The following is a 72,089-nucleotide window of genomic DNA, read 5'->3' as shown; positions in this document are numbered from 1 at the left end:
TCCTCCCTTCCCGTTTCAAATACAAAAAAGAAAGAAAAAAAATAGCAAAAGGACGTCGTTTTGCGATTCGGACCAATCGATCCATAGACTTTTCGAGCTACAAGCTATTTTTCACAACAAAAAGAGGTTATAGCAACATTTTGTTTTGGTGGCTTTTTCTAGAACTGTCATAAATACGTGACAATCTACTCGTACCCGCGTTATGAAAGGACAACATTTTTTAAACGTGGTGTTAACGGTGGTGTTAACGGTGTTGTTTTGTTTAATGTAAAGATTTATTTATTTTTTGAATTTCCTTTTTGTTTTTAAAACTGGGGAATCCAAATTGATGAGAGAGAGATAGAAAGAGAAAGAGTCGCGACTTCCCGACTTCGATGCCTTGATGCTTCGATCTCAATCGATTCTCCATCCTTTTGATCTTGTAAAGCTTTTTCCTCACTTGATTTAAGCATTTATCATCGAGATTGTTTGACTCCTTGTTAATATAAATCAATCTAGGGCTTGTTTTTCTTCAGAAAGAGAGAGAGAGTGAGAGAGAGAGAGAGAGAGAGAGAGAGAGAGGGATCTATGCCTTGATACTATAGCGACCCCGGTCTTTTCCTATTAGATTATTGTATCCGGACTGTTCCGTAGATTCTGTCATTGTATAATTGTTGTTGTTGTTGTTCTTTATTTTCTTATTTGGAATTATAGGATGTGTTGGGCAGGTTTGTTCAGGTTGGTTGGGTTTAGAAACCAAGTGTTGCTGTCCAGAATTTTGGTTATTCGCTCGAGCGAGGAGTTTGTCGCTCGAGCGAGATGTCGTTTTTGTTCTTCGCTCGAGCTGGGGTTTGGTCGCTCGAGCGAGAGTTGGCGTCCTGTATGGACCTGTAGCTTTGCATTCTTGGCTCGAGCGAGCTTTTCTTCGCTCGAGCGAGTTAGTTTGTTCTTCGCTCGAGCAATAGTTCCTTCGCTCGAGCGTGAGTCTGGTTTCAGGCCTGAGGGTTTGAGTTCTTCGCTCGATCGAGCTTTCTTTCGCTCGAGCGAGCTTTTGGGTTGTTGGCTCGAGCAAGGCTTCCTTGGCTCGAGCGTAGTTTCTCTGTGTCTGGTCGCTCGAGCGACCAAGTCTTCGCTCGAGCGAGCCTGTCCAGTTTATATACACAGCAGCGGGATTTGATCAGTCTTTTTCATCTTCTTTGGATTCCAAACCCTAGGTCCGACTTCTCCTTCTCCCTACTCACCTTCTCTCTTAGATTTGATCCACTTAGGGAGTGTTTCTACCCTAGATCCTTCATTAAAAAGATAGAGTGGGTCGAGGGCTTCCATTTAATCTGAACATTTGGCAATTTGGAGCACTTTGGTATTTGGGTACTCATCTCTGTCTTCACCATTTGGGTTGTTTTCTGTAAGGTAGGGATTTCCTACTCCATTTTATAGGTTATGTTCTAAGTTTTGGTATTTTAATATGTTGGGAATACTTTGGTAAATTTTGGGAAAAACCCTAATTGAATTATTGAATTGATTTGTATAAGTAATTCATGGAATTGGGAAAAGATGGTTAAATTCATGGAATTGGGGAATTCATTGATTAAATGGCATAATTGGATTATTTGAATCATTTGTCTATTGAATTGTGGACATAGTTATTTTCAGTTTAGAAATAACTGTTTTGGGCTATCGGTGGAGGATAGTCGTGATTGTTGTAGACATTGCATGTGGATTAGGAATAATTGGAACTAATCACATTGGTTAAGTCATTAATTTTGACTATGGCATTGATACAGAAAATACATGTATTGGTTGAGCATTGCATTTGCATACATTGTTTTGTGTGTGGGAGGAGATAGGGGATGGACCTCTAAACCGGATTTTGTTTGGGAGGAGATAGGGGATGGACTCCATTAGCATCACTTTTATGTGTGCTTATTTATATAGAAGTGTTTTATTGATACAGCACTAAAATGTGTATCAATCTGGAAGTATGAAGTGTTTGATTTGAGCTTGAGTCTCATTTGTTTGTTGATATTGGAAGAATGTGAATATGATATATGTGATTCACTGTTGTAAGTTTGGCCAGGTTCTGAGCCATGTTGATAAAATTGGAAAGTAAAACGTATCTTAGACAATATGGTCATGAGACTGTAAATTGAAGCAATTGATTATCTTGGTTAACCATCTGTTGAATGCTATTGCTTTATTCATTGCTTATACGTGGTTTAGTATATTTCTACTGGGCTGTGGCTCACCCTTTATGGGAACATCATTTTCAGGTTCAGGTGATAAACTACCTCCAAGGAATTAGCTTGGGAGGGTTTGGCTTCTGGATTGAAGAAGACTACTTTTAGTTAACTGTCTTAAATTATTAGTACATGTAAACATTCAAGCCTAGGGCTTTCCTTGTATTGAGTTAGAATTCATATTTTTGTATCCAAGTGTTGGCTTGGAAAGATGTAAGCCTGTAGGGCATTTTATTCGATGATACATGTAATGCTTTATTTTGTAATACTCTGATGAATGAATTAACAGATTGTCTTCTTTAAATAATAAATGTCAATGATATATAATGGGTTAATTTTGAGGGCGTGACAGATACTTTGATCTGAATCGATTCTTCGTCTTTTGATCTTTTTAAGCTTGTTCTTCAATTTATTTGAGCATTTATTGCAACGCCCCACTTTTTATTTCTTGAAGTCATTACCAAATTCATTTACTTAATTCAAGTTCAAAGAAAGCATGCGGAAATAAACTCTTTAGTCCCATGAGTAGAAATAAATAACAATTCTCTCATCCGAATGCAAATTAAATACAACATGAGCATACTGAATAAAATGCCCGAAACCTTACATCTTTAAAGAATCAAGAAGAAGGGTGTAACCCTTTTACATATATGGCATTCCGCCAACACGAAAGAGGCCCCATGGCCAACAAATAAGAAGATCCAAATCTTGTAGCACATCCTGCTTAACATCTGAAAAAGATTCAACAACGTGGGATGAATATATAGTCCAGTAGGGATCTCAACATGGCCCTCAACAATAACAATTTACAGATAGCTATGATCTTGGATGCTCAATCTCGTACTAGAATAGTAATGTGGCAGTTTATACAAAATATACATAAGTATGAACTTTTCTCGAAAACAGCCATTTCATTCAACGCTATAAGCGATTCATCTTTCTTTTCTTTTCATTACCCCATGTTCCCAAACTTTCATAACAATAACAACTTCTTAGAAAGACAATTTCTCTAAGCCCAAGCTTGTTTGGTTTCGTTTTTCTGAAAACAGTTTTCAGAAAATTCTACCTTCTCATTTTCCGTGTTTTTTTGTTTTTAATGAATTTTTTTAATATTTTAAGCAATTTTTTTAATTTTCAGATATACCTAACATAAATATACCTAAAAAGTAAGAAATTTGTGAAAAAAACCTTTTAAAAATTCACTAAATACCAAAAATACAAAAAAAAAAATACGAGAATTCAGTACATTTTTTGTATTTTTATCTATTTATTAATTTTTTAAAATATTTTTTCACAAATTTTTTACTTTTTGGATACATCTAAGTAAGATGCATCTAAAAAACTAAAAAAATGTTTAAAATTTTAAAAATATTCACTAAAAACAAAAAAATACGAAAAACAAAAAACTTAGTTTTCAAAAAACTTAATTCAGAAAACTCAAACCAAACACACTGATTACTTTTCTCCCATTTTCCATACTTACAACATATTCTTCCCTTTTTCAAAACATACTTTCAAATACCCAATTTTCCTTCACACTTTCCCAAAATCTCATAATGGCATTTTGGTTTATTCCCAATACATTCATATCAATACATACATGCCTTTAGTAAAATGGAAAATAACAAATCATCAACATGTGTATAATCAACAAATAAGGCAACTTGGCCTTTCAAAACCATAACCAACGTAACTCATGACATACTCAGATACACTAGGACAGTGATGATAAAAGCTCTACTCTACCTGCCATAAGCACGGTAAGTTAAGATACACCTTACGATCAAATGACTAGCCATATTCTCCAGACACAAGCTGGAAGGTAATGGTACCTAGTCCAAGTTCTCCAGGCGCTAGCTGGAAGGTACTGGTACCCCTCATTTTAAGCGCGGTATATAACACCAACCATCTCAATATAACAAAGCACAACCAATAAGTGTAATACATACACATGAACTATCAAGATACATAAGCAATGTGTTAAAGTATATGAATACATAGGTGTGTGGAGTACATCCCCTATCTCCTCCCATACACTGGAGTGCATCACCTATCTCCTCCCTAACAATTATACATTTACAATGTATCATAACACTTCATCACAAACAGTGTTCAATCAACGTCGGTGTAATGCAAACACAACAATCCAATACAACAATGTCATCCTCCACCGATGACCAAGGACAAAACCTCTTGATGCATGATTTTAATACACCTATTATAAAGACTCAACTCTCATGGGATCTTAAACACAACAACGACACTAGTACGATAGGTAAGGGTAAAACCCCCAAATGTGTGTAATCAATACTCATGACACAATAATTCAATTCTCATATTTATTTTCTGAAACTCACATAGAGTTAACATTTCATTTCCCATTTCCAAGATCAACTTCCAGGATTTTCAAATTCCAAAACCCCTTTTTCATTTCACAAAACCAATTCCATTCATTATAAAGCCATAACCTGACTCGATTCAATACATTCATTTCAAAACAACCCCAAAGTCATAGTTAATCCCTTAGGTATTAACACCTTCACCCAACTCATATTAACAATAGAGGCTTATAAACATTAATCAACTACCCTTCATTTTAATTTACCAAATCAAAACATAATTTAGGGCTTTTTCTTCTTTCCTCAATAACATGCTAATTTACACTCCAATTAGCCCAAAGAACTATCAATGATAAAAATAATCATTCTCAAACAACCAACCCTAGGTTCCCTTACATGGTTTTCAAAGGAATTCAACATGATATGATTTTCATGCAATACAAAACTACCACATGTCTATCTATAGACGGAGTATTGAAAAAGAATAAGGAGAATCCCTACCTCAAATGGAGAACCCAAGGGGAGGAAGAGCCAAACTCGGAAGTGCTCCAATCCCAAAGTTTTTTGGATCAAGACGAAGCCCTCAACAAGCTCCACACTTTTTACAAAGGCCCAAGGATAGAAGATCACTCCTACTAGATCAAACCCTAGAGAGAAGTTGGAGTTTTAGAGAGAGAGGCTCTCAAAATAGGGTTTGAAAAGTAAGAGAGAGAAAGAAAGTGTGAAAAGTGATTTAAAATCACCCAGCTGCCAACTGATATACGACTAGTCCACTCGAGCGGAGAATAGGACGCTTGAGCATCAAGTACAAAAAATTGGACCCGCTCGAGCGCAAGAATACTCGTTCGAGCTCCAAGACACAACTGTAAAACACACCGGCTGGAGCGCAAAGAGAAACCTGCTCGAGCGTAGATTACACTAATCCAGTATTTTTACAGAGTTCGAACACCCGCTCAAGCGCCAAGATACCCGCTCGAGCGCGACCCGCTCGAGCGTATGGAAATCCACTCGAGCGTGAAAAACACATCTGCAATAGTTCTGCAGACGCACAAGATACTGAAAGTATGCAGACTCTGCTCGAGCTCAAAGGGACCCGCTCGAGCGGATTACCTAAAACCTGGGCAACAACACTAGAGACCAGAACTCAACCAACCTGTTCGAAACACGCCCAAAACATTTTTAAACTCAATTACCAAGAGTTAAAGGATGGAAATGCAACACAGACAACAACCATCAACCACAGAACCGAGTCCGGGATACTATTAAACAGTAAAAGGGAAAATCGGGATCGCTATAACCTCCCCCCCTTAAAGAATTTCGTCCCCGAAATTAAGAACACGCCATAAGAACAAGGCCAACTGATCACACAGCACCCAACACCCGAGCACTTAAGAAAGAAACTATTCTCACAACAAACCTTCAGTTCACTCTCACAAAAGAAAAAAGCTTGCCAAGGAAACATGTTCCAAAAGACAACACTTAGGCACGAAAGCCTTAACAAAACCAAACCTTTCCCGAAACAAATCACCAACAACCGACTAGCACTTCAAGCTAAGTCACTATTCATCATCATAATATAAAACAACCAAGGCAAATCTTTTGTTTAAATGTAAAGGCAATCATTCTCTTGTTTAAGAAACATTTCTCAAAGATAATCAAATTTTCAACGTTAACATTCCGAATCAAATTTTGCATTTTCCAAGCGAAACTCAAAAGTTTTGTAAACATTTTTCATAAACATAGCGTTACCCATAATACGTAAACATCTCCCGTTTATTTGACAAAAACTACTCGTTGGAAATTCTCATTACATTCAAATTAAATCAAATCCTCAATATTTTCCTTTTGACAATGCCCTTAAAAGGCCATAACAACTAGGAAGAATTTATTTTTCAATCCCTTTTCCAATAATACCCATCACTCACACGATGATGACACAACCAACACAAAGCCTAACATTTCTATAATGATAGTTAATAGAAATAACAATTATGCTAACAACGCAATAAGGTATAAGAAATTCATGATTTTGCAATTTCATTCCACCTTCCTTTTCTTAATCAAATTTAAAGTCATAAACATGGTGCATTATCTAGCCAACCAATTTCCATGAGACTACAACTCATATAAAAACACTTCCATACTTCAATTGATACACAAATTTGTTGTATCAGTGGAGTCCATCCCATATCTTCTCCAAAACAATATATATACAATGTATAAAAATGCTTATCATACACAATGATCAACCAATACGCATATTTGATGTATTATTCCAACTGTCATATTCAGTGACACATTCCGGGTGATTAGTTTCAGTTTTCCCTAATCAACATACGATGTCTACAGCAATCAAGACCATCCTCAAGGTGACCAATGCCAACCCAAAACCCAATGCTAACAAGCTGACTAATCGACTCATTAAACCTCCACACTCATCAAACTAAACATTGATGTGCCACTCAAACCACTAACCCCAAACACGGAGTTCCCTACACACACTCTAAATGAAATCTCACCGGACTTCTCAAAATTGAATCACACTGTCACTGTTTCTAAGGGAATCACCACCCCCCATGGCTACATAGCAAGCCTGCCCATCTCCTCAACTCAAGACCGACATGGTCAACCCCAATCACACAAACCCGAACATGAAAGACAATTTTGATCAATGATACTCTCATTACCTGAGAACACAATCTATTCTTCCTTTCAAAGAATGCTACCAACATCCACTCATGAAATTCTCCTCCAACTCACAAACCATACCCAAAACCAACAACAAGTCACAATACGATCACTGCCCATATACATAACTGATGGGATCACAACGAACTCATTAACTAGAAACACCCAAAACACTAAACAATATGCCGATACCATTCCTGCTAACCCAAGACACAAATCTCACATTCCCTCAAGCATCCTCACATAACTTTGCCAATACCGCACAACTCTCAAAACCATCAAACCAATCACATTCACCTACGGATTCTCCGTTCTCAACGTATAACTTTTAAACTGAACAAGGCTCACAGGCCATCACATAACTATCTCACAATTCAGTACCAAGTATACAACAATACTAGGATCATCGATCCCATTGACAGCTTCTCAATATAAATAAAAGAAGGTGCGAGATTCTATGCATGCCCCAATATATGAGGATTAAACAAACAACAACATGCATACAAAAGCACTACATAATCATGATGCCTTAGCATCCAACAATACACCGGTCAACAATAAAATGATTCACATATTACATCACCGATCAACAATACAAAAGTCCCCCTCCAGGGTAGTACTATAGGGTTAGCTAATAAGTCGCCCCTCGCGAGGCTCTCGAAGCCTGGCCTGCCCGTTTCTGGTACCGATAACGTCCCCGACTGGATGGGTATGACTGAGTCTGACTAGGTTTTGAAACACTTACAGAATTCACACGTAAAGGGTATAAACGCCTAACATGGCCCAATTGACCACAACCAAAACAATGAACAAACTCTCTACTCTGAGACTGGTCTGAAAAACCTGAACCTCTCTGGACCTCCCAACAGAAGAGTCCGAAACCCCTGGCAAAGAGAAGGATTTAGCCTGGGACTGAGCATGTTTTCGCCTCCACTTCTTACTGGGCCTAGAGTGCTTATCAACCGTAGAAGTTACCGGGATGGCCTCCTCCCTAACCTGACCAGCACTCACAACCATGGCCTCCACATGGGCCGCTGCTTCGACTAGACTATAATAATCCTTCCAGAATGATCCAGCTACCTTCTCCTGAATATCGAAACACAACCGACTTTCAAACTCATAACAACGATGCTCCTCTGTTGCCACCAACTCCGGAGCGAACCTCGACAAACTAGTAAACCGCATCTCAAACTGTGCCACATGATCTGCATCCTGATGCAACTCAATAAACTATTCCCTCAACCTTTCCCGAGCAGAAGGAGGGAAATACTTGGCCCAAAAGGCCTCGGTAAAAGCAACTCACGTGCTACCTACAGTATTCTTAGCATACTTCTACCAATAACTCGCATCTCCCTTCAATTGAAAAGTAGCCAAAGAAACCCTCAACTCTTCATCTTCGACTCTGAGCATATCAAGAGTCTTGGTAATCTGCTCTAACCAACTCTCTGCCTCCAACGGTTTAGCCTCCTCCACAAACTCTAGTGGGTTGGAGCGAAAAAACTCCGTAGTAAGCTTGAGGGCACGCCCGCTGCCACCCTCAGTGCGAGCTAAGACGTCCTGCAATGCTCTCACAATCTCGCATGCAACGTCCTCACCGATAGCCGATGCTGCAATGACGGTTGTTAAAGGAACTGTTGTGCCTCTCCTGGCGCTCCTACTACTCACCCGACCTCTACTCCCTCGTGTAGACATCCTATAAAATCCAAAAAACAAAACCATGCTTAGTGCACAACACAATAGCCTTCTCCGAGGCACACACTTGCTACTATTAAGTCACAAGACACACTTAGTCTCAAGTCATATATTACAATTACATATAAACATCTAAACATTTAAACACATAACTGAATCAAGTCCGCAAAGATAGCCACTCATCCCGGAACTCTCAAGGAACTCCTACCAGAAACCACGTTAATCAGGCGTGTTTCCAAGAGGACCTCAAAGCAAGTTCATCGGCTATGAATACCATCCAGGAAACTTAATCCCATGCTCACATAAATGCAACACAAAAGTCCTAACATTCATGTTAACTATATGCAACGTCCTCACCATACGTAGTACACTCACTATGGTAAAAACCACTTCCCACGAGCCCAAAGTATTCAAACCCGACTCGCTTGACACCAAGTTGTAACGCCCCACTTTTTATTTCTCGAAGTCATTACCAAATTCATTTACTTAATTCAAGTTCAGAGATAACATGCAGAAATAAACTCTTTAGTCCCATGAGTAGAAATAAATAACAATTCTCTCATCTGAATGCAAATTAAATACAACATGAGTATACTAAATAAAATGCCCGAAGCCTTACATCTTTAAAGAATCAAGAAGAAGGGTGTAACCCTTTTACATATATGGCATTCCGCCAACACGAAAGAGGCCCCATGGCCAACAAATAAGAAGATCCAAATCTTGTAGCACATCCTGCTTAACATCTGAAAAAGATTCAACTACGTGGGATGAACATATAGTCCAGTAGGGATCTCAACATGGCCCTCAACAATAACAACTCACAGATAGCTATGATCATGGATGCTCAATCTCGTACTAGAATAGTAATGTGGCAGTTTATACAAAATATACATAAGTATGAACTTTTCTCAAAAACAGCCATTTCATTCAACGCTATAAGCGATTCATCTTTCTTTTCTTTTCATTACCACTTGTTCCCAAACTTTCATAACAATAACAACTTCTTAGAAAGACAATTTCTCTAAGCCCATTACTTTTCTCCCATTTTCCATACTTACAACAGATTCTTTCCTTTTTCAAAACATACTTTCAAATACCCAATTTTCCTTCACACTTTCCCAAAATCTCATAATGGCATTTTGGTTTATTCCCAATACATTCATATCTATACATACATGCCTTTAGTAAAAAGGGAAATAACAAATCATCAACATGTGTACAATCAACAAATAAGGCAACTTGGCCTTTCAAAACCATAACCATTGTAACTCATGACATACTCAGATACACTGGGACAGTGATGATAAAAGCTCTACTCTACCTGCCATAAGCACGGTAAATTAAGGATACACCTTAAGATCAAATGACTAGCCATATTCTCCAGACACAAGCTGGAAAGTAATGGTACCTAGTCCAAGTTCTCCAGGCGCTAGCTGGAAGGTACTGGTACCCCTAATTCTAAGCGCGGTATATAACACCAACCATCTCAATATAACAAAGCACAACCAATAAGTGTAATACATACACATGAGCTATCAAGAAACATAAGCAATGTGTTAAAGTATATGAAAACATAGGTGTGTGGAGTACATCCCCTATCTCCTCCCACACACTGGAGTGCATCACCTATCTCCTCCCTAACAATTATACATATACAATGTATCATAACACTTCATCACATACAGTGTTCAATCAACGCCGGTGTAATGCAAACACAACAATCCAATACAACAATGTCATCCTCCACCGATGACCAAGGACAAAACCTCTTGATGCATGATTTTAATACACCTATTATAAAGACTCAACTCTCATTTGATCTTAAACCCAATAACGACACTAGTACGATAGGTAAGGGTAAAACCCCCAAATGTGTGTATTCAATACTCATGACACAATAATTCAATTCTCATATTTATTTTCTGAAACTCACATAGAGTTAACATTTCATTTCCTATTTCCAAGATCAACTTCCAAGATTTCAAATTCCAAAACCCCTTTTTCATTTCACAAAACCAGTTCCATTCATTATAAAACCATAACCTGACTCGATTCAATACATTCATTTCAAAACAACCCCAAAGTCATAGTTAATCCCTTAGGCATTAACACCTTCACCCAACTCATATCAACAATAGAGGCTTATAAACATTAATCAACTACCCTCCATTTTAATTTACCAAATCAAAACATAATTTAGGGCTTTTTTTTCTTTCCACAATAACATGCTAATTTACACTCCAATTAGCTCAAAGAACTATCAATGATAAAAATAATCATTCTTAAACAACCAACCCTAGGTTCCTTCACATGGTTTTTAAAGAAATTCAACATGACATGATTTTCATGCAATACAAAACTACCACATGTCTATCTATAGACGGAGTTTTGAAAAAGAACAAGGAGAATCCCTACCTCAAATGGAGAACCCAAGGGGAAGAAGAGCCAAACTCGGAAGTGCTCCAATCCCAAAGTTTTTCGGATTAAGACGAAGCCCTCAACAAGCTCCACACTTTTTACAAAGGCCCAAGGATAGAAGATCACTCCTACTAGATCAAACCCTAGAGAGAAGTTTGAGTTTTAGAGAGAGAGAGAGGCTCTCAAAATAGGGTTTTGAAAAGTAAAAGAGAGAAAGAAAGTGTGAAAAGTGATTTAAAATCACCCAGCTGCCAACTGATATATGACTAGTCCGCTCGAGCGGAGAATAGGACGCTCGAGCGTCAAGCACAAAAAATTGGACCCACTCGAGCTCCAAGACACAACTGTAAAACACACCGGCTCGAGCGCAAAGGGAAAGCCGCTCGAGCATAGATTACACTCATCCAGTATTAATACAGAGTTTGAACACCCGCTCGAGCGCCAAGATACTCGCTCGAGCGCGACCCACTCGAGCGTAAGGAAATCCGCTAGAGCGTGAAAAACACATTTGCAGTAGTTCTGCAAATGCACAAGATACTAAAAGTATGCAGAATCTGCTCGAGCTCAAAGGGACCCGCTCGAGCGGATCACCTAAAACCTGGGCAACATTACTAGAGACCAGAACTCAGCCAACCTGTTCGAAACACACCCAAAACATTTCTAAACTCAATTACCAAGAGTTAAAGGATGGAAATGCAACACAGACAATAACCATCAACCACGGAACCGAGTCCGGGATACTATTAAACAGTAAGAGGGAAAATCGGGATCGCTATATTTATCATTGAGATTGTTCGATTCTCTGTTAATCTAAATCGATCTAGTGCTTGTTTTTCTTCGTGTTTGGGTGCGACATCGCTTAAGGTTACGGATTTACTGAATTCAAAAAAAGATCTTATATTTTCATAATGATATGGGTTGTATTTACATTAACTTTTGTGGATTCATTTTTTTTTTTCACCCGATTGAGCTGATTTCTAACATTTTTTTTGCTTTTTTTCCCCCTTTTTGTTTTTGGTATCTCTTATCCACACATTGGGATGGGTTATTTCCATTTACGTTTCCCTGGCAACACTAACCCTGAGCCTAGGGGGTGTTGCCAATGGATGAAAAGAAATGGTGTACCGATTACGAGATATTGTTGCTGATCGAAAGGTGTATCCAGTAGCCTCAAAATCACACAACATCAGTTCAAGGGCTTGAAGTGTGGTTCTAAGAACCTCTATGATGTTTCTCAATAGGTACTATTTTTTTTTCTTCTGATAAATGTTGCTTAATAGGTACTATGGTTCTGATCTTTCTGATTTGTTTACTCATTATACATTTTGATTCTTGGAAACAATAGTCTATTACTCTATTTTCGATCTTCCCAGAGTAAACTTTTTGAGGTTATAAAATTCCTAGAGTAAACTTCTTGTAATTTTTGTTTGTTATAATTTCTAATGTCCATCATGGTTTGCAAATTTTCTTATTGCTAGCTATTTGATTTCTTTATGAAATTACTAAAAATGTTGGTTTACTTGAAATATGCAGGAAAAACCATGTTGTCTTGTAGCTTTATAGGTTTTCTAATGTGTCTATGTTATGTCAGGAATCAGGATTGTGGATCTGTGCTGACTTTAGGTAATGAGGATTGAAAAATGGCTTCCAATCTGCCAATCTAAGGAATGGAAACTGAAATAACACTTGTAAGAGCGTCTAATTGAAGCAGATAAACTGCTTTAATGCTCCTCGCATAATTGGTTGGTCATTTAGAATTAGCTAAGCCCAGGGAAGTGAAAGTTAAACCTTACCAACTTGTACAAGGGACTAATGTCCATGTTTAGAATGATGACTTTGGACTGTGACATGATAGCCGTGGGATGTTATCCTTTCATTTGACTATATCTCATTTTTCCATTTATCCTCATGTTTGTTATTTGTGTCTCATGTTTTTTTTTTTGTTTTTTGGGCCTCTTTTTCCCTGGTGCAAACCATTGTGAAACCAGGGTGTTCACAGGATGTTCTTAAGGCAGCTTTGAGTGCCATGGCTTTCGTGACTGAAATTCTCTCAATAATGTCCTCGTCTTCGAATAGTGGGGTGATGCCATTTTAAAACCACAAATTAACCACTTAGGTACTGGAATTCCAAATTCCTTTTGATTCTTGTTTTACTTCAGTAGTTTCATAAATTTTTTTAGGTAAGGTTTAGGATTTTTTTTTTCCCCCCAAAATTTTGCAAACTATGTGATGCAAAATAAATGGAAGTTGTGTTGAGGCTTAGTGAAAGTTTGAGATTTTTTTCTTTGTTGTTAGAAAAATGGCGAACCATGTTCTGTTCCTTACTGAATGAAATTTGTATGCATTAAGCCATAAATAGCGATTTGATTTTTTTGCAGTAATTTTTAAAAGTTGGACTCTTAATAAGAATAAATTTGCTTTTATCTTACGAGCTTACATGATATGTAATCCTAGTAGACATATTTAAAGTCTTACCTCCATCATATGAATAAATATCATTTCCTCCATTATCTTATTAAATTGTTCATGTAGTTAACTGGGTGATATTATTGTTGAAATTTTTTGTTTAGGAAGGCAGAAAGAGAAAACTAGAAATGGAAGGAGTTCAGCAAAAAGGAAGTCTTGTTCAATATGGATTTTTGACATGCTAGTTCAGGTAATGAATTTTTTTAGAACTTGACAAGTTTTACACTTGGATTACCATTTCTATACTACATTAATTTCACTGAAAAAAACATTTTAGATTTTCTTTTACTAGGTCTCATATGTGTCATTAAATAAATATTACTCAAGAACTATAAAGCGCAAATGTATATATACTTACACATATATACTTGTGTACATCAAAAATAGGAGAAAAATAAAATAAAAGCATTTTAAACCCAAAAAAAAAAAGAATAAGAAATTTATCATGTTTCTGGAATTTTGTAATTTATGGGATCAATGAGCCTGCTTGTGTGGTTTGGGGGATGAATTTTATAACCTTTGTTAGGCAAATGCAATGATTGTGTAGTTGTTCTTGATTTGCATTTGAGGTTTAGTGGTTATTTCTTGAACTTTGATCTCAGGTCATGGAGAATTTGTCATCCAATGGCAATTGTTTGCAGAGAATACTCTATTAATCCTTTGCATCTAATCTGAACTTAGACCCGTTGGTGAGTTTGTCATATCAGTATTATTACATACATTTACGTCATTTGTTTTTTGTTTTGTTTTAACCATGATTGCCCAAGCTCATTGATCTACTTCAAATTTTTAATATAGATGGTTGAGAGCATCTCCAACGGTAGTAGGCATTTTACCTATCTGAATATTACTATAAAGTATATATTTTATTTTGCCTATCAACTGTTTTATGTTTTTACTCCAACCATGCTCTTTATTTTAGCTATTTATCCAAATACTATTAATTTTATAGAATGCCATGTAAACAACAAAGATGGAGGGAAATGATCCTAATGAATGAATACATTTTGCCTAGCGTTGAAGGCTAGCTACATGTAGCTAGTGAATATGAGTTGAGGCAAAATGCCTAATCATATGCCTAGTGCATTGGAATTGAAAAAAGTGAATTACACTAGGCATTTTAACTAACAAGTATTATATGCCTAGTGCATAGTAAGGATGGATATTATGTAGACCATATCTCATTCTTAATTTAATTTTTATTGTTATTTGGATCCAGATGCCCTTCACCGGAAATTAGTGAAATTTTAAAAGTTTGGTAAGAAAGGAAATTTAATGTTGGAAGTGATGCAACAACCATGATGTGGTACTTTCTTCTTACCAGCTAGAAGCAAAGGGTTTTATTGTGCGTCTAAGGCAAGAAAACTTGTATGTTAAAGAGGATAAGTGCTTTCACTTGGCCAATCATTGTGATTTTTTTTTTTTGGGTTGAGGATGTATTGTTTGCTAGGTATAGAATGGATTGCCTCTCTTCATTTCCTATACTATACCTCATGAAGTCTTTTCTCCATATTTAGTTATTTATTAGTTGATTTATTCATTCACAATAATTTATTTATTTTGTAATAAAATTTTCTTAATATTTTTTTAAAAATTTACTGCCATATTAAGTCAGCTTGATGAAAATTTGGAGCAGTGACCACATCTGAACGAACTTGTTCAATGCTACAGAACTGACTGGGTAAAGGATGAAAACAATTATGGATGCTATGATAGCATTGGGCCCATTTCATTTCAGAATCAGATATTTGAGGGGCCTGATACTGATATTGAAATAGGAAGGGAAGGCGCAAATGCTGGTAGGCCTATTTAAGAAAAATAATCTACCACTAGATATATGCAAAGGAATATCTTAAGTATGGTATCCACCAAATCAAGTTGCAATTGGCTTGGTTTGTTTGGGGGTGCTATATTGTTGTTATATTGTGATAAGACACAGGATATCCTTGATATCATTCATATTCCCTAGTTTTCTGATCTGCCTGCAGAAATGCATCTTGCCAATGCTAGGTAGCCTAAGATTGTTAATGCTATGACTGTAAGATTTCTGAATAGCTTTTTGTGTCTCATATATTCAATGTGTATAAATTACAATCAGACCTTAGAGAATATATAGCCCTAACTTTTAAACCAAAAAGGAAATACAAATAAAATACGACCATGACTCTAATAGGACTCTAATACAATCATGCCTCTAATAAGACTCTAAGTTAATTTGTAAGACTCACAATATATTCTTACACTCCCGCTCAAACTCAAGGTGTTTTAGCAGAAAACACAGAGAGTTTGCTAAGAAGAAACTGAAACCGAGCAGTAGTGTGAGTCTTCGCAAGTTACAAAGCTGAAGGGATGAAATGAAATGAGATAGAGGCAGACTGCAGATGTTGGCGAACAAAGTGACAATCAATCTCAATGTGTTTTGTCCGCTCATGGAAGACAGTATTGTGGGCAATCTAAACAACACTGTGGTTGTCACAATAGAGAGAGGTCGAAGAAGACTAAGAGACACCCAAATCAGACAAAAGACAACGAAGCCAAACAATCTCAGCAGTGGCATAAGCCATAGCACGATACTCAGCTTCGACAATAGAGTGGGCAACGACTGATTATTTCTTACTTTTCCAAGAGATCAAGGAATCACCAAGAAACATACAGAAACCAGACATAAACTTGCGATCAGTAACATCACCAGCCCAATCAGAGTCAGCATAGGCCACCAAGTCCAAAGAGGAAGTAGAGGACAATAGTAAGTCTTGAAATATGGTACCCTTGAGATAGCGAAGAATGCGAACTAAAGTAGCCCAATGGGTAGAGCGAGGAGCAGAAATTGTAGAGACCCTAATTTTTGTAATTACCGTTAAATCCCTAACCTTGAGTTTATTTCAATAAAGCCCTTGAATTTTCCCTTAATTGTGTTTTAAACCCTCGAAAGCATCACGGATTAATTCGAGTAAACTCTAATCGATCCCAGTGAATTAATAATCACCTTTAAAACCATATTATTAATTATTAGACCCTATAATTATAAATTCATCACTTTAAAATCTTAATTCTCGGTAACGCCGTTTTTGCTCGGTTTCTCGCCTTTGTTTGCGCTTTAATTTAACAGGATCCAAATTTATTATTTTTACTATTTTCTAAGGCTAGTATATCGTATGCTAAATATCAATGTTTCATAAATTTAGACTTGGTCCCTATATACTTTTATTTTATTTCATTCCAACCCTTAATTGTAATATTTTATTAATTAATGTACTTGTGCCTATTATATTATGTTTATAAATACAAATATGTTATATATATGTATGTATATATATATATATATATATGTCTTGGAGCCCAAGTTGTTGACCATGTGATGATGAAAATGGTCATGATGGCAACTTTAACAATTTGCACTTATAAAACTTGGCCCCTAAGAAACCTTTCAATCCTTCTCTATATATATGCACACTTCTCCCCCCCTCATTTTACACATTTTTCAGCCATGCACTAGAGGAGTGAGAGAGAGTGATCTTGGAGAAAAGAGAGGGAGAGAGAGAAAGAGAGAGAAAGAGGAAAAGAGGAAAAATAAGAATTTTGTTAAGTCTTGTACAACAAAGGTAAACATACATCACATCTTCTCTCAAGTTCTCTTACCACTTGTTTTTCCCCTCCTAATACATGCTATTTGTATATATTTGTTGTAGTCTAGGCCTACACTCTTGTATAAATGTGTATTAATCAAGAAATGGTGTGCTTCTCTTTCTTTCTTAAATTTCCAGCAGCAAATCTTTTCTCTCTCTTGAATTTATTCTTCTATCAAAAAAATCTGTTTTTATGGTCTAATATTTGGTATGTCTAGAGTATGTGGTAATTTTGGTAGGTCCTAAGGATGTATTTTTATAACCTAAACAATTTTTCTAAGTTTGTTACTCACAGAACTAGAAAAATAGTCAACTTTCTCTATTTTTATAAAATTCCAAAAAAATAATCTTGAGTCCAATTTTATGTCAAAATCTTAATCTTGGTGTTATATTTTAACTAAAATTTGTTTGAACTCAAGAGAGTGAGGGGTTTGAGAGAAAAATCGATTTGCGTAACTATCAACGAATTTGGACAGATCTTGGTAATTCTGAATTATCTTAAAATCTAAAACACCTATGCTAAATTGAGTTTGAAACTAGACTTATTTATCTACAAACTCACATGAGGCCAGGTACTTAGGGCCAATAAAAGTATTTTTTTATAATTATTTTCACACTGGTCCAAATCTGGAAATCTAGAAATTTGTATTAATATGCTCTTATTTGGTTTGCAAATCTTAGATTCTATGTTTCTTGAATGTTTTAGTCTTGATATGTAATTTATGATAATTTGTGAATTTTCCTTTACCATGAATAAATTACTTGTTGTTTAGTTTGGATTCGTAATTATATTGACCATACTTTGCTATAACTGAGAACATAATGCACTTAATTAAGGGGAAATCAAATGGGATGGTAATGGGTTGCGATCATTTTATGAGATAATGAACGATGGATTTAAGAGTACGATATAGTGGAATGTGTTCTATTTTTGTGAAGTCTTGCACAAGTGTGTTTTCGAACCCTAACATGGCACGAGAGGTATTCTGGCTGCTTAACGGAAATTGGAGGCACAAGGGTGGCAGTGAGGGTCTCACACAGGGAGAGTATCCCTGGAAGCCCGTTCCCATGGGGCAGACCGTGATGTCACCACTCGGGTATGTAACCTAGGTGCATGGGCATCATTGGTGGTTATGCAGTAAGCGACGCATTGGTATGGTATTAACCAAGGGGGAGTCAGAATTGCCCGTGGCCAGTGTTAGTGGTTGGGCAGGAACGACATTCCGCGGGGAGTTGCCTAGAACTAACTAAAATTGACTATTATTCATGAGAACTGAAATTTAATTATAAACTCTGCTTAATTATTGCTTTCATTGTATGTTATGATCATGCCGTTATGTTCTTGTGTATTTGGGATGGGAAAAGGGTCGGGGTGTGTGTGTTTACTGGGCATTCCAAGCTCATGGCATTTTATGCCAGGTGAATGTGAGTTTTACACCGAGAATGGAATCCCTAAAAGCTTCGCGGAACCACGCTGCCTTAGAGATTAGATTTCATATTTCCTGTATTTTAGATAATCTTTTTGTATCAATGAACTGATTTGTACTCAAAGACTTGAAGAATTTTTATTACTATTTTATTTTAGTGTAATTATTTGTATTTTGTTCTTAAAAATGAGGTGTATCTACTAGTTAAACCCCGATGTATCATTGTATTATATTATCAAAATTTGGGGCATCATAGAAACGAACTGACTAACCACATGAACAGCATAAGCAAGATCAGGGCGAGTGACAGCCAGATAAACTAAACAACCCACAAGCTTGCGATATAAAGTAGGATCATCCCGAGGGACACCATCAATAGAATTAAGCTTCACATTAAGCTCAATAGGTGTATCAGAAACCTTAGTATCGGTAAGACCAGCACGGTGAATGACTTCATTACCATGCTTAGCCTGAGACAAAAAATAGCCCTTTGGAGAAAAACCGTAATGGACCCAGATCTTTCATTTCGAAGGTGCGGAAGAGATGCTGCTTGACCTCATAGGTAGTAGGAGAGTCAGAGCCAGTGATGATCATATCATCCACATAGAGTAAGAGAGCAACAAAATCAGCCGATGTATGCCTAAGAAATAAAGCAAAGTCGAAAACAGAAGAATAAAATCCAAGCTCGGTAACAGCAGTCTGAAAGCGATCATACCAAGCACGAGGAGACTGCTTCAGACCATATAGAGCACGTCGAAGACGACAAACTTGGCCAGAGGAATGGGGAAGACCAGGAGGAGGACGTATGTAAACCTCCTCAATGAGATGGCCATTAAGAAAAGCATTCTTAACATCTATCTGATAAAAAGCCCAAGAACGAATAGCAGCGACAGAGATCAAAGTACGGACAATAGTCATCTTGGCAACATGAGCAAACGTTTCCTCATAATCAATACCATACTCCTGAGAGAAACCTTTGGCAACCAGACGAGCCTTGTAACGCTCAAAAGACCCATCAGAATGAGTCTTGACTTTGTAGACCATTTACAACCAACCAAGTTTTTACCAGCAAGCAAAGGAACCAGCTCCCAAGTACTAGTTTTCTGTAGAGCAAACGACTCATCTTCCATAGCGTGAACCCAGTGAGGGTCCTAACATGCCTCTTTGTAAGACTGAGGTTCTGAAAAAGAGTGAATAGCAGACAAAAAAGTACGATAGGAAGCAGAAAAACATGTATTAGACCAATCTAACCTGTTTGGAGGATGACACGCTCGAGTAGGATATTGGTGTGCAGCAAGATCAGAGTCGGCAGCAATAGGAGGATCAGCAGTAGGGGTAGAGACAACTAGTAGAGGAGTGGCCTTGCGACGAGAATAAACTAACAACGAAGGAGGAGAACAAACTGAAGGAGGAGAAGCAGCCAGAGGTGAAGCAGGAGGAGAAGATAAAACAAGCTTAGGAGGAACTGTGGAGATGTACTCATCAGACGGTACCTTAGAAGGAAATAGGTCAATGTGAACCAAATCCTCTTTGAAAACTGGAGCAGTGACAAGAGGAAGCTGAAAGTAAGGCAGACGTTCGAGAAAAGAAACATGACGGGAGACATAAAGACGACGGAAAACAGGGTCGCAACACCGATAGCCTTTTTGAGTAGGACTATAACCCAAAAAGGCACAGAGGACAGACCGGGCACTAAGTTTGGTCCTATCTTTGCAGGGAAGAAGGACAAAACAGGAAGACCCAAACACACGAAGAAGGGAGTAGTTAGGAAGTTTGGAGAACAAAGCCTCATAAGGAGACCGACCAGAAAGAATGGGAGTAGGCATGTGATTGAGAAGAAAAGCAACAGTAAGAAGTGCCTCCCCCTAGAATGGAGCCGGAACTGAGGCAGAGAGAAGAAAAGACCTACTTGTCTTAAGGAGATAACGGTGTTTACGCTCAGCGCGACCATTTTGGATAGGTGTATCTGTACATGAAGTTTGGTGAATGGTACCCAAATTGGCCAAATAATCACAAAACTCAGTTTTAAAATATTCTCCACCCAAGTCAAACCGTAACACTTTAATGGTAGACCCAAACTGTGTAGTAATCATAGATTGAAAAGTACGGTATATCTGATAGAAATTGGACTTATGAGTCATAAGATAAACTCAAGTGTAACGGGTGCAGCCATCAACAAATAATACATAGTATGCAGAACCCCCTTTGGTGAGAACAAGAGAAGGGCCCCAAACATCAGTATAAACTAAAGAAAATGGTGTATCAACTATAGAAGTGCTTTTACAAAAAGGTAAGGCTGTCATCTTGGCGAGTTTACACCCTTGACATTCAGTAAGTTCACTAGGGGAAACTTTTCCCAAGATACATGATTGAGCCAAAGACCGTAAGCGGTCAGCAGACAAATGCCCTAATCTAGAATGCCACAAGTAGAAATAACTGGATAGAGAATCTAACTGAAAAGAGAAAAAGGCAGTCGGAGAGGTTGTCAAAGGCAGATGTAAGCTCTCTACCACATAGAGGTCCCAAACTCTACGACCAATCCCAATCTGTTGTTTAGACATCCGATCCTGTACAAAACAGATAGAAGAGGAAAAGATAACATCAAAACCAGAGGCGTCAAGCTGATTGATAGATAATAAACTGACAGATAATTGAGGAACATAAAGAACAGATGGAATAGAGACAACAAACAGCAGACGGTAGGGCAGACCCAATAGATATAACAGACAAACCAGACCCATTAGCAGCATTGACCGTAATAGAAAAATGAGGAGGAGTGCAATTTTGAAGTAAGGAGAGATGGAGAGTCATATGATGAGAGGCACCAGAGTCAAAAAGCCAGACAAACGAAGAAATACCTGAAGAAGACCCAAGCAAACTTGAATGAACAGGGGAAACAATGGAGGCAGACAGATGGCTGGGAGGTACACAATGTATGTTGAAACTGACTAATCTGAGCAGTCAAGGAAGCTAAGTCAAGATCAGGAGCCAAAGCAGATATAGTAGAATCGGTAGGAGGCCGAACGGTACTCAGAGGAGGAGCGCAGAACTTAATCGGCAATTGCTAAGAAGACGAGGCAAACACAGACAAAGTAGACAAACATCCCTTCTTGGGACAATGATACTTCCAATGACCCCTCTGATGGTAGAAGGCGCACTCATCTGGAGCTAATGGTCCTTTATTGGGATTTGTTAAAGATTGAAGCTTATGGGTATTCGACATCAAAGTGAACCAAAGTTATAGAATTGTGGGGTCAAATTATAACCACTATCTTAGTACTTAGAACACACAGATGAGTGAGCCAGTCCAAGTGCGATAGTCAATGAAATTTTGGGGTTAAAGTGTAAATACCAACAAATCAGTTATATGTATCACAAGGACTGATTGTGAACTAGAGAAGATTCAAAAGACAAGACGGAGTCGCGATGGCTGTGGACGATGGCAGAAGACGATCGCGGCCTGAATCAGAAGCACGGTGATGGCGTTCGTGAACCAGAGGGACTGAGTTCGCGAACCAAAAGGACCAGAACTGAGTCGCGACGAAGCACGGGCTGAAGCTGATCTCGAGTTGCTGATGATGACTGAAGACACGACCCACGAACCAGAGAGACCCACGAACCCTAAGTCGCGACTGTGAAGAAGACCAAAGAACAGAGACGACTTCGAACAATCGGCGAAAACTTCGAATAACAGGCATGGACTTAAGGTTTCGAACAAAGCTCTGATACCATGTAAGATTTCTGAATAGCTTTCTGTGTCTCATATATTCAATGTGTATAAATTACAATCAGACCTTAGAGAATATATAGCCCTAACTCCTAAACCAAAAAGGAAATACAAATACAATACGACAATGACTCTAATAAGACTCTAATATAATCATGCCTCTAATAGGACTCTAAAGTTAATTTGTAAGACTCACAATATATTCTCACAATGACATCCCTAGTACCTCGGGGAGGCAATTTACAAATGCTACCTTCTCTGATTCATTGCATTCAAAAGTTTTAAAGGTTAGCAATTCGAGATGATGTTTCTAGGATATGTATGAAGCATAATTTGTTCTTTTTTCTTTTCATAATTTCTCTTGTTTCATTAATTTGGTTAAATTCAAAAGCATATGGTACCACTTTACTCTTTTTTTTTTTGTTGTTGTCTGTGATTCATCTAGTTTTGATGTGGCTCTCTTAAAGTAAAAGAAAATCTAACATATTATTTATTTATGTGTAGTTCAAAATGATAATTTTGCTAAGGGAAAGATCTTATTCTGGATGTAAGAGGAATTTGCAACTTGATTTTTGTAACAAGCCCAAAATTGAAATCTTGCTAGAAATTTTTTTATTTTTTTATTTTTGGTAAAGAGCATTTAAATATCTAAGTGTGTTGATTCGTGAATTTCAATTTTTTTTTTTTTAAAAGATCGGGGTGAATCTTATAACTTAAATATACTTTTATGAACATGCATAGTTTAATTGTTTTCTGTAAAATATCAAATTTGATGATTTTATTAATTTTTATTTTTATTTTCTATTATGATTTGTTTTGTGGTTTTGTACAAATTGGAATGTGAATGGAATGTAAATAACCAGCTCAGAGCATATTTTATATTAATTAAATTATAAAATAAAGTAAAAAGATGGCATTTTTGTTCAAAACATCACTATATCTGTGACGTCATTGGTTATCTTTGACAAAATTATTTTAACAGATTTAACAGTATATCGGCGTTTATGAAAACGTCACTATAAGTATCAGCAACGTTTATAAAATGCCTTGGACCTATGTGATGGCCGCGTCAGCGACATAAGGTAAAAATGCTAGTATAGTGTTTTTGGCAGCGCTTTTCCACTTATAAAGATAATTTTTCCTGTATTAAAGTATGTAACATATTAAAGGAATCAAAGCATGAAAAGACATAAATCACATCTTTCATTGTGCTTTTTTATTCGATTTTTTTTTTTTTTTAATAATATCAATGTGTTATGTAAGTAAAAAATTAACCAATTATGATTATTTATGCTATTTAGTTCAAGATTTAATCTTCCTTTTTTTTTTAGTAATAAAGACACGCGTTAAAAAGTCACTGGAAACGTCACCAAAAAGTCACCAATGACGACAATGTGGGCAAATAGATGACATTGAACAAATAGGCTGCACATGTACAAATAAATGACATTTGAACAAATAGTTAGACAGATAGGTAACACATGTATATATATGTCACATTTTAAACAAATAAGTGGCAATTTAACAGATAGACAAATAAATTTTGAACAGATAGATGTCCTGTTGAATCAATGATATTCTTTTAACTTAAGCGTATTGATCTAAAAGTTTCATAAATGAACCTGAAGGCCCTTATTATTAGGGGATTTTTGGTGAAAAGCCCCTTCCATTGGGCCTATTTTGTGTGAAGCCCACAGAATTAAACAATAACTCCAAAAGCCCCTCAATTAAAAAAATGTCATGACTTCGCTAAAATGTCCTTCCATATAAGTAGGGAAATATGAAACAATTAACAGTAAAAATTTACTATCAATCAAAGTAAAATTTTACTGTCAATATCAAAGTAATATCACTATCAAAGTAAAATTTTACTATCACCACAAGTCCAAAAGTCAATATGTGTGGATAAAATTTTACTGTGGTTTAGTGTAACATTGTACTATATTTTAGAGTTAATTTTTACTATTAGGTTTGCCAAAGATTGCCAACTCATACAGTGTGTCACCAACACAACTTGAGACATAAATGTAAAAGTAAAATTTTACTCTACATAAAAGTAAAATTTTACTCTGAAATAAGAATAAAATATTACACTCTGAATCTAAGAGTAAAATGTTACCCCTTGAATTTAAAAGTAAAATTTTACTCTGAATAAGAGTAAAATGTTGCACTTTGAAACTAAAAGTAAAATTTTACTCTATATAAAAGTAAAATTTTACTCTGAAAAACTAATAAAATGTTAGACTGTGCACAAAAGTAAAATTTTACTCTGTATAAAAGTAAAATTTTACTCTAAAAACGAGTAAAATGTTAGACTCTGAATCTAAAAGTAAAATGTTATTCTGCATAAAAGTAAAAAAGCCAAGGCAGTGTTTGTGGTGGCTGAAGTGTTTGGCAATGACCACATCTTAACAGTAAAATTTTACTGTCATTCTAACACCAGAGTAAAATTTTACTCTCATTATCTGAAACAAAAAACAGAACAATAGAGCCAAAGTATTACTCTGGTTCTGTCAAATGAAATCAGATCAAAAACAACAAAAATAAATCCAAAAAAAAAAAAATTAATCAACAAATCAACATATTTAATTGAGAAGAAAAACTTCTAAAACTCGATCAACAATCACAAATCTCAATGAAACTCTCGTTTAATTGAGAGTGTTGATCGTCGACGGCGAGATCGTCTATTGTTGATCAAGTAAGAGATCTTTGGTTGCGAGATCTTTAGATTTAGAGATTGTCTTCATCAATTTCGTTCCTAATTTCGTTCCTGCGAGATCTTTAGCTTAGATTTCAAATATTTCAAATGTATGATACGTATATATAGAAGGGCAATATTGTGATAAAAAAAATAGAAATTATAAAATGTCCTTATTAAGGTAGGCATTTCCTACTCAGGAGCTTTTTGAAAGAAAATTGATTGAGTTATCCTTTACCCTAATAAAAAGGCTCAAAAGGGAGGTTTCACCAAAAATCTCTATTATTAGTTAACAAGGAGCCCAATAGTGAGGGAGAATGTGTTATCTGTGGCGGCAAGAACAAATCTTCACTTCTGGATATGCTGTTCAACTATGATTCCTCAATTTGAATTTTTTTTTAAAATATTTGTAAATAACCTCTTATTGACTGACCAAAAAATATATATATTAAAAAATAAAATAAATGTTGGACAATCTTCACCGTATTTAAAAGGATTTAATTCTGTTGTGTACAAAACAACAACAAGAATAAAAGAAATAGAGAAAAGGAGAGAATATGTTTGATTACAAAAATCAAACTCGAAATAAAAATAAATAAATAAATAACAGATTTTATTTTGTTACAAAAACAAAATTAAAATCTGAATAAATAAACAAATAAAAACAACACTGAAAGTAATTAAATAACTTACTTGATTTAATTTCTTCGAATTATTTTTCCTGATCAAGTCCAGTGTTTAACACTGTGTCCTTAAGACAGATTCGTCCTCTCCACGGTGCTTTCAGAATTCGGACGTCTATCTCCCAGGATGAAATGATCTTCCACAAACAATAGCAGCACTACTAATTGTTTGCCTTACGAACACACTAAGTGTTTACACTCTTTCTTTTGAAAATAAAATGCAGCAAGATGAAGAATAGAAAACAGAAGTGAAATACGAAATTTCTGAATGCAAAATATCAAATGAGGGTGGTCCTATTTATAGATGTGAAGGTGGCTCTTGGATTTGAAATAAACAGGTATGTAACTCTTGGTTTTGAATTGAACAGGTATCATACCTGTTGGGTTTTGAATTCAAACAGATTTGAATTAATTCAAACAGATAGTAAAACGGGAAGGGCCCTGTTTGGGTGTGCATTAATTCCAAAACAGTTTATTTCTGTTTGAAACCGGGAAGGGCCCTGTTTGGATGAACAAAAAATCCAAACTAATTTAATTCTGAATTCTGGATTTTATTTTAAAATAAAATTAAATTCAAATGTTTTTGGCCCAAAAAGATTAGAAGCCCAACCCAACCACACACCACGCACCCGCGCCCAAGCCCAGGCCCAGCCCAGCCCGACCGACCGGACGGACGGACGGCGGCGGCGGCGCGCGCGCGCGTGTGTGGTGATTTTTGGGTCCAATGGGTCTAGCCCATTTTGCCCATAACCTCTCCCTCTAAAACACTTGGGTACCCCTTGGGGCACACCCCAAATATCTCACCCTAAGCCTTATAAACCCTTTCAAAACCTCCCACCAAATCAATGTGGGACAAGCCAATTTACAACCTTAAGGGATTTCCACCAAAACTCCATTTCCATGGAGCACACTTTGGCTTCAATTTCCCATTCACTCGGTAATGGTTTTGAGCAACCAAATATACCACGTGAATCACAACGCGGCATAGAACGCGTTACCACTTTGACCCGAGTAAATCGACACTCGGGGCCCACCTAAAAAATAGACCAAACTTGAGGAAAAATTAACCATTTCCAACAATCCCCCACATGAATGGAATTTGATGACAACGGTAATGCAACAATATGCAGACTTAATGAAAGAGTATAAGTCGAAAATATCTTGCATCAGGATAGGTAGTTTTCGGCTTTGAACCTTCCCTAGTGATAACCTATCGGACTTACTGGCTAACCAATGGACGCGATGCCTTGAATTGTTCAGCCGTTTGTGTAAGCCAAGACAACAGATTTCACACAAAATATCTTCTAACACATCGTGGTTCTCACTGTTGTGTTCATTTTGGCCTTGAACGCGCCTGGTTTTCATAAGTGTTTCTAGAGAATTTAGCCTTTGCATTCTCATAGAACCGGCCCCAGTTCAACACTCATATAGGTGATTCTTATTGTGAGTATCTCTTTATACTCGTCTTGATTTTATGCCTTAATCAAGATATAAGTAATCATTAAAAGCAAAGCTTATCCTTATACCCCTGCAAACAACATATGTTGCAGATATCACTCTCACCATAGGAATGGGTAGGAATTTTAATCCCTTGGTGGTTTCTGGCGAGCCATACATAACTTAGTTGTCCCTTTGAACTTAGTTCTTGGGATCTCCAGTCATATAAGTAGGGTTACCATTATGACGACTCTTATGTAATAGGCTTTAATCCCATCCCCTTTGATGAACTATACACTAGCTCTTTTGTCAAACCTTTTGTTAACGGATCCGCAATATTCTCTTTAGATTTTATATAATCTATTGAGATTATTCCGTTCGACAACAATTGCCTTACGGTATTATGTCGACGACGAATATGTCGTGACTTACCATTATACATATGATTTTGTGCCCTGCCTATTGCAGATTGACTATCACAATGAATGCAAATAGCTGGCACAGGTTTTGGCCACATTGGAATGTCTTCTAAGAAGTGACGAAGCCATTCTGCTTCTTCACCTGCTTTGTCTAAAGCAATGAACTCGGATTCCATTGTGGATCGTGCGATGCACGTTTGTTTCGTGGACTTCCAAGAAACAGCAGCGCCTCCTAGAGTAAAGACATATCCACTAGTGGATTTTGAATCTTTAGTATCCGATATCCAATTGGCATCACAATAACCTTCGAGTACTGCTGGATATCGAGTAAAGTTCAAACCATGATCACGAGTAAATCTTAGATATCTAAGAACTCGAATGATCGCTTTCCAATGGTCTTCTCCAGGGTTACTAGTGTACCTACTCAATTTACTTATAGCATAAGCTATATCAGGACGAGTACAATTCATTAGGTACATTAGGCTTCCAATGATTTGAGAGTATTTTAACTGAGACACTGCATCACCTTTATTTTTTCGATAAATAAAGACTGATGTCTACAGGTGTTCTAGCTAAATTTAAATCATCCTTGATAAATTTATCAAGAATTTTCTCAATATAATGAGATTGAGATAATGCATATCCGTCAGATGTTTTAGTAATTTTCATTCCTAATATAACATCTGCGACCCCCATATCTTTCATATCAAATCTTTTGTTAAGCATCTGCTTAGTTGATTTGATCATGTTTTGACTGCTTCCAATGATAAGCATGTCATCCACATAAAGACAAACTATGACATATCCTTGGTCAGTGTTTTTAACATAGACGCATTTGTCACATTCGTTTATCTTAAACCCATTAGTAAGCATTGCATGATCAAATTTTTCATGCCATTGCTTAGGTGCTTGTTTTAATCCATAAAGGGATTTTACAAGTCGACAAACTTTCTTTTCTTGCCCTGATACTACAAACCCTTCGGGTTGTTCCATATAGATTTCTTCATTTAGATCACCGTTTAAGAAAGCTGTCTTAACATCCATTTGATGTATTTCTAAATTAAACAACGCTGCTATAGCAATAAGCATGCGAATGGATGTTATTCTTGTCACAGGGGAATATGTGTCAAAATAGTCCAGACCTTCCTTTTGTCTGTAACCTTTAACAACAAGTCTTGCTTTATACTTGTCAATTGAACCATCTGCTTTCATTTTTCTCTTGAATATCCATTTATATCCAAGAGGTTTAGAACCTGGTGGAAGATCCACCAATTCCCAAGTATGATTTTGCATAATGGATTCAATTTCATTATTAACAGCCTCTTTCCACAAAGGTGCTTCAGGACCTGTCATTGCTGCCTTAAAGCTTTGAGGTTCATTTTCTAACAAGTATGTCAGAAAATCTGGACCAAAGGATTTTGATGTTCTCGCTCTTTTACTTCGTCTTGGTTCATCATTAGTTAAATCCTGTTGGTCGAGACTATTACTAGTCTCTTGTGTTTGATTGTCATTAGTCTCTTGACTTTGTGTACAATCATAAGTTCTTTTCTGTGAACTTAATTCCTGTCCTTTCTTGTAAGGAAAGACATGTTCAAAAAACACAGCATTCCTTGACTCTATAATAGTGTTCACATTTATATCAGGTATATCTGATTTATAAGTCAGAAACCGATATGCACTACTATTCTGAGCATAACCAATAAACACACAATCTACTGTTTTTGGTCCAATTTTAGTCTTTTTAGGAACAGGTACTTCAACTTTTGCCAAACACCCCCACACTTTTAAGTATTTGTAGGAAGGTGGTCGACCTTTCCACAATTCATAAGGAATGCTTTTGGTTTTCTTGTGGGGTATTCTATTAAGAACATAATTAGCAGACAATATTGCTTCCCCCCACAAGTTCTGTGGTAAGCCTGAACTTAGTAACATGGCATTCATCATTTCTTTTAGGGTTCTATTCTTCCTTTCAGCAATTCCATTTTGCTGTGGAGAATAAGGGGCTGTAGTTTGGTGAATAATGCCATGTTGTGCACAAAATTCATTTAATGGTGCATCATATTCACCACCCCTATCACTTCTAACCATTTTAATGGTTTTACCAAGTTGATTTTCAACTTCTGTTTTGTAGAGTTTAAACATTTCTAAGGCTTCATCTTTACTTCTAAGTAAATAAACATAACAATATCTTGTGCAATCATCGATAAATGTTATGAAATACTTTTTGCCACCTCTAGTTTGAATAAACTTTAAATCACATACATCAGTGTGAATTAATTCTAGAGGTTCGGTTTTTCTTTCAACCGATTTAAATGGAGCCTTAGTTAGTTTCGCTTCTACACAAATTTCACATTTATGATTAGGATTAATTTCAAACTTTGGTATATAATCTAAACCAATTAATCTACGCAAAGCATCAAAATTCACATGTCCTAATCTACCATGCCATAAATTTGACTCAAGAATATAAACAAAAGATGTGTTATTCTTATTCATAGCAACTTTCGGTACAACTGTCATTACATTTAACTTAAAGAGACCATCACTCATGTATCCCTTACCAACATACATACCACTCTTTGTTAATACAAACTTATCAGACTCAAATACAAGCCTAAAACCATTTTTACTTAACAAAGACCCAGAAACTAAATTCTTCCGGATGTCAGGTACATGTAGTACGTTGTTGAGGGTCAGTTCTTTCCCTGATGTCATCTTCAAGATTACTTTCCCTTGTCCAGCCACAGCAGAAGTAGAAGAATTTCCCATGAAAAGTTGTTCACCATTTGCAGCCTCATTGTAGGTAGTGAACATCTTCTTGTCCGCACATATGTGACGAGTTGCTCCAGTGTCAACCCACCACTCTTTGGGATTTCCAACCAAGTTAGCCTCAGACACCACAGCAGAGAGGTTGATGTCATTCACTCCGTCAGAGATGTAATCCAATTCTGTTACATTGGCCTGATTGGTGGTCTTCTTACTTGTACTTCCATAATTCTTTTTAGGGCGGCGGCAGTCAGAAGCTCGATGTCCAGTTTTGCCACAGTTATAGCATTTTCCTTTGAACTTCTTGCTACTATCGCCTTGTTTAGGACCATCTCCAGTAAACTTCCTCTTTTTGTTATGTGGTTTATGAACTTGTTCAACCACATTTGCCTTGGACTCAATGGGATTTTTCCCATTCCTCTTTTCAGCCTTTCGGTTATCTTCTTCAATTCTTAATCTTACAATCAATTCATCCATAGTCATCTCTTTGCGTTTATGTTTTAAATAATTTTTGAAATCTTTCCAAGCCGGTGGTAACTTTTCCACTAAAGCTGCGACTTGGAATGACTCGCTAAGAGACATACCTTCTGAATGAATATCATGCAAAATTATTTGAAAACTTTGAACTTGAGATATTACTGTTTGGGAGTCTACCATAACAAAGTCCAGAAATTTACCGACGACAAATTTCTTCGTGCCGGCATCTTCTGTCTTGTATTTCTTCTCCAAAGAATCCCACAATTCTTTTGCTGTTTTCAGAGGACTGTATACATTATACAGCATATTGTGAAGGCCATTTAGGATGTAGTTTCTGCACAGGAAATCTGAATGTTTCCAAGCATCTACAGCGGCAACAACTTGCCGATCACTTTCACCCTCTTTAAGTGCTGGAGCCTCTTCATGGAGAAACCGGGCCAAATTAAGAGTTGTAAGATAGAACAGCATCTTCTGCTGCCATCTCTTAAACTCGGTACCATTAAATTTTTCCGGTTTTTCTCCATGATTGATTGGTACATGAACATGGTTCTGGATAGGGACCGATGTAGGTGTAACAATAGGAGTACCACTGCCAGATGCAGTTTCAGTTGTAGTAGCCATAATCTCTGATTACAAAAATCAGAAAATATTAAAACACAAATTAATTTTCTAGTTACTAAAACCAGAAAATAATTATAACAACAAAATAATTTTATTTTCCTTGTTACTAAAACTTGAAAAATAAAATATCACAAGAATTTTCTGTAATACCAAATAATATTCTGAATTGTTAATGACACCAGTATCGTACTACTAGTAGTTGTCAAAGAAAAGAGACAGTATATTACTACTATCTGTCAAATAGCATAAATCACTATTTGTTTTTCCAACCAGAATATTAATTTGAAAACACAGAAAATTAAATACAATGAAGATACCCAAGAAGGATTCTGTCTTAAGATTGTTGGACAATCTTCACCGTATTTAAAAGGATTTAATTCTGTTGTGTACAAAACAACAACAAGAATAAAAGAAATAGAGAAAAGGAGAGAATATGTTTGATTACAAAAATCAAACTCGAAATAAAAATAAATAAATAAATAACAGATTTTATTTTGTTACAAAAACAAAATTAAAATCTGAATAAATAAACAAATAAAAACAACACTGAAAGTAATTAAATAACTTACTTGATTTAATTTCTTCGAATTATTTTTCCTGATCAAGTCCAGTGTTTAACACTGTGTCCTTAAGACAGATTCGTCCTCTCCACGGTGCTTTCAGAATTCGGACGTCTATCTCCCAGGATGAAATGATCTTCCACAAACAATAGCAGCACTACTAATTGTTTGCCTTACGAACACACTAAGTGTTTACACTCTTTCTTTTGAAAATAAAATGCAGCAAGATGAAGAATAGAAAACAGAAGTGAAATACGAAATTTCTGAATGCAAAATATCAAACGAGGGTGGTCCTATTTATAGATGTGAAGGTGGCTCTTGGATTTGAAATAAACAGGTATGTAACTCTTGGTTTTGAATTGAACAGGTATCATACCTGTTGGGTTTTGAATTCAAACAGATTTGAATTAATTCAAACAGATAGTAAAACGGGAAGGGCCCTGTGCATTAATTCCAAAACAGTTTATTTCTGTTTGAAACCGGGAAGGGCCCTGTTTGGATGAACAAAAAATCCAAACTAATTTAATTCTGAATTCTGGATTTTATTTTAAAATAAAATAAAATTCAAATGTTTTTGGCCCAAAAAGATTAGAAGCCCAACCCCACACACCACGCACCCGCGCCCAAGCCCAGGCCCAGCCCAGACCGACCGGATGGCCGGCGGCGCGCGCGTGTGGTGATTTTTGGGTCCAATGGGTCTAGCCCATTTTGCCCATAACCTCTCCCTCTAAAACACTTGGGTACCCCTTGGGGCACACCCCAAGTATCTCACCCTAAGCCTTATAAACCCTTTCAAAACCTCCCACCAAATCAATGTGGGACAAGCCAATTTACAACCTTAAGGGATTTCCACCAAAACTCCATTTCCATGGAGCACACTTTGGCTTCAATTTCCCATTCACTCGGTAATGGTTTTGAGCAACCAAATATACCACGTGAATCACAACGCGGCATAGAACGCGTTACCACTTTGACCCGAGTAAATCGACACTCGGGGCCCACCTAAAAAATAGACCAAACTTGAGGAAAAATTAACCATTTCCAACCATAAACATAGAGCTTCTTGAATACATATAGTTGATTTGCTTAAGCGCCATTGTTCTATTTATTTTGTTTCTTTTAAGGGAAATTACAACCCAGTGGACCATTTTTTTATATAAAAAAAAAAATTATAAACACATGAAAAAGTTTAGAATTTTTAATTATTATTATTTATAATGTTTACTATTTATTTGTAATTTTCTAATTTTACACTGAATTGCTATTTTCCCTTTCTTTTATAACACATTAAAAGACCATTTAATCAAAATAATTTTTAGGTGAACAACAATTTTTCCTTGGACGTTATTAATTTAAGGATTATTAAATTTTGTGCTTTAATGATGATATCCAACTAGTATATAACAAGAAGGGTAGTAGGTGGATATAGCAAAAAATGGCATAAAAATCTTTGAATGTAGTATTTTATGAGTTTCCAAAGAATAAAAATAAGTATGATCTATTAAATGCAAGTATCGCAAGTGGCTAATAAAAACATGTCACATTTGCAAGATAAAATAATAATCACTTGTTTGGTTCTATTTTTTTTAAAATTATTTTTAAAAAAAATGATTTGAAAATTCTATTTTGAAAAAGGATCTTTATTTATTTTTCAAAAAAATACATTATTGCAAATTCAAGTTTCCATCCAATTTAAGGAGAGAGACAATTTTTTTTAAAAAAATTATCACATCAAAAAATACGCTCATGTTAGTTTTATGTATATATATATATACATGTATATGCTATATATGTATGAAAACATAATTTGGTATGTATCTATTTATGGGTATATATTCTACCATTAAATGTGTGACTTTATTATAAAATTTTCATTTATTTCAATCACAGAAAACGTAATTTTTTTACAAATTGACATTAAAATACTTCTTACATAGAATTAAATTTTCACAAATGTTATGCAGAAAATTTATTTTATCACAAAATATCGTAACATTAACACAAACATGTGTAACATCGTCAGAAATTGGCATAAGAAAAAGTCCAATTCTTTTGTATTTGATGTTGCAAAAGTTTGTAAGTTGGTTACAATTTTTTTTTTAATGCCAATTTGTAAAAAAATTATGTTTTCTGTGGTTGAAATGAGTAGAAATTTTATGATAAACTCACACATTTAGGCCTCGTTTGACAAGTGTCCCTTTTAGTCAAAAAGTTAAAAAGTTATTAAAAAAATCAAAAAGCCAACAACTCATACCAAAAAGTCAAAGATTTCATTTTCTCTCTACTTTTTGCACAGCTTTTCGTAAAAAGTCAAAAAGTCATCTCAAACATACTAGTTTTTTTTACATCACATTTTAATTAAAAAGTTACTAAAAAAATATGTTTCCAAACGAGGCCTTAATGATAAGATATGTACCTATAAATGGATACCTACCAAATTATAGTTTCATACATATATAGCATGTATATATATATATAACTAACATGGAAGTATTTTTTGATGTGACATTTTTTTTTTAATTGTCTGTCTCCTTAAATTGGGAGAAAACTTGAATTTGTCATAATGCATTTTTTTGAAAACCAAACAAAAATTCTTTTTTAAAATAGAGTTTTCAAATAACTTTTTAAAAAATAACTCCAAAAGGGTCCAGCTTGTCTCATGTTTGAGATCAAGACTGGACCATCTAGTCCAGCCCATGGGCGTATTTTTGGGCCCCATTTTGATAATTCAAAACTTCTTAATGTATAGAACTCGTCGAGTACTATATCTTTGTAATACATCACATTGGTCGGATATCGATAGCTATTTGATCGGATCAAATTTGTATAAAGAAAAATGGATGGGAAAAAAAAAAACATAGTTGACAGAAATCTGATCCGATCAAATAGCTAAAGATATCCGATCAACATGATTTTTTATAAAAATATAATACTCGACGAGTTCTACACATTAACGGTTCGAATTATTTAAATGAAGCCCGAAAATAAACCTATGGACCAAACTAGACAGTCTGATTTTAATCTTAAACATAAGACAAGTTAGATTCATTCAAAAAAAAATAAAACCAAACATTGCGAATGTATTTCTCGGGCCAACATCAAAGCCGATGGTCATGACTACACAACTCTCTAAAAAATTAAAAATTAAAAATTATTTAGCCATTCAATCCATTACTATTGCAAAGAAGGCATATTATCAATTTTTTATATTGAACCCAAATAATCTATTCAATAAATAAGCTATTCACAAATAATCTTATGGTAACTGATGTGCTTCACCATACTGAGGGCTGGTTTGGGAATATATTATTTTAATAATTTTTTATGAAAAGATGTATAAAAAAATAAAGAGAGTGATGTGATAAATAGTGACTTTTTGATTAAAATAACTACTCTCCAAATGAGGGTTGAGCCCCATAAAATATGCAACAATGACACTAAAGTGCCTGTTTGGCATTTATTTTGGGGTTAAATAATCACAAAAAATAAAATATTATTTTTTATCCATAATCATTAAACCTTTTTTTTTACAAAAATTAAAAAAGTTCCAAAATAAAAATTAAACGAGATTAAAAAAGACAAACTTAAAAAGTTTAAATACAAAAAATTAACTATATTAATCAATACCAAACGAACTCTAAATCCTTATTTCGTTGGTCTTTGGTCGACTGCCCCAGCTACTAGCTTAAAGACTTGACACTTTTCTTCTTCCCGAAGTCTTTGATAATAAATGAGCAAAGTATGCCAAGTCTAGGGTGTCCAATTTTTTATAATTATGTTTTACTCAATATTATTAAATTAAGATTTGAAAGGAGTGCATAAAACATACAACAGTGACAACAAATCTTTATTGGAAAATGTTATAGATTTTAAATTTTTTATTAAATAAATGACTAAATGTCTCACATAGATGTAAGATTCACAAAATGTGAGACATTTGATTATTTATTTAGTAGAAAATTTGATATCTCTAACATTACTCATTCTTATTTCCCTGCCTTTGGTCAACTATCCCGGCTACAAACTTAAAAGACTTACGCTCTATTTGTTTTGGCAGAAAACATTTTTAAATGAAAAATATTTTTTTATATTTGGTGATAGTGGTGGTGAAATGGAGGTGGAAGTGGAGGCATAACGGCAGTGATAGCAACGGTGATGGTGGCAGTGCCCATGATGATGGTGGTATGGCGGTAGATGTGAGAGTCGCAATGGTAGTGTAGTGACATTGGTAACACTATATTCTGAAAACATTTTCCACTTTCTAGAAGTAAAAAATATTTCCTGCCTATATAAACTTTTTTTTTGTTGATCATGAAAAATATTTTTTTGTTGACTTTCATTTTTTATTATATCAAATACTAAAAAATATAAAAATATATATTTTTTAGAAAACGTTTTTCACTCAAACAAACGGGCGTTAACGTTTCTTCTTCCCAAAGTCTTTGGTATAACTGACCAAAGTATGCCAAGTCTAGACCGCCGATCCCGTCCAGTTCATTACAAAATACTTGTTGATTCTCGTGGATGGATGAAACACAAAATCAATTTGTTGAAGAACAGAGAAAAAAGAGCTTCTTAGCTTGCTTTTTATTGGAATGCCAAGTACAAAGGTAAGAATCTAATATTGCATTCGAATGATTATTTTCCTTTGTATTTTTTTATTTGTTTATTTGTTTTTTCATTCATTGGAACACCAAAATCCACAATCCATTACGCGAAAAACCATGATTGGTTCGAGTGATCTAAGATTCTAAGTCATAAATCACAAATCACTCGGTATGGAAAACTTGTTTTCACATATTGAGTTGTAAATGAGGAGTCTTACATTGTTGTTTAAGGGTTAATTACACGTAAGTCCTTATATAAGGAGTTTTTTTTTTTTTTTTTTTTTTTTAAATGGTAAGATATTAATTGCTAATAAAATTATTATATTATAATTAAAAGGGTCGTCGTTACTCTATCAATTCGAACTCTTGACCTTCTCCTCATCACACCCTAAAAAGTGGCTACAAGACTACTGGGCCAAGCCCAAAGTCTTCCCTCATACAAGGAGTTGTACTCCATTTAATCTCATGACTTTTTGTGTAAACCCAAAGGTCGTAATCCTTCAATCTCTAGTTGTTTTTTTTCATTGCTACATACTTCTCTTTTTCTATTATAATGGAAAAAAATTACAAATTTTAAATAAATATTTTTTGAGTTTTAATTACAGACAATAAAAAGGGAACTTTTTTATAATTTTGAATATACATTTCAGTTTTTTTTATGACTCTAGCCTCTTCTTTTCTCTCTCTCTCTCTTTATTAAAACAAACAAAAAAAAAATTAGCAAATATTGACAAACTAAAAAGCTACAAACCCTTAGAAACTACTAATTTGAGATCTCCATTATCCCCGCGATGTGAAATTGTGTTTTGATAAATTACAAACTACCAAATTGATAATTTTTGCAGTTTTGAAACTATAAACTAATAATTTGTGCAGTTTGATGAGCAATAAATTCAAACTTTAAATTTTACAATTTTGTGAACTAAAAATTATGTGCTCTATATGATAAAGAGTTTTTTTTTTTTTTTTTTTTCATGTTTTGTGGTGTTGGGGAGGATGTGGTTAAATTTTGCAATGTTTTCGCTCTAATTTCTCATTTCCTTCTTTTTTCTTTTTTTCCCAGCGATGTTCTCGACGTCCAACAACATTTTGGACATTCTAGCGATATGCCAGTGAATTTCTGACAACTTTGCGATAATGTTGAACATTCCGACGAGCCTCCGATAACTATCTAACAAAAGTATGACGGTGGTTCGACGGTGGTAAGATATGCAGTGTCCTTAAATTTTAAAAAAAAAAATTAAAAAATAAGAAATTTTGGTAACAAATAAAAATATATAAAACTAATTGGTACAAGTGTTTTGTTTGGGGACTAGATGAGTTTTGAACTATGTAAAGAGGACCTGCGGGTGAGTGCCCCATTGTTTAAACGTGACTTAAAACATAATGAGTGACAAAATGTGTTCAAACCTAGTTTTTTTTTTAATCTTTTGAGTCGATCTTAAATGGGTTTTAATTAAGCTGATCATGAGTTGAGATCAAGTAGCTTAATTCTTTTATAGTACATATTATTGAGTCAAATCAAGTAGTAATGAAATTTAAAATATGTTCAAATTTAATTTGTTTATATCGCAAGCCGATTTTAAATGAACTTTTTAATAAGAGAAACACGAGTCAAGTTCATAGAGGATTGTTTTATATTGCAACACTATTCACATTTTATTTATGAAAAATTCTATCATATGCACCCTTAGTTATAATTTTTGTGTCTTTGGTTATAACATATTGTTTGTTAGTTATTTTGATGTTGATTTTGCCATTATTTTAGTTATGGTTATACCTTATGTGATATTTGATTATAACCTTCTTCTTTTTTGTGATAATTAAACTCACAAATGACATAACTTACATATGATACACACCTTTTTTAGGGTGTCTATCATAGCATTTCCCATTATATGTTCAATTCAAACATTTTCTCTATTCACATTCTTCAAAATTTTTAAACCCTTGGTTCAGATATCAACTAGCTAACAAAAACTCATTATTTGGATATAAATTACCGAACAAAAGCCAATGGTTCAAATATCAACTATTGAGTGTGTGCGCTAGTGTCCTTATTAGTCTTTTTGCTTGATGATATAATTGTAATAAAAAAAATTACTCCAAACAAAGTTGAGTTTCCTTGTGTACCTTTTTTAACTTTTACAATACCAATAATAATGTTACAATTTCAAAAAATTTATACTCAATTTTACTCAAAAATATCAATTTATGACTCAAATTCATTTTATACTTGGCCTCACACTATACCAATTCAATTTCTACCACATAAACACTTCACCCAGAAAAATCTGGGGCAAGAAATCTGGGTCGATAGCCTTTTTGTTACAATACGGCTCTGGAGGGAGATTGACAACCATGTTAGTCCAATCAGTAAATATATTTGTATAGTAATTATTCACAAACAAAAAGACAAAAAGGCGAGCCTATATGTGAACTAGGAATGGCAATGGGGGCAATGGGGTGGATATTAATTCCCCATCCCCATTCCCCTATAATAAATTTTCCCCATTCTCCATTCCCCATTCCCCATGGGTACCACCTTCCCCATTTTTTAATGGGTATGGATTTTCCCCAACCCACTTTAATCCCCATTTTTATTTTTTATATTTAATGTTAACAACCACTTTTTTTTTTTTTTTTTTTTTTTTTTTTTTTTTTTTTAGGTTCACAACAAAAACTAAATATACCTTCAATCTTTTTTCTTTCTTTTTAAATATATTTAATGTTAACAATTTTTTTTTATTTTTTATTTTTTTTAAGGTTCACAACAAAAGTTAAATATACCTTCAATCTTTTTTCTTTCTTTTTTAATATATTTAATGTTAACAATTTTTATTTATTTCTTTATTTCTTTTTTATTTATTTATTTATTTTTTTAAGGTTCACAACAAAAGTTAAATATACCTTCAATCTTTTTTCTTTCTTTTTTAATATATTTAATGTTAACAATTTTTTTTTTTTTTTTTATTTAAGGTTCACAACAAAAGTTAAATATACCTTCAATCTTTTTTCTTTCTTTTTTAATATATTTAATGTTAACAACCTTCTTGTTTTTCTTTTGTCTTTTTTTTTAAAAAGGTTTTAGCTAAATATACCTTCAATCTTTTTTCTTTCTTTTTTAATATATTTAATGCTAACAACTTATTTTTTTATTTTATTTTTTATTTTTTTAAGGTTCACAATAAAAGCTAAATATACATTCAATTTTATTTTATTTTATTTGGTTCAACAACAAAATCAAATACACATTAATTAATTAATTAAAAAGTTTATTTTATAATAATCAAATATATAATTTTGAGAAAATCAAAAAGTTTGTTTGAAGAAAGTGTTATAAGACTCATATTAAATTGCATCAGGGCATAAATAAGGAATTGTTAGCCACGGACAATTTAGACATTAAACCATCTTTCTCTTAGCAAATTTGAACAATTCATTTTAATTTATCCAAAATCTAATTATACCTTTAACAAATCTGAACCACTCATTTTAAGATATCTATGCATTACCACACCTAATCCATCCTCCATCTTCTTCCTTTAGTCCCCCACGAATTTTGTTGTTTGTTACTTTTAAAAAACAAAAAATGTTTTTTCAATTAAATTTTTACTAATTTCACAACACCATCACCACTATTCTCACTTTCACAGTCACATTACCATCACCATAGCCACTACCATCATCACTGCCGCCATCACCCCACCACTATGTAACAATTTCTACTTTCACCTTCGTTCCATCACCACCACCACCAAATATAAAAAAATATATTTTGAATTTTTTTTATAAAAAATATTTTTCATTAAAAAATATTTTCTATCTAAATAAATGAATCATAACATTGGGAAACAAGCTGATTTCAGTTAAATCTGTTCATAACTAAGAAAAATTCTTTTAATTTAAAAAAAATTATTTAGTATGACTTTGTATCCCTTTTTTGTTTTTCTAGCAAATAAATCTATGTACCCATCATTTCTAACCAATCGCAACTCATGCTTGTTTTGATTCTCTACAATTTCCTTATTTTCAAATACATTCATATATATATATATATATATATATATATGTTGTATAAATTGTGTGATAACATAAAACAAATAGATTCATACTCGTTAATTGAAATTTCAGAACAAGCAAACCATTCTGAAAATTACAATACACAACAAAATAAAATAACATAGAAAAGCAAACCGAAACCTACACTAGCCAATGTCCTTAATTTTTTTTAAATAAATTTAAAAAATTCTAGATATGCATAAAATTTGACAAGAATAATGTGACAATGTTAATTAATGTGTATTTGATTTTATTGTTGAGCCAAATAAAATAAAATAAGATTGAATGTATAGCTTTGGTTGTGAATCTTAAAAAAAAAAAAAAAAAAATGGTTGTGAACGTTAAAAAAAAATTAAAAAAAAAGAAAAAAGAAATTAAATATATATTTAGCTTTGGTTGTGAATCTTTAAAAAAAAAAAAATGATTGTGAACCTTAAAAAAAATTAAAAAAAGGAAAAAAATTAAATGTATATTTAGCTTTTATTGTGAATCTTAAAAATTTTAAAAAAAAAATGGTTGTGAACCTTAAAAATAAAATAAAAAAAGATTGGAGGTATATTTAGCTTTGGTTGTGGATCTTAAAAAAAAAAAAAAAAAAAAAAAAAAAAAAATTGGTTGTGAACCTGAAAAAATAAATAAATAAAAAAAAGAAAAAAGATTAAATGTATATTTAGTTTTAGTTGTGAATCTTAAAAAAAAAAAAAAAAAAAAAAAAAAAAACATATGGGGAAATTAGTGGGTACCCATCCCCAACCCATCCCCTGTGGATATTTAAAGAATATCACCTACCCTACCCAATGGATAAGAAAAAGAGGAGAAAACCCATATATTTGGGTTGGGTCTCCATGGATACCCACAGGGTAGGTTATCCATTGCCATCCCTAATGTGAACGCCCTACCCTCTTAATCCTGTGAACCATTTTATATGATAATGAATGATTTTCGTGCATGTAGCACAGCTCTATCCCAATTAGCTAAAACATTGCAAAACAAATCTCAGTGATCTAAACCTTGCTTGCAGTTAGAGCAACAACCTTAATGGCTTCGTCTGCGACCCGTCATCTCCTTTTACTGTCTTTTTTGCCTTTTCTGCCCATATTTGGTGCTTCCAACGTAACTTTGGGCTCTTCACTTTCTGCCATTGGTGATAACTCTTCATGGATTTCACCTTCTGGGGATTTCGCTTTTGGATTTTACCAACTTCACAATACAAACATCTTCTTGCTTGCCATATGGTATGTCAATATACCTGAAAAGACCATCGTCTGGCATGCAAAGACAACTAGTCCAGTGCCATCAGGGTCGAAGGTTGAGCTCACAGCAAATGGCCTCACACTGAATAGTCCTGATGGCCCAACAATATGGCAGCCACAACTCACAACCACCATTTCGTATGCCTCAATGCTCGACAGTGGGAACTTTGTGCTTTCAAGTAGTACTAATAGCTCTGCTTATTTATGGGCGAGTTTTAGTTATCCCACAGACACCCTGTTGCCAACCCAAGTGTTGCCATTGGATGGCAAAATGTTTTCTAAGCTGACTGAAACCAACTACTCACAAGGAAGGTTTGTGCTTCACTTAGAGAATGGGGACCTTCGGCTCAAACAAGTCGATTGGCCGACTGATTTTCTTTATCCATTTTATTACCATAGTGGAACAGATTCCACCGATTCTTCTCAATCTGGGTTTCAGCTGGTTTTCAATCAATCAGTGGATATTTATATAGTGAAAAGGAATGGAGAGATTGTCCATTTTTGGAAGTGTATTGATTTGAATAGCCCAAACAACTATTACCGTGCAACATTGGGTTTTGATGGTGTTTTCAGGCTCTGTGTTTACTCAAAGACTTTGGTCACTGACCAAAGCTGGTCAGTTCTTCAATACCAACCTGAGAACATTTGCAATATGTTGGATGTATATAGTAGCGGTGTCTGTGGGTTCAATAGTATCTGCAAAGAAAATAGTGGCACTCCTAGTTGTCAATGCCCACCCGGGTTTTCTTTTATGGATCCAAATGACAAATTTGGAGGCTGCAAACCAAATTTCCCTCTTGGTTGTGGAGTAGATGATGGATCAAGAAAACCAGAAGACTTGTATTATTTAGAGTTGATTCCGGAATTGAATTTTCCAACATAGGAAACTTATGAAGTTTTTCAACCTGAAAATCAAACACTATGCGAACAGTCTGGTTTGCATGATTGTTCTTGTACTGTTGCCGTATTTGATGGTAGCAATGGCAGATGTTGGAAGATGAAAATGCCATTGTCTTACGGTAGAATGTCGGGTGGAACAACCATCATCAAAATAAGGAGAGATGTACCTCCTTCAGGCAATTCTGATGCTCCCTTTTCCAACTCGAAGAAAGATAATCATATTTTCTCGTGGCCACTTCTTTTTGGCAGCTCTAGTTTCTTCAACATTCTTTTGCTAGTTGCAGTTTCTTTTTTTGTTTTCTCAAGGTGTCAGAAGAACCCAAAAAAGACTCTACATGATTCTAACGCTCTCGAAACAAATTTGCATATTTTCACTTTTGAAGAACTCAAAGAAGCAACACGAGGGTTCAAGGAAGAACTGGGAGTGGGTTCTTTTGGCATTGTTTATAAAGGTGTACTAAACTTTGGTTCTAAGAATCAAGTTGCAGTCAAGAAATTGGACAAATTGTCACCAGAAGGAGAGAAGGAATTTAAAGCCGAAGTGAATGCAATTGGGAGAACCCATCACAGAAATCTAATCCAACTGATCGGGTATTGTGCTGAGGGGCCTGAAAGACTTCTAGTATACGAGCTCATGAGCAATGGCAGTTTAGCAAATTTCCTTTTCAGCCTTCCAAGACTTGATTGGTATTCAAGAACTCAAATAGCTTTGGGGATTGCAAGAGGGCTAGTGTACTTGCATGAAGAATGCAGTGCCCCAATCATCCATTGTGACATAAAGCCTCAAAACATACTCATTGACGAATATTTCATAGCACGAATTTCCGACTTTGGATTGGCAAAATCTTTGACGCTTAATCAGACTCGGACTCATACTGGGATAAGAGGAACTCAAGGATACGTGGCTCCAGAATGGTTCAAAAATTCACCCGTGACAGTCAAAGTGGATGTCTACAGTTTCGGTGTCATGTTGTTGGAGATCATTTGCTGCAGGAAGAGTGTGGCAATGGAATGTGGGGAAGAAGAAAGAGCAATACTGACAGATTGGGCTTATGATTGCTATATGGGAGGGAGACTAGATACTTTGGTGGATAATGATGAGGAAGCCATGAGTGATATCATGATGTTGCGCAGATGGGTCGCAACGGCTCTCTGTTGTATTCAAGAGAACCCTTTGAAAAGGCCTACAATGAAGATAGTGATACAAATGCTAGAAGGATTTGGTGAAGTTCCAATTCCCACTGGCCCTTATTCCTTTTGCTTGGCTTCGTGAACCATGAAGATCCAGGCCTTTGTTTTGTTGTTGTTTAGGAAAGTCCTATCTTTCTTCTTGTCTTTTCTTTTCTTTTCCTTTTCAAATCCCTATTTAAATCTGTAATTCAAATACTGTCCTAGTATTTTTGTGATAGAATCTCTGTCACTGTTGGGTTTGGATTGTAAGTAAATTAATTTTAATGTAGTTTATTGCTTTAAGAAATGGTTTGTGAGAGACCTCTAATGCGAGGGCATCGATGGAGTTGACAGGATTTATATTGGTCCTGGCTTGCTATTGGGCCTGTGTAGACCCACCACGGGACCTGTTTCGATAATCTGAATCGTTCAATATGTAGAATTCGTCGAGTACTATATACCTGTAGAAAATCACATTGATCGGATATCAATAATTACTTGATCAAATCAGTTTTGTATAAAAAAAAAATAAACAGTGAAAAAATAAACGATTGATAGAAAACTGATCTGATGAAATAGCTATCGATATCCGATCAACGTGATTTTTTACGTATATATAGTGCTCGACGAGTTCTACACATTGAACGGTTCGGATTATCGAAACGGGACCCGTGGTAGACTCTCATATGTCCAACAGTACCCTCTAATCCCAGATCGAACTGGAGAGAAGCCAGTGTCATTTATATTAATGTCACACATAAATTCGGCTAATAATTATTAAAAATTCTCTTTTTTTATTAACAATTTAAAAATTCACAATAAATTCACTGATTTATCTCCTGATAATCATATTAACATCGTTTAGCATGCTATAGTTTTAGCTTAAAAGTCAAAAAATTAATTAAAAAAATCAAAAAGTTTATAACCTAGACCAAAAGGTTAAAAATTTTATTCTCTATTTTTGCACATCTTTTCGTAAAAAAATCAAAAAATCATTTTAAGCATACTAATTTTTTTACCTCATATTTTAACTAAAAAAGTTAAAAATTATTAAAATATTTTATTTCCAAACGAGACCTAAGTTGTAATTTTTTTTATTTTTCTTCACTTTCTTATCTTCTCAAGAGAGTATAGACAAGATATATAAACACGTGTCCAGCGGCAAGACTCTCCACTTCATGCAAACCCTGCATGTTTCACAAACAAGAACCACGTGACACACTCTCTCTCCCCATTTTAGCTTTTATATCTTTTCTCTATCTCACCACCAAAACCCATCAAACCAAAACAAGAACACTCCCAATCCCATCATTCACAGCACTTTGATTCAACCTCAACAATGCCTCAAACCCAGCCACACCACCAGCAGTTATCTTATCAGGTGGCCAAAACCACCACCGCAGTCACCGTCAGAGGCTCCCTCATGGTCCTCTCTGCCCTTATGCTGGTGGCCACTGTCATCATTCTGGTGATCGCAACGCCGCTGATGGGGATTTTCAGCCCGGTTTTGGTCCCGGCAGCGATAACAGGGTTTCTGATTCTTGCTGGGTTTTCGGCTTCCGGTGGGTTTGGCACCGCGGCAGCATTTGTGTTCTATTGGATGTACAATTTTGCAGCCGGGAAGCATCCAATTGGATCTGATCAGCTTGATCAGGTGCGCCGGAGGATTGCCGGTGCAGCGACAGAGTTGAAGGACCGGGCTGAGCAATTTGGGCAGCAACAGGTTAGTTGAAGGAAAGCCAGCTACCAACAATGGAGGAGTCACTTGAAAACTGGCCTCTGCAATCAATGCATGTTTCATACATTGTGGTAGAGACTAATGCAATTTTTTTTTTTTTTTTTTTTTTTTTAAAATTTTCTGGGGTGCACAGGATAAAGTTACAAGTGTTGTGAAAGAGAGTGCTGCCAAATGTGGTGAAAAAAAGTGCTGCTAAATAGCTATAATACTTTTTTACACCTACCATAATCTCAACTATATACTATTTTTTTTGTACCCCGTCACTCTTCTACCTCCAACAATCTCCTTACAAGTCTCCCCATTCTCCCTTTCAGACCTTGAGACACGGAGAGAGAGAAAGAGTGATCAACAGAAAGGGGAGAGCAAGAGAGGGGGACAGTGAGAAAGCCCGACAGAGAGCAGGGAAAAGTGAGAGATTTAGAAGAGGCTGGAGAGAGATCGACACACGGAGCGCAATAGAGTGACAGTGAGCAGGGAGAGCAGGGGTAAACGAGAAAGAGATTGACAAAGGGGGGAAAGAGAGATATCAACACAGAGGGAGACGCCGGGGAGCAAGAATATCCAACAAGGTTATTTGAAATCGACTCGAAATTTAAACAAGTTATCACCAATAACTCATTCCATTCTCAGCTCAAAAATCATTTTATCCATTATCATTGCATTCATCTTGTGACTAGTCAATGCACAACACACTACTATTAAGATCAAAATAGGCAGGTCATTGTTAAACCGGGTTCCACATAATCAAATTATTTCTCCAAATGCAACAAACTCGGGAGAAATTTGCACAAGCAAACAAACGAACTGTATAGAGTGGCTCGAATACAGAAATTTCTACCAACTATATGTCAAAAGCAGAATAAGACATGAACTAAGAAATGTTTGCATCCAAGTATGTCTAGGTTAAAACATTCAACCTATGCATGACCGGTTTTTTGAGCTCAAGTTGCAACGACACTATGCTTACCTAGCTTTCTTCGAAAAAACAATGACATTGAAGCTCATTGAGTCGGGATTTTTTTGGATCATTCCTTGTATGGCTTTAGCTGCATCCTGTAGTAAGATAAAAAATAGTACATATTAGCAAAATAAACAAACCAATAATACTCTGCTCAACAAGCATCTATCTCAATTATTTAGGTTTGGCTACATGGTCTATTTCCTCCGAGCCTAAACCGTCACAAAAACACAAACCAAACCAACCCAATTGGTTGGGTTAGAGGCACGGCACCCTGGTCGTGCATTTTATTTTACTTTTGAAACTCAAAAGCAATATATAGATTTTGTTTATTCAAAATTATGTACTTCTCTTTACTATGTCACCTAGCAATAACATGGAAAGAAAAATTTAAGCTGGCACAACTACAATGGTCATCCAATGCAAATTTCTGCTAAAATAAATTACCTGCAATAAGCTGCTTGGTGAGGATGGACCATGTGAAATTGGAGCAGACTTTCTTCCATCAAGCTCATAAAGTTGGCCTATAAATGATATTCGATCAGAAGCTTTACAGATAAAAAGCACAGAACATATATCTATATATATAAGAACCGGTTAGCTGCTTGAGGTTCGTCTTTTCTTTTCGATTTTGCCGTTTCATTTTAAATAATTAACTAATGGTGGCCTATATGTTGAGTGAAGATTTTTTCGTAATTACACAAATATTCTTGGTCAATTATATAATAGGTTTTTTCGTAATTAAGCAAACAATCTTAGTCAATTATGAAATAAATTTTTTCGTAATTACACAAACATTTTTGGTCAATTATGAAACATAAATCTTTTATTTTTTAACAAATTACAAATAAAGCTATAAAATTTGTTTAAAATATGAATCGGTCCTATAATATTAGAAATTACAAATATTGTTTGTTATAAATTTTAATTTAACACAATACTTAAAGGACTTGGGTAACCACTACCCACAGCAGGCTAGCATGCAGTTAACTCCCAAATCCACAGTCAGAGTTCATGCACTTAATTTGGAGAGAACTTGTAATGTTAAAGAACAAAAATATCATTTAGAGCTTCATCTAGATATATGGTAAATTTGTCTTTCAGCTAGATATATAGTGAATTCATATACACTACTGCCTACACAGTTGTTAAGTACATATTCAGCTAAAAAGTTGGTCAATAGATATCAGTGTCCATTGTTCCGTATAGAGGTTCTTCAAGCATTTATAAGAGGTCACAGAGACTCAAAATATCTTTCATCAATGAAGTCTAATGAAGCACTATTTTCCATTATTTGATGTGGAGAGAGAGAGAGAAGTTACCATCCACACACGCGAAGCAGATAAAGTGAGCGTCCACGTTATCTGAAGCCTGTAGAAAGAAAATTGGAAGACTGCATAAGCACAAATTGTCCAACAAAATTGTAGGGGGAGAAAATTGAACAATATTGCTTCTCTCAAAATAGTATTTGTCGAAACTCATTTAAATGCACTAGTGGCAGTTAAAATTTATCTGAGGCCACTGTAACAGCAAGCATTAAAAATAGCATTTCAACAAAATAAAATCATCCTTCTCTCACTAATATTCTACATATCCTAACTTCCAGTTTTTCAATCAATACATACAGGTTTAAAGGTTTAAGTATATTACTGTCAAAACCTTGAGCTTAAGAAATGGAACCCAGAATCTTTTGTCACAAATACTTACCAAAAATATATATATAATACACATCTCTTCACAAATAATGCGCAAAGATGAATGGAATAATTGAAGAAATCTCAGACCCCACAAGGATGTTATTGGTTATGTTGTGGCAATACATAAATCTATGAAAGGGACAAAGAACTGTTAGTAATATAATATAATACCTAAATATAGTGCAACTTTCGGTGGACATCATCATAGCATTGTTAGTAATACATAATTGTATATAATTGTAGCATGCTCGGTGGGCATCCTCAAAGGCATCCGAGGCATCCATTTCTCTCTATAAAAGAGAGTGCCTTCTCTGTGTAATACATATTCAATACATCAATCAATATATACACAATTTATTCTCTCTTACTCTATCAATTTATCTTACATGGTATCAGAGCAAGGTTGAGAAGCTAGTAATTCTGCTTCACCGGCGGGCGGCAGCCTCGCCTTGGCCGCCCGCCGGACCTCTACACATACCTTCCATCCGCTGCCACAAATCCCATAACTGAGCTATCGATCACCAAGGCCCACGGCTCTCTCCCTCAACCAAATCTCTCTCTCTCTCTCTCTCGTTGGGGGTGAAGACAGAGAGCATCTGGGCTAAAACAAACATACACACACACTTTCCATTCTGGGTTTCATCAGAAAACTCATCTCATTCCTTTTCCGATCTCTGGTTCTCGGCGATTTTCTTGCATGGCCTATCCGACCCGACTGCTCTTCCGAGCCCCACTCAATCTCCAGCGGTTTCTCCACTGTCACAAAACCCTCACCATCTCCGCCACAGACAGCGGCGACTCCACCGACAAACTCGACCAACTCCTTCTCTCCGCCTCCATCTGCAACGGCGAAGACTTAGGCCCCTTCGTCCGCAAAGCCTTCGCCTCCGGCAAGCCCGAGACTCTCCTCCACCATCTCCGCCACTTCTCCAAATCCAAGGAGGCTGAGATCGAAGATGTCTGCAGAGCTCACTACCAGGACTTCATCATTGCCGTCGACAATCTCAGATCTCTCCTCTCCGACGTCGATTCTTCCAAAACCTCGATCTCTCTCAACCCCAGCCGAGAGTGTGTCCAAGAGGCACTTCAACATTTGTTCTCCCTCTCGGTTTCTCTCTCTCTAAAGACCGAGCAGCTTTGCTGGATGATGATGGTCCAGCTTCTGTTCGCGTGTTCATTAGCATATTACGTGCCATTTTCAAGGAAGACACAATAGAATATGTTCTATCTTTAATTGATGCCATGCTTACAGCAAACTCCAAACAAAACAAAAAAAACAAAAAAAAAAACAAAAAACAAAAAAAAATATACATGGATGTAAAAAAAAAAAAAAAAAAAAAAAAAAAAAAAAAAAAAACAAACAAACAAACAAACAAAGCCCGCTTATTTCATGATCAGTGGGGCTATCTCTGGTCTTTTCTTTTTATTTATTTATTTGCTTCTCCACCGCCCCACATGCCCCAAGATATTTCCCTTTACACAATAACAGCCCCATGTGCTATTTGATCCCTTTTATGACACTTTTTTTTATTTTATTTTATTATTTTATTTTATTAAAAACAAAAAAAAAAAAAAAAAAAAACACGAGGCCACCCACGTGGGCTTGTCCTCTCTCTTTCTTCTGTTTGATTTTCAACTCTCTTATTTTTATTTCTTTTCTCTAAACCCTTTTTTTTTACTCTTTTTTTTTCACATACCCATTTTTATTTTATTATATACTCAACATTCCCATCATTCTTTTCCCCACTCCCATATATTATCCTAGCCTTACTTGATTCCACTGATTTCCCCCACTCCATTTTATTTTTTATTATTATTATTATTATTATTATTATTATTATTATTATTTAACAAAAAAAAAAAAAAAAAAAAAAAATTCATTCCAGTTTAATTTTTCTGCTCCGTCTTGTCCCTTCCCGCCATTCGGATTTGCACAATACACTCATTTTATTCATATCGGGATCAACCCCGATCCACATTTTACAAAAAAAAAAAAAAAAAAAAAAAAAAAAAAAACAACAACAACAACAACAGCTTTGTTTTCTTTTCTGCAGACGGCCACCCACCGACCTACTCTGCCGCCGGTCTCTTCTTTTTACCTCCGTCCTGGGCAGTCCTTGACGGTGCTGCCTCCGTGTTTTCCACGCCGCCGAGCACGTTCACTCCCCCATACTCCTCCAATGCAGCATACGGCGGCCCTCCAAATCGGAACATCACGGTGGCCTTCCGCTTCAGCTCCCTATTTTCTGCTTTCAGCACACTTATCTCTGCTCGCGCATCCTTATACATGCGTTGGAGCAGAGCCAGTTGGGCGTTTAAATGCTGCACCTCATTTGTCCTACTCTGCAGCCGGTTCGACAAGTTTGTGACCACCGTCATGGACTCCACACATGCCTTCAACGTATACTGATTGGCCTCCACATCCGACTGCACAGCCATTTTTTGCTCCACCGACCGCATCGGAAAGTTCAACGGCGCAAAACCGGCAGTGTTTGGTTGAGGTTCACTGGCCACCGCACCCGTTATCTCTCTTGTTGACTCGTTGAGGTCAGGAAAGAGAGTCAGCAGACCACGGGACGACGAAGCCATTTTTTTTTTTTCTTTTCTTTTTTTTTTCTTTCTTTTTTTTCTCGCAACAGAGTGTTACAGACTCTCTCTCTCAGCACAACAGTGTTACAGCCTCTCTCTCTCAGCACAACGAAGAGTTTTACAGAGGATTTCGCAGGTTTTTTGCTTCTGCCTCGGCCTCAGGCTCTGTCTTGGTTAAATAGCCGAGGCAGCCACGCGCATCGCGCGCCTCTTGACGCCGACAACCTGGCACGCCTTTTGATGACACGCCTTTTGAGGGTGCGGGCACACCTTTTGAGGGCACGACTTTTGAGGGCTCGATATCTACATCCATGTATATCTTTTGGGCAGCCTATATATACACTCATACAGTGTCTCCTACAACGGTCCGACATGACCCCGTAAACTGTCCTTCTACAACGGTCCGACATGACCCCATAAACTGTCCCGACATTGATTCCGGTCAGCTTCTACATCGGTCCGACATGACCCCATAAACTGTCTTCTCAGCTTCTACATCGGTCTGACACGACCACACAGTGTCTGCTACAACGGTCCGACATGACCCCGTAAACTGTCTGCTACAACGGTCCGACACGACCATACAGTGTCTCCTATCCCATTTTTAATTGTCAGCTTATTTTTCTTATTTTGTTACTCTCTCCAAACTCAAGTTGGTTCCTATCCTCCTTGAGTTTGAGGGGGGCTGTTAGTAATATAATATAATACCTAAATATAGTGCAACTTTCGGTGGACATCATCATAGCATTGTTAGTAATACATAATTGTATATAATTGTAGCATGCTCGGTGGGCATCCTCAAAGGCATCCGAGGCATCCATTTCTCTCTATAAAAGAGAGTGCCTTCTCTGTGTAATACATATTCAATACATCAATCAATATATACACAATTTATTCTCTCTTACTCTATCAATTTATCTTACAAGAACAAGGTCACATGATCAACCAATTTGTTTCCCATCTTCCAGCACATTACTAAAGCACCCTAAAGGTACACTTGCTGTCTCAGCCTTAAAGACTGTCAACTCCTTTTCCAGTACAGATTTTATCATTCCACTGCCAGAGGACTGACTTCACAATCTGCTAAATAATATCCCCTAGCAAATTATAAAATTAAAAAAAAAAAAAAAAAATCTATGTCAAAGATCATGTTCCATAGCATATTACTTCTACAGGCCATAGGATCCCTTTGACAGACCTCATAGTTGGAAACCATTAAATGGGGTCCAACTCCTTAGAATGAGCCTAATCTATACAGGACAATCAGATTCATCTCTTTAGACCAGTCTTATATGAGACAATGACTGAAAAGAAATGCTATGGACCATGGTAAAGTAGTGAAGTCGATTACAACCTACTTAAATTGAAATTCAACCAGCTGAAACTTACCTCAGTTTCACCAGCAGTAGCAGCTACTGAATGAGCTACTTCCATCTCCCTATCTTTTTCAAGGAATGCAGCACGCTACAAAAGATTGTATGATCAAATATGTGAGTTGTGAAGAACTAAAATACTATCATCAAAATGTTTTAGTTTAATATGAAAATATCAGACAGACAAAACCTCTAATGGATCCATGGCTGCAGTTGATTTGTAGAATCTGTCCAAGAAAGACCCTTCAACTGAAAACAAAGAAACACCAAAAGAAATCAGATGTAAATGTACAATATATTCATAACTGATGACTCAAATCATCCCAAAAGCATTTAAAGATCCCCCAAGTCTTTGTGTCGTATCTTGTCATCTACAGAAAGCATGTTTCAATGAAGACAAAAAATTTAAAAACAACTTTTGCATACCCCCAACCAAACATAACCGAAATCATCCATTAGAACTAAAGTTATGAACACTTACGAAGCTTTATCTCGGAAGTTACATTCCCAACAGCATGAAGAAGTCCAATTGTTCCACAAGCATTTCCCACAGTTTGTTTCATGAAGTAAACTCTATCATTATGCTCCTGCAGACAGGTTGGCAAAAATCAGATCATAATCCAATTGCAAAGGGCTAGTTGAAAAATAAAGAAAATGAAACAAAGAGATCAATATGAATAAATGCCATTGCCGAGTAAAACCTACAGTTTGAGGGTATGAAAAATCTTAGATAGTGTGTAAACCTTGATCTGCGGCATTAAACATTACATGGCTAAGTGTTGGATTTATTTTTTTATTTTTATTTTTATTTTTACTTTTTTTTAATAACTGGGTGTCCAGACTAACTTACGTGCACCACCAATCCCACCGCCCACTTGCAGGGGCCACATTTGAAGCCTGAGCAAATGCTCCCCAAGGAGCTTATTAAAGCTAGTGAGCATTGAATTTGAGACCTGAAGGAAACATACCATGGGCCCCAAGTTGTGCCCACTAGGCCAATCCCTTGAGATTAGTGTTAGATTTATATCTCCCAAGACATTGTTGTTTGGAAGAAAAATCTTGTGTGAAATGGTCTAGGTCGACGTGGACAGACAGGGCCCCCTGGGAATCATGGTAGGCACTGATGATGCAAGACACGTGGAAATGGACTGCTACATGGAGATGGACACACAGAGAGAGAGAAGGGTGAGTTCTCTGCACATGGAGATGGACTGCTACGTATGGAGAGGAAGACCCCCTTTTATAGGAGAGTTGGTCCGCAAAGCCAAACTCACTCTTGTGGGTTGTGCTGATTAGGGGTGATACACTTTCCAACGTATCACATGACTTGATCAACGTATCACATGCCATGTTTAAGACTAGTCAAAGTAGGGTCACCCTACAAGGGCGAGCCGAATAGCTTTGACGATTCCTCAACTCAAGTTGCCAATTCATAAGTCCTTGGAAATCCCGCGTTAGATCATGGGTTGCTTGAGCATCCCCATGATAGAGGCACCAATCTAGAGACACAAAAAGGTGTGCACACTGTGGTTCGGACGGTTTGGAAGTAAAATTATAAACCGATTGACGGATTAGCAGATTGACAAATTGCGGTTTGAAAGGTTTTGGGCAGATTGAAAAATATTCTAACCAATTATCAAGCCTTTGCATAATATATAACACTAATTTGCATAATATTTTTCATATATATAATATAACACAAACTAATTTTACATAATATTTTTTATATATATAATTACTAATTTGTAATAAATTTCACATATTAAATCTATCTCACTCATTTTTACTTTGATATTTTATTAAAAGTTAAAAAAAAAATAAATATATATATATTAATTATAGCAAAGCAGAACGGTTTAAAAGGCGAATTATAAATTTTAAAATTTAAACAACAATTAGCGGATAGAGCGGTGCAAATTGATGCAGATTGGTGCGATTTTAGCGGATTAGACGATATTTTGTATAACCCTAGGCACAACCAAATTATATAATAAATGGGAAAGGTTTTGTTCTCTGGCTATTAATCAAAGCTCTATAACATCACAAAATTTAACCTCAAAAACTCTTGAATATTAAGACCTAATAAACCCTAACCTCTTCCCCACCCTTTAGCCTTCAATTTTATGCCAAAACCTATAAATTGGTCGCCACCAGGTCATTGAACTACTTTTTCATCACATTTTTCCATCGTAAAACCATACATGGATATCCATATTTTGAATATCCGAAGTTGTATTACACACACCTTTCTGTCATTTAAAACCCTAAAGTCATACTAATACTAATAAGCTTTTTCATAACATTTTTCCATTGTAAAACATGGATAACCATATTTTCACTATCCAAAGTTGTCCTAAATCATATCGTTACTATAACAAGAGCAAGAGAGAAAACAAAGCTAGAATTGTGATATACTTTAGAATCTAAAATTTCTATGTTAAGTAAAACTATGATAGAATTATGTAGTTTAATTTTTGTAAAACTTGAAACACAAAAGAAGATAAGAGTAAAAATTGATGGGAAAGGTATTCCTATTTTCAACACTGGATCAATTGTTAATAATGAATGGAAGATTGAGGATGTCACTTATAAAATGAGTGAAATGGATAAATGCATCAAAGAGTTATGTGATCATGAGATTCCTAGCTTAAATGAAAACTTTGGATATTCAATCACCTAAGCTTGAAATATGTTTGTCACATGAGCCAAACCCCAACTACTAATCAGATACTTAATCTGAAACTCAGTCTGTACAGGAGCTATACTTAATCAACAATGAGGACTACAATAGTTGAAACTTTTGTAGAGAAACAGAAACATATTTACTCGAGATTAATAAAAAATTACTACGCATCCATGAGGCACTAATATACAACCTAGTAAATAAAACGTCATACTATCCACCTGAGAGATATACCAATAACCAAGCATAACAGATGACCATTAAGGAATTACATGGTAATCCAGCACCATTAATAATAGTTCCTAGAACCCTAATTTTAGCAGCAACATCTGAGGCCTCGTTTGGGAACAGGCTAATTTAATAACTTTTTGACTATTTGGCTAAGATATGAGCTAAAAAAAACTAGTATGTTTGGGATGACTTTTTGGCTTTTTACGAAAAGATGTGCAAAAAATAGAGAGAAAAGAGAATCTTTGACTTTTTGGTATGGGTTGTTGGCTTTTTGGCTTTTTTAGTAACTTTTTAGCTTTAGGCTAAATGAGTAGGTTCCCAAACGAGGCCTGAGTGTTAGGAATTGTTTCATGCAAGCAAATGGCCCTTACCAACATAGTCTTACTTAAAAAAAGTATTAGTGCTAAAATGATTGACATGATGAGTGCCAGACTACTTTAAATAAATAAATAAATGGTGTTAGCCCTTTTCTCTCTGAAAGTTTCGTGCAGGCAAATGGTCTGTTATCAGTTATTTCATTGTAACAAGAGTCTAAGTGCCTAATGGGGATGTGTAGAATTTCATATTAAATTCTAGATCTAGACATATAAATTTCAATTTCCAATTATGTACTGATCACAAATTATTTGCAAAAAGCATTCCCAGGTAAGAAAAGAAATCAGAAGAAAAGCAGCACCTTAGATAATACAAAGGTTTCACTAATAGTGAAATAACAATGTCACCAAATCTCACCTTTTTTACACTGTCTTGCAGTATCCTCTCTTCTTCACTCTGAAAACATAAAAAAATTTATTCAAATCAACCCACATATACATCACAAAAAAAGTAAGCATACACAAAAATAGAACAAACATGGATTTCAAAAACAACACACACCTGGGGTGTGATAGGATAAAGAAACAGCACAGCAAGAACTGGTCTTGGGACCATTTCCAACAGTTCTTCATCCAAGCCATATACATCATGGCACTCTGCCTCATCCTCCGGAAGCCCGAGTCCCCAAAGGAACTATACTCCATGAAAAAATCAAACAAATCATGCAGCACACTAACATCTTTCCTTCCCATCAAATCAAGCAAGTTCTATTTGGATTTAAACTTGTCAAAAATTAAACACCCATTTCAACAAACATACAATTTCTAAGCCAGTCTATATAAATATCAAACCCTTCATATTCCTACCAAATTTAATCATATAACAGTACTAGTCTAATACTGCCAACATCCAACCAAGTTAACAAAGTGAAATTTCAATAAAAGGGCTCAAGAAAAACCCAATCTTTTGCTCGATTACCGAGAAAACTGAATAAAGCTTAGCATTGTTCCAATCACCGATCATTGAAAAACCCACATAGATTTACCTGGTTCATAACATCAGGGTTAGCTTCAAGTGGAAGCCATCTCTTAGCAGAAGGGCTTTCGTCCATTGCTCTGAAATTCTCCTCTCTCTTTACACCAACACCTTTTTCTTGATTAATATTTTTCTATGTAGCGTATATATATACTCTGTATGTGGAAAAGAATCGAAAGAGTACCAAAAGCTAGGGTTTTGATTGGGATGGAGTGTGAGAAAAGGCTCTAGCTTTCGCTCTATATATATAAGTTTTGGTCATGTTGGGGTTTTATACGGGGGTGAATACGTGTCAACCGTTGGATTTGATTGTGGACACGTGGAATGCGGAGGGGACAGCTGGGATGTGCGCCGCGCGAGCGGATCCTCTAGAGTAACCCTCTAGAGTAATCTCCTAAAGTGAGCGGATCGGACGGCTCAGAATACTCCTCACCAAAACCACGTCGTTTTGGTGAGGAATTTGAAAAAAAAAAAAAAAAAAAACAGATCTAAACCCGACGCGCATCCTCCTCCTCCTCTCTCTCTCTCTCTCTTTCTCTATATCTATATCCAAATCTATCTGAATAACAGATCAGGCTCAATTAGATTGAATTGATACATGAAGTTGAAAGAATTCAATGCTTACCGTTATATCAGCAAGGAAAGCAGCAAGATCAGAAGCATCAATCTTCGCCGACGCCTCAGCGACAGTAACCTTCGGCTTCTTCGGCTTTTTCACCTTAGTCTTCTTCGCCTCCGCACCGCCATTGTCGACACCGGAGGCGGCCTCAATATCGGCACCATCCTCCATGTCATCACCGCTCAATTTGACGGCGTTTTCTCCGGCGGCGGCCCTCTGAGCTTCGAGACGGTGGCGACGCTCCTCGGAGTGCTGCTCGATTGACCGAAAGACATTGCCAGTGGCGGAGGAGCCGAGCTTTTGGGGATCGGGGAAGGCCTCCGGGGCCTTCACCGACTTCTTTCTGTGGCGCTTCTGGTACGACACCGTTTTCCATCCACCATCGTTGTTCACGGTTCCTTTGTTGTTGATTTTGCTGCTCTCTTCTTCTTCTTCTTCTCCTCCTCCTCCTCTCAGAATTGCTTCAATGGCCGCAGAATTCTCCTCCATGATTGAGTTCTCTCTTTCTCTCTATATTTCACATCGACGAGGAGGAGCGATCACGAGTAGAGCGAATAGATATAGATATAGATATATATATATATATAGAGAGAGAGAGACAGAGAGAGAGGATGAGGAGGAGGATGCGCGTCGGGTTTAGATCTGTTTTTTTTTTTTTTTTTTTTCAAATTCCTCACCAAAACGACGTCGTTTTGGTGAGGAGTATTCTGAGCCGTCCGATCCGCTCACTTTAGGAGATCACTCTAGAGGGTTACTCTAGAGGATCCGCTCGCGTGAGGCGCTCCCAACCCAAGTTGTCAAGCCCGATCTTTTAATCGTTTGATTGTTGAAATTGAATATAAGAATTTTAAGAAGATATGTAATATCTAGAGATAAAGATGAATTATGAGATCGATTATATATTGTGGATCTAATTATATTATGTTTGGTTAAAATAGAATATAGTATGGGGGTGAAAGGAGAATAATTATTTTTTACTTGAGAATGAGAGATAAACTATATCTGATGATAGAGGATATATAATACCATAGGAAGGGTGGTATTGCATATTTTCTTTTTGTATCATATACTATCCGAACTCTCTATATCTAAAGTAACCATACATAAGATATAAGGAGATAAAAAAAATAGGTGGGACCCACCTCATATTATATCACATCTTACATCCATATCCGATAAACAAACAGGACTTAAAGTCTTCTAAAATAAACATAATTTTTTTTTTTTTTGGTTACATCGGAAATGGAAAGAAAAACAAGGGGCTAAGCACGTTCCCTAGACAATCCCATCATGTCTGCAATAATAAGGCTTTTAATTTCCGTCGGTGGATCGTTCACCACCAACATATCTTCGGGTTGTTGAGCTCCAAACTTCGCCAAGGGGTCGGCACAAAGGTTCCCTTCCTTGCAAATGTGTTGGACAGTGCATCATCCTCTGAGCAGGATCTTAGAGTCTTCCACCAGATTCTTGAAGGGGCAGTTGTCTCTTATTTCTTCATTCATCAATTGCACCACCTGCATCGCATCTGTTTCAATGATAACATTGTTCATTCCTTTTTGTAGTATAACTATGAGTCGCTTGTAAAGGGCCCATAATTCAGCCTCAAGGCTTGTTCCTTGTTGCAATCGTCCATAGTAACCACACACCCAAGCACCTCTCTCGTCCCGGATCAACCCACCAAAGCCTTCATCTCCTCTAGTTTTCCTACTGCCATCAGTGTTAAGTTTCAGCCTTTCTGCAAGTGGTATACACCAGTTAATTAGTCTAAAAGAGGGTCTGGGTTGTGGTACAAACTAGAGGAAAGCTTGATGGATTTCTCGAGAGTAATCAAAAATGAATTTTGCACTCTCTTGGTTACTAACAGTTTTTCCTTCGAAAACAAAACCATTTCTGTTTTTCCATATTTTCCATAAAGCCACAACAAAAATAGTATACCAAGAGAGCTGATCATTAAAATGGTTTTTACTTTTAGCATTCCTCTTGAGCCAATCCATCCAAAGCCTCCTCAACATGTCTATATACCAGCGTTCATCAAAAACAGTGAGCCACACTTCTTTTTCCAAGTAGCAGCCTCTAAATAAATGATTCATATCTTTAATCCCATTGCATCTAAGACATTGAGGATTATTAGTCAAGTCTCTCTTCAATCTCATTTGATTGGTGAGCATCCTTCCATGAAACACAGTCGACAAGAAACCTTTAAGTTTTTGTGGCAATCTCAGTTTCCACACCCAAGACCAGTCCTCCTCCTTGTTCTCATTTCCCTATAGCAGTTCATACACAGAGGAAATAGTAAATTCTCCACCAGGAGATCCCTTCCAGACAAGAGTATCCATCCTAGTGTTTCCAGGGGGCAGAGCCCCTAGAATCAGAGCAGCCAGTGGATAGGAAAACTTATCTATAGCCAGATTGACATCCCATTTCCCATCCGCCCCCAGTAACTCTCTCAAATTGGTAATGTGATTAGCATAAGTATGAATAGATTATGTAGTGCTAGAGAATGTCCTCAAAGGGACTGTTTCCACACCACCAATCTTTCCAAACATTCACAGACTTGCCATCACTAATGCTCCACTTCACACATTTCCTTAAGAGAGGTCTGGTGCTCATGATGCCTCTCCAAATATCGGAAACATCCTTGCCTTTCTGGCAATCAAAGAAGGAAGTTTTGTTTAAGTATTTATTTCTCAAAACCTCACACCACAGACTGTCTCTGTGGCTAATCAGATTCCATCCCAACTTCGAGATCAAAGCTAGGTTCCCTAGCTTTTTTAATCCCCAACATCCCATTTGATAAGGTGGATTTTCTTCTTTTCCAAAGTATCCTCCCAGAGAAAGTTTCTATTCATGTTATCGATTTCATTGCAAACCTTGGATGGTAAAAGCATAGTCTACATAGCATAAGAAGGGATAGCATATGCCACCGATTGGATTAGAGTAGCTCTACCAACCATGGATAGAGTATTAGTTTTTCATCCTGCCAAACTCTTTTGCATCTTTTCTAAAATGTAGGTGAAAATACCCCTGGAAACTCTACCATGGATGATAAGGACATCCAAGTATCTCCCTAAATCAGAGGTAAGAAGAATGCCACACATGGTACTAATCTCTTTAGCACTCCTCCTATCAATGTTAGGAGATACAAAGAGTTGGGATTTATGTGAATTGATTTTCAAACTAGAAATTTCATAAAACTCATCCATGACCTTCATGATAGTGCTACAATTGGAAGTAGTAGCCTGTCCAAAAAGCATTAAGTCATCAGCAAAGAAAAGATAAGTGAGTTTAGGCCCTCCTCTTGAAGTCTCCACTCCCTTCCAAGCTTTATTATCAGCTTGAAAACTGATCATATTAGATAACCTCTCTAAGCACAGCACAAACAGGTAAGGAGACAAAGGGTCCCCTTGTCTCAACCCTCTAGAAGGAGTAAATTCCTCTAGAGGTTCACCATCCTAGATAACAGCAGTTCTACATAGTGGTCACACAGCTCATGATAAGCTCAGTAAAATGATGATCAAAATTAAACTCCTCCAAGGTTTGTTTTAAAAAGTCCCAAGAGATGTTATCATAAGCCTTTTCCAAATCAATTTTAAAAACCAGACCTCCCTTCTTACCTTTCTTTTTGTTCAAAGAGTGAATAATTTCTTGAGTAATGATTATATAATCACTAGTATTGCGTCCAGGAATGAAACTGCTTTGGTTAGGTCTAACAATCTTACTCAAAAAGGGCCTCAATCTATTAACAATGATTTTTGAAATGATTTTATAGGAAACGTTACAAAGACTAATAGGTCGAAAATGTTTCACACTCTCACGGTTATCAGTTTTAGGGATCAAAGCAATAAGAGTTCTGTTCATTTCTCTCGGAATTTGGTTACAAAGGAAACACTTTTTAACAAAATCACACACAGAAGCACCAACAATAGACCAATAAGTGTGGTAAAACATAGCCTGGAACCCATCCCTCCCAGGAGCTTTAAAGGCATTAATATTCTTAATAGCTCTCCACACTTCCTCATTGGTAATGTCATTAGTAAGGGCAGCATTGTCCTCCTGGGTGAGCTTGTAGCTCACCAGATTGCTCCAACTAGTAGACAAAATAGAAGGGGTATAGCCAAAAGGACTGACAAAATAGTTAGTGATCAACTCTCTCAGTTGGTCAGGTTGGTCCACCCACACCTCATTCTCATTCTTGAGAATCTCAATCTTTCTCTTTCTCCTTTTAGCCAAAGTAGTAAGGTGAAAGTATTTAGTATTTCTTTCACCTTGGGTTATCTACTTGGCTCTAGATTTTTGGAACCACAAGAGTTCTTCTTGATGCAAACTTGATTGTATTGCGCAATAAGATCAAGTTCCAGATGATGAAGATTGTGGGAATAGTTGGTAGCCTAGGATTTTTGGATTCCTTCGATCCTCCCAAGTAACCATCTCTTTCTTCTAAAAATGTTACCAGACACCTCTTTGTTCCAGGTGCTAGCTTCTTGAGCAAGATTATCAAGACTCTCACTCGGAGAATAAGAGGGATTAGCCTAACTATTTTCAACCACAGATTTGAAGCTCGCATGGGTTAACCAAGTAGCCATAAACTTAAAGGTCTACAAACAGGGTCAAATGGAGACTTACCTTGGGAGAACACCATTATTGGAGAATGATCTAAATAGGTCCAAGGTAGATTTCTGACAACTCCATATGGAAATGTAGTTCTCCATCCAGTGTTGCACAAGCTCTATCCAATCGAACCATAATGTTAGCCTATCATTTCTGATTATTAAACCATGTCAACCGTGGGCCTGCACATCCTAAATCCATTAGCTTACAAGTATTAAATCTTTCATTGAACTTGTTATTTCTTCTAAGATCTTGATTAATATTCTAAATATTGCATCCCTGAAGACTTCGTTTCTCATTTGGGGAGAAGAAGTCATTAAAATCGTCAACAACTAACCATGGTTCAGCCATGGACTGAACAATGGTTGTTAGTTGCTCCCACTCATCTCTCTTGTGAACATTAGGGCTTGCATAAACTGCTGATAAAACCCAATCTTGGAAGTCTTGTCTAGAGATTATTGTTGTTATCTGTTGAGAGCAGGCCTCTACAACTTTGACATTCACCACATTAGGATTCCAAATCATCCATATTCTTTCACTGCGGCCAGTAGGGTTAACATGAGCTAAAGTCGTGGATTCCATGCAGTTGAAGTACATTCCCATATCTTGAAAGTCCACTTTGGGCTACATAAGAACTACCAGTTCTGGGTTGTGGATTTGGACTAGCCCTTGCAAAGTTCTTTTGAATTTCTTGTTACCTGCACCTCTGCAATTCTAGATCATTAAATCCATGGAATGCATATCTTGGTTAGGTAGAGGGCTCTGGATATCAAGCTCTAGATACCTCTTCATTGCTTGGTGGTTCTCTGCCATTGACTTCATTGGGCTCATTGAGATGTAGTACAGCTCTTGATTAGCGTCCACTTGTCTCTAAGCTTGGATTCTTAGCTTTGATTTTTCGTTCTACCATTCTGAAATGACGAGGTGAAATGGTTCTTTCCCTGGTGTGAGACGCACCATCACTCTGTTCTGGATCATGTTGTGTTTCTTTGTAGGATAGCTCTTCCCTTCTTCTTTCATATTTGCCTAGTGGGTCTCTGAATTTGGGTTTGTTGAAGCCTATCCTATTTTGGGTGACTTGTGATTTGGTAGTAGTGTTTTTGGGTTGGCTGGGTTTGGTTAGGATGATAAAAGTAGTTTCCTGGGTTACTTGATTCAGAGATGCCTGAACGATTAGGTTTGTGCTCGCAGATTGCTCGTCTGTCCTAATCTCTGCCCCTTAATACTGAATCTCCATATCAGTGGCACTTTTCTTCCCCAATCTAATCTCCTCTTTGGTCTTGTCCTTAGCTACTGCAGGATCAGTTGCAGTTCTCCTCTCATGTAGCTTTGGGTGGTGCTTAGGTCCTGCCTCCAAGTGGGCCTTGCCATTTATCCCTCTTCCTCTACCTAAGTAGGCTTTATGGCTTGTAACTGGCTCACTTTTTTCAGTAAGAGCACCAAATATGTTGTGTTGTTGCATATTATTTCCTTTTGTTTGTTGTTGGGCCTTTTGGCTACCTTTTTTGTTTAGATACAGTCATCCACGACCCATACTTCTCATGGTTAGGCTCACCACCTTGGGCTACTATTGGGGGGCTTGGTTCGTCCCTTGTTTGGGCTTGTTGCCCTTGGCTTCCTTCTCCGATCTTCCTTTGCCCATGTTCTCTAACTTTCAGCATTGTTCTTTCACTGCAGATCTTCCTCCAGTACCCGACCCTGCCACAAGAAAAACAAAATGAATGCTGGTGTTCATATTCAACTCCGTTGATATGTTTACCTATAGAGAATTGGGAAATCAATGGCTTTCAGAGGTCCATTTCCATACAAACTCGAGCATATTTCCCTCGTGCGGCCATCGCAGTGTTGATATCTATCTTCAGTGGGACTCCTAGCACTTTGGCGATATAGAAGAGGGCTTTCTCGTTGTAACACTCGATGGGTAAGGTAAGAAATCTTACCCATATCGCTGTGGTATCCTCTTCGGCTTCATTGGACTTGAAATCATGTTGCCATTTTCTCACTGTTACATAGTGATCCATCACTATCTATGGACCTCTAGTGAAGATTTTGGTATAGTCATCCATCAAATCAAATTTGACTATAAAGAAACCATTTCCTATATCCAGAGCTTCAATCAGCTTGAAGTCTCCAAATCTTTGTCATTTTTATCGTAAAGAGCTTGTAGCCTATAGTTTTCCCCAATAACCTCACAATCAAACATATTTTCCATGGCTCCCTGATCTTTTGCAAGAGAATTGCTGGTAGTTTAACCCTGGGAATCCCATCTCTCTCCTCCTCTTTCTCAGAGGCCGTTATCGTATCTGTGTCTTCATTATCAAATGTTAGCGCCTCCACATCATTATCAAAAAAAATTTCATTACCATTCTCATTGAAACGCGATCTCAATAATGCTTGCTTGAAGGACGTTGAAGCTTTTGACGGTGCATCATTTGAGTTCCCTTCAGTAGGTGGGGATTTCTCCTGATTCGTGAGGTCAAACCTTTAATTAGGGTTGGGTAACTCCTTCCTTGATTCTTACCGAGTGGTGCACTTTCACCCATGGCTTCATCTTCAAGATCGATATTTCCCTTAATTTTCTTGGTGCTTCGTCTCAGGTGGTCCTTCTCTTCTGTCGAGCACCGATGATAAGTTTTCCATTCTCTATCCTGCAGAGCCTCAATAACGGTCATTTTCTAGAGAGAGAAAAAACTCTTTTACAAAATCCTATTTAAAAATAAACAAAATTCAAAAGGGTGTTTGGGTAAGTATACTTTTTAATTTTTTACAAAAAATATGTAAAAAAAATAAAGAGATAATGTGATTCCAAGAAAAAAAAGAAGATAAAAAATTGTGCTAATATAGGGATGCCAAATAGTTTGCTCACAATATAAATTTAATTGAGATATCAACTTATATTATCTTAGAAAAATTATATAAAAAAAATCTCCAAAGTTAAATTTTTATTCAAAATAAATTATAAATTATTTATTTTATCAATTTAAATCTTAATTTTTTTAAATTTATTTTCAATCTAAACCATTACTAAAACATTATATTTTTTTATTTTATTTAACAATAAGCAAATGTTTTAATTAAAAAATTTTAATTTAAATTGACAAAATAAAAAAATTAGGGTTTATTTTGTCATAAGACTCAAATCTTAGGTTTTTTTTTTTTTTTAATTTCTTCTATTTTTTATTTATAGACTGTTTTCACAAATTTTATAGATTTAACATTGTTTTTCTATTTTTAATTATCTTATGATATATATCTGTGTGGGTGAAAATCTGACCACACTGCCCGTTTAGTGATCAGCTGGAGAGCACAAGCAAAATAGATGGCTAAAGTAACCTGAAACAGAAAGAAAAAGCTCCGGCGGTGGTTCTTCCACCCGGGGGCACTCCGACGATCAAGTCAGTATATCTCTCAAAGATAATCAAGTACCAAATTGAATACTCAAAGTATAAGTTACATACCTTAGACCCATGGGGGTGCCTCTCTTTTATAATATACTCAATCCAAGTCCCACTAGAAGTATGACTTCTATGGATTCTAGTTTACTGTTTACTCTGGACTCTTTTAAATGATATAGATAAACTCCTTGAGAGTTTTATCCTTATCTTGGTTCAATCCTCTTTGTGCCTTAGGACTCTTGCCCCATATCTCGGATTCCGATATCTTCGGAGATGACCTCGGCTTCTCCGAGATTACCTCGGCTTAACTACCAGGGCACGTGGCACCTCGGCTGACACGTCGGCGTCACCATGCCACGTGTTGGTATACAGAAAATATATCCCCACAACTGCCCCCTAGGTTCTATTACCTCGGCATTCTGAGGTGATGGAACCTATTCCGAAATTTTATCGCTTCTTTCCTGAGTAATGGCTCAAAAACCATTTTGCCAAGTTTATCTACTTTCAGCCGACGTGTTCTCTTCGGAGAATAAGGCTTTGATTGTATTCTCCCATGCGCATGAGCTGTCATGCATCTCTAACTGTTTCTCTTACGTGTTCCGTCTTTATTGGAGCGTGTTAGTGACGCGCCTTAAGCTGTCTGTTCATTTCGTCTGCGCCGTCTGACGCGTGCGTTACCCTAGGCGTAATGATTGCCCTAATTTTGCCGCCGTTTCATATTTTTGACAAAACTTTTCTTTTGCCTCTATCTTTTCTTTACTTTTTGCATTCCATCTTCTCGCTCCTTCTCTCTCTGAAAAGCTCATTCTTCTTTGAATCTGCCATTGCCTCATTCTTTCTTCTGGAACTGCTCTTAATTCTTGCAAAAGCCCTCTTTGCTGTTGCAATCAATTTCTGAGTTCGGCGAGCACAGCCTTAGCTTCATTTGTCCTGGTAAGATCTTCTTCTTTAATTTTTCCATTCTCTTTATGTGCTTTTGTCTGTCTGTTGCCATTACTGATCTTGTTCGAGGTCTTGGATTTATTTGTATCTTAAATTTCTATGCTTTTTCATCATTCTCTTTGCCGTTGTCCTTGATTTTTTCTGTATTTCTATTGTTTCTGAGAACTATACCTCTGTTCTTGAATCTGAAACTTCATCTTTGTTTTCTCTTTTTTGTATCTGCCCCAGATCTGTGCCCTCGATTTTTATCTTCATACCCTATAGATTTGGGATTTGTCTGTAGAACCCTTAATCTTTAGGGAAACCTGAAAAACGCCCACCTTCTAAAACAGATTCCTCTTAGTTTAAGCCAACATAATGGGTATGTGGAGGCATAGGGTGAATACCCCAACAAAACTTGAATACTTTAGACAAGAATTCTCTATCCCAGCCGATGTTCATCTTAAATTGGCTGGGGATAATGATACCATCGTGCCCACAGATCATACAATGCCCTTTCCAATAGTTGCTTTTACCGAATGTGGACTTCGGCTTCCACTCGATCCCTTTTTTCGTCAAGTTCTCCATTTCTATAAGCTGAACCCTATGCAACTTACTATCAACTCCTATAGGGTAATTAACGGTATTATTGCCTTAGCTAGGCAAGAAAACCTTAGAATCACCCTAGCCGACCTTCAATATTGTTATACCATGTGTCCTCTCGATCTGAAGGATAGGGGTTTTGTCTATTACCTTAAGCCGAGATCCACTCAGTACAAAATTATAGCCGACCTCCCAGACTCCAACAAGGGGGCTGGAGATGATTTTCTCATTGCTTCTGGAAATTGGGAATTTGGCCCAGATGAAGATGTCCACCTCTACCCTCTTCCTCGAACACTTACAGAGGGCAAGAGTAAGAGCCCTGAGTCAACACTTAGTTGTTTTTACTTAAGATTTTAATACTTTATTTCTGACGTCTGTTCCTTTGCAGATCTTCATCAGCCACCGAAAAATTTTCGCCAATCCTTCTTCCCAGGAACAGATCTGAAAACACTTCTTGGCCTCCCAATCCATAAACGAAAAGCCCCAGTATTACTAAACTTCATCCCTACATACAAATCCACCTTACCCGACGTCCCAAGAAAAAGGAAAAAGAGCCTTTCTCCACCTACAGCCACAACCTTAACTGCTTCTACATCCCGAACGGATCAAGAATCCACATCTGCCCCAGCCGATCTTCCATCAACTTCGGCCCCCTACTTAATACCAATTCCAGAACGTAGACGCCGAAGAAAGCTTGTAAAAACAGCCGAAATGGTTCGTCCAAAGCCTGTCGTCCAAGATCTTCTTGCCGACATTCCAACTGACGCCGAAGCCGCACCAACGCAAACAATGCTTCCACCCAAACCGAAGAGGGTAAAAAAGGCTCAGCCTAAGGCCAAGGCTACAGATGCCGAGGCTGAGGATGCTCTGCCGATTTCGCAGCTGGCTGAAAGCAAAAAATCAGCCTCTACTTCAACCAAAAGGTCTGCTGAGGGCCAACCCTCAGGGTCTGTACAAACAAAGAGGCCAAGGTCATCGTCTGCGACGACCTCGGCTTCGAAGAAGTCCGACGTCCCCTGGGCCCCTGATCTATCCTTGGAGGATAGGCCTATCATGGCTAGTGAAAGTGCTGATGATATCAACGTCGCTGTCGCCCTTAGTACTGCTCTTCTTCTACCAAATGACTTGGAGCGAAATGCCAAGTTTAGCGAGTATGAAAATTACGCTCTGATGCTCCAACACTCTGCTCAAGTAAGTATTTCTATCTGTACTTGTGATTCTTTCTTCCGCTCTTCACTGAGAGTACTGTCTCACATTTCTGTTCTTTTTGCAGGCCATTCAGCATGCCCACTCATTTTCCATGCAAGCCTTTGAAAATCGTCAAAGGTTGGTTGACATGAAGAGGGAAGCATCTTCTATGAAGAGAGAGATCAGGTCTCTTGAAGCAAAAATGAAAAAATTGGAGGATCAAGCCGAGGCTGCAACTAAGGTTCAAACTCTAGCTCTTGAGAAGGCCGAGGCTGCTGAGGCCGTTAAAAAGGTTGCTGAGGCCGAGAAAAGAGAGGCCGAGGTTCAGAAGGCCCAAGCGGAGAAAGAACTACAACAAGCTTTGGCCACCAAAGAGGCCAAAATCAAAGAGGCCGATGAAAAGGCCTATGCTCAAGGTATGGCCGACGTTGCAGAAGACTACAAGCTTCAAGTCAGGCAGGCATGCAACAGGGGATTTTCCCTTGGTTGGATGTCCTTGATAAAGAAGCTTGACCTTCCTGCTGACTCGCCATTGCGTCAGGCCGATGCTATTCCGTTACCATTTCCTCCACCTCCTCCTGAAGGTGAATCAGAGTCCGAGGCCGAGGAGGAAGATGAAGAAAAAGATGATGGTGAGGCCTTGGTGAGAAAACCCAAGAATGCTGCCGAAGTCAAGTCCCCTCCTCCCGCTGAACTGGTTATGGACTTAACTCAAGATGAGGGGGGTGATGATGCTGAGGAAGTGCCCAGGGAGTCTGTTCAAGGGTATCTATCATCGGACCTCCTTCTGACTGAAAGAAGTCTTGACACAACATTGGCAGAGATAGATGCCGAAATACAAGCGGAGAAAGTGGCCGAGGAGATTCCACCTGAATCGTCCGAGGTCCCCGTTCCTGCAGTGGCTGATACTGAAGAATCTTGAAAATGTTTTTTGTACTTTTTTCCTTCTTTTTTCTGTACTTTGCACTTTGTACTTTCTGGGAAATGCAAAACTCTTTCTTTTGGCCGACGTGGTTTCTTCAACATGTAACTGTAACAGTTCTTTCTTTTGGATGTTTTATCTTGCGCTATTCTGTTGACTGCTTAATCTTTTGCATGTTGCTTCCTTTGTGCAATTTTCTCGGAGTTATATACCTCGGGTATAACCATGAGACTTTTACTTCGGCAAGATACTGTCCTGCAATCTTTTCATAGATTTCAACAAGTATTTAACTGGCAGTCTTAATCCTACCTACTTGTAAATTGCTACAAATTTTAACAAGTAATGAACAATATACTATGTCTTTATTTTAACCTGTAACTTACTGTATACCTCGGCTGGTGATCATATGTCGGCTTAACATAAACTTGTACATGGCTACAAATTTCAACAAGTGTTAAGCATCTTCCCTTAGGTTTAAACAACCCACATATTGCTTATGAGAACTTTAAGCAATAACCTCGGCCTATCTTCAACTTGTAAATTGCTACAAATTTCAACAAGTGAAGATAAGGAATCAGCTTAATTCCAACTTGTAAATTGCTACAAATTTCAACAAGTGGATTAAGGAATAATATCGGCTTAACTTCAACTTGTAAATTGCTACAAATTTCAACAAGTGAAGATAAGGAATCAGCTTAATTCCAACTTGTAAATTGCTACAAATTTCAACAAGTGGATTAAGGAATAACATCGGCTTAACTTCAACTTGTAAATTGCTACAAATTTCAACAAGTGAAGATAAGGAATCAGCTTAATTCCAACTTGTAAATTGCTACAAATTTCAACAAGTGGATTAAGGAATAACATCGGCTTAACTTCAACTTGTAAATTGCTACAAATTTCAACAAGTGAAGATAAGGAATCAGCTTAATTCCAACTTGTAAATTGCTACAAATTTCAACAAGTGGATTAAGGAATAACATCGGCTTAACTTCAACTTGTAAATTGCTACAAATTTCAACAAGTGAAGATAAGGAATCAGCTTAATTCCAACTTGTAAATTGCTACAAATTTTAACAAGTGGATTAAGGAATAACATCGGCTTAACTTCAACTTGTAAATTGCTACAAATTTCAACAAGTGAAGATAAGGAATCAGCTTAATTCCAACTTGTAAATTGCTACAAATTTCAACAAGTGGATTAAGGAATATCATCGGCTTAACTTCAACTTGTAAATTGCTACAAATTTCAACAAGTGAAGATAAGGAATCAGCTTAATTCCAACTTGTAAATTGCTACAAATTTCAACAAGTGGATTAAGGAATATCATCGGCTTAACTTCAACTTGTAAATTGCTACAAATTTCACAAGTGAAGATAAGGAATCAGCTTAGCTTTGAGTTTGATATGTCTTCAAAAAACATCCGTGCATAACTTTATCAATCGATCATGTTGAAAGGATTCTGAAAAAGACTTTATTGATAACATCGGCTAAACAATGATGTTTTTCTAATGATAGAAAAATTTCAAATTACAAGTATTCCAAGGTCTGGGCAATGCTTTGCCCTCATTGTCCTCAAGCCGATATGCTCTATTGCCTAATACTGAGGTGACTCTGTAAGGTCCTTCCCAGTTTGGGCCAAGCTTGCCTTCCCTGGGATCCTTCTTGTTCCCGACGACTTTTCTTAAGACTAGGTCGCCAACTTGAAAATCTCTTGGATTAACCTTCTTGTTGTAAGCTCTGGCAAGCTGCTGCTGGTATACTGCGAGCTGAATCGCAGCTTTCTCTCTTCGTTCTTCCAATAAATCCAGGTCTCGGGCTAACAGTATGTCATTGGTGCCATTTTCCACTCCCTGGGTTCTGATCCCTGGGATGTCAATCTCCAATGGGATGACTGCTTCTGTGCCATAAGCCATGGCAAAGGGGGATTCTCCTGTTGATCTTCTCGGCGTAGTCCGATATGCCCAAAGTACGTTGGGCAATTCATCCACCCACTTTCCTTTTGCTGCCTGCAGCCTCTTCTTTATTCCATCCAGGATTACTTTGTTGGATGCTTCTGCTTGCCCATTGCTTTGAGGAAAACTTGGTGTTGAGAAATAATTCTTGATCTTGAATTTCGCACAAAAGTTTTTGATGAGTTTGCTGTCGAACTGTGTCCCGTTGTCGGCAACAATTGCTCTAGGAATCCCAAATCTGGTGATTATGTTTTTCCAAATAAAATTTTTGACATCCACATCTCGGATTTTGGCAAGAGGTTTTGCCTCTATCCATTTTGTGAAGTAGTCTGTTGCTACCAGCAAGTATTTTCTTTGCCCAGTTGCTTGGGGAAGTTGTCCAACCAGATCCATGCCCCATTGGGCAAACGGCCAAGGGCTGGATACTGGGTTTAGGTCGGCAGCTGGTTGATGTATCAAAGGTGCAAACCTTTGACATTGTTCGCACTTCTTTACATAGGCTTCGGCGTCCTTTTGCATGTAGGGCCACCAATACTCCTGGGTAATGGCCCTGTGGGCTAACGATCTGCACCCTGCATGGCTTCCGCAAATTCCTTCATGAATTTCGTAAAGGAAATCTTCAACCTGCAAAGGGTGTACGCACCTTAAAAGTGGTCCAGTGAAGGATCTCCTGTAGAGTTGGCCTTCCGCTGTTAGACTGAATCTGGCCGATTTCAGCCTAATTTTATGTGCTTCTTTATGGTCTTCTGGCAGCTTCCCCTCTTTTAGGAATGCAATGATTGCATCCATCCAACTTGGTCCAAGGCCCACGCACATTGTTTCTTGTTCGATGCTTTGTTTATCTATGCTCGGGGCCGACATGTAGTCGATCATAATTGTCCTTGTTTTTCCAGTTTGAATTGAGCTGGCCAAGTTGGCTAACGCGTCGGCGTGGGTGTTGTCATCTCGGCTTACTTGGAGTAATCTGCAGTTCTGGAATAGGGCTGCCAGTCGGATGACTTCCTTT

The 72,089-nt window shown here is 36.6% G+C and overlaps 5 protein-coding genes and 1 long non-coding RNA gene across 6 annotated transcripts; 4 read left to right on the top strand and 2 right to left on the bottom strand.

Moving 5' to 3' along the window:
• Window positions 1–13,290: 13,290 nt before the first annotated feature.
• LOC145805827 (uncharacterized) lies at window positions 13,291–15,714 on the top strand. Its single transcript, XR_014347978.1, has 4 exons — window positions 13,291–13,469; window positions 13,924–14,009; window positions 14,422–14,508; window positions 15,039–15,714. It is a non-coding gene; the product is annotated as an uncharacterized LOC145805827 (long non-coding RNA).
• A 26,117-nt stretch (window positions 15,715–41,831) lies between these two features.
• Window positions 41,832–44,548, top strand: LOC114281336 (G-type lectin S-receptor-like serine/threonine-protein kinase LECRK4). Its single transcript, XM_028223789.2, has one exon. The coding sequence runs from the start codon at window positions 41,968–41,970 to the stop codon at window positions 43,063–43,065; it is 1,098 nt and encodes a 365-aa protein (XP_028079590.1). The 5' UTR covers window positions 41,832–41,967; the 3' UTR covers window positions 43,066–44,548.
• On the top strand, window positions 43,180–44,548 carry LOC114281308 (G-type lectin S-receptor-like serine/threonine-protein kinase LECRK3). Its single transcript, XM_082902266.1, has one exon. It carries the CDS (start codon window positions 43,180–43,182, stop codon window positions 44,353–44,355), a length of 1,176 nt encoding a protein of 391 aa, XP_082758392.1. The 3' UTR covers window positions 44,356–44,548.
• A 1,043-nt stretch (window positions 44,549–45,591) lies between these two features.
• Window positions 45,592–46,186, top strand: LOC114281307 (oleosin Cor a 13). The gene is made up of 2 exons (XM_082900531.1): window positions 45,592–45,975; window positions 46,124–46,186. The coding sequence occupies exons 1-2, from the start codon at window positions 45,592–45,594 to the stop codon at window positions 46,184–46,186; spliced, it is 447 nt and encodes a 148-aa protein (XP_082756657.1).
• Window positions 46,187–46,711: 525 nt separating this feature from the next.
• UCH3 (ubiquitin C-terminal hydrolase 3) lies at window positions 46,712–57,148 on the bottom strand. Its single transcript, XM_028223762.2, has 9 exons — window positions 56,882–57,148; window positions 56,398–56,529; window positions 56,254–56,292; window positions 53,089–53,194; window positions 52,798–52,856; window positions 52,624–52,698; window positions 48,271–48,319; window positions 47,396–47,472; window positions 46,712–47,043 (listed from the first exon to the last, which is right to left on the bottom strand). Exons 1-9 carry the CDS (start codon window positions 56,945–56,947, stop codon window positions 46,954–46,956), a joined length of 693 nt encoding a protein of 230 aa, XP_028079563.1. The 5' UTR covers window positions 56,948–57,148; the 3' UTR covers window positions 46,712–46,953.
• Window positions 57,149–57,448: 300 nt separating this feature from the next.
• LOC145805401 (uncharacterized) lies at window positions 57,449–58,094 on the bottom strand. The gene has a single exon (XM_082900530.1). It carries the CDS (start codon window positions 57,977–57,979, stop codon window positions 57,449–57,451), a length of 531 nt encoding a protein of 176 aa, XP_082756656.1. The 5' UTR covers window positions 57,980–58,094.
• Between the last annotated feature and the right edge of the window lie 13,995 nt (window positions 58,095–72,089).

Source organism: Camellia sinensis, chromosome 13 (genome assembly GCF_055761805.1).
Source record: "Camellia sinensis isolate YWXY chromosome 13, ASM5576180v1, whole genome shotgun sequence".
NCBI lineage: Eukaryota > Viridiplantae > Streptophyta > Magnoliopsida > Ericales > Theaceae > Camellia > Camellia sinensis.
This window is presented reverse-complemented; position numbering and strand designations above follow the sequence as displayed.

Bases quoted from the DNA above. Each gene is read 5' to 3' on its own strand.
- LOC114281336 (XM_028223789.2), top strand. From the start codon at position 41,968: ATGGCTTCGTCTGCGACCCGTCATCTCCTTTTACTGTCTTTTTTGCCT.
- LOC114281307 (XM_082900531.1), top strand. From the start codon at position 45,592: ATGCCTCAAACCCAGCCACACCACCAGCAGTTATCTTATCAGGTGGCC. The intron at 45,976-46,123 runs GTTAGTTGAAGG...TGGGGTGCACAG, and splicing joins AGCAATTTGGGCAGCAACAG to GATAAAGTTACAAGTGTTGT.
- UCH3 (XM_028223762.2), bottom strand. From the start codon at position 56,947: ATGGACGAAAGCCCTTCTGCTAAGAGATGGCTTCCACTTGAAGCTAAC. The intron at 53,195-56,253 runs GTGAGATTTGGT...ACCTGTCTGCAG, and splicing joins TGCAAGACAGTGTAAAAAAG to GAGCATAATGATAGAGTTTA. The intron at 48,320-52,623 runs GTAAGTTTCAGC...TTCTTTCTACAG, and splicing joins CTACTGCTGGTGAAACTGAG to GCTTCAGATAACGTGGACGC.
- LOC114281308 (XM_082902266.1), top strand. From the start codon at position 43,180: ATGAAAATGCCATTGTCTTACGGTAGAATGTCGGGTGGAACAACCATC.
- LOC145805401 (XM_082900530.1), bottom strand. From the start codon at position 57,979: ATGGAGGAGAATTCTGCGGCCATTGAAGCAATTCTGAGAGGAGGAGGA.